Source organism: Chanodichthys erythropterus, chromosome 4 (genome assembly GCF_024489055.1).
Source record: "Chanodichthys erythropterus isolate Z2021 chromosome 4, ASM2448905v1, whole genome shotgun sequence".
Taxonomy (NCBI): domain Eukaryota; kingdom Metazoa; phylum Chordata; class Actinopteri; order Cypriniformes; family Xenocyprididae; genus Chanodichthys; species Chanodichthys erythropterus.
Window position 1 is genome coordinate 24,782,729 of NC_090224.1, and position 72,089 is coordinate 24,854,817.

The 72,089-nt window shown below is 37.1% G+C and overlaps 1 protein-coding gene across 2 annotated transcripts; it reads left to right on the plus strand.

Moving 5' to 3' along the window:
* Positions 1–250: 250 nt before the first annotated feature.
* LOC137019308 (rho guanine nucleotide exchange factor TIAM2) lies at positions 251–57,258 on the plus strand. Of its 2 annotated transcripts, none has more exons than XM_067384621.1 (26): positions 251–360; positions 26,961–27,170; positions 27,382–28,503; positions 28,808–29,252; positions 29,688–29,860; positions 29,963–30,187; positions 31,838–32,023; positions 32,180–32,329; positions 35,831–35,890; positions 39,194–39,364; positions 39,643–39,747; positions 39,970–40,048; positions 41,752–41,841; positions 41,941–42,171; positions 44,737–44,822; positions 49,316–49,504; positions 49,635–49,703; positions 49,821–49,946; positions 50,292–50,400; positions 50,516–50,695; positions 52,573–52,691; positions 52,804–52,912; positions 53,014–53,069; positions 53,925–54,012; positions 54,307–54,394; positions 56,116–57,258. In XM_067384621.1, exons 3-26 carry the CDS (start codon positions 27,388–27,390, stop codon positions 56,675–56,677), a joined length of 4,812 nt encoding a protein of 1,603 aa, XP_067240722.1. In that variant the 5' UTR covers positions 251–360; positions 26,961–27,170; positions 27,382–27,387; the 3' UTR covers positions 56,678–57,258. The 2 variants fall into 2 exon arrangements, with proteins under 2 accessions (XP_067240722.1, XP_067240723.1); XM_067384622.1 differs by having other exon boundaries at positions 39,197–39,364.
* Positions 57,259–72,089: the final 14,831 nt, after the last annotated feature.

Consider the following 72,089-nt stretch of genomic DNA (forward strand, 5'->3'; position numbering starts at 1 on the left):
ATTCGTCAGATTCATTAAAAAGATCCGACAAATAACAATCGAATGTCGCTGAAACACTGAAGAAAGAAACAGTGCGTGAAGTAGCATTCACGTGAACTGCATTAAAGCTGGATAACAAGTGAACAATATCAACAGGAATGCGAATAGCAACTCAGTGTTATTCAGTGGGCTGTTTTACAGAGAGTTTGGAGAGGGTGGAGGTGTGGTTTCAGCGCGCGCTTTGGCTCATGATGGTCATTTGGCATTCTGCGCGCGAGGAAGGAACGACGTGTACTTGTCCTGGAAGATAATGCCATATTTAAGGATTTTGTTTTTTTTTTAAGATAATATTGTCTTATAGTTGTCATCATTTCAGCTGCGGTGAGTGGATAACTTTTAATATTTCTGCAGTGCGTTTGATCTTTGGTTCAGACGCAGCATAAAGCATGAAATTGAAGCTGTCAAAGTTGAGCGTACAACACTTTTATATTACGCACATTTTTTTGTGTTGTTGTCGAAAATAGATTATATTTCAGTGCGTATATTATCCTTACCATTAGTAAGGATACTAATTGATGTATCTTGGCATGTCACAACATTATGAAACAGTACGCGTCAGGCTTCACAGGACCTTGTAAAGTAGCATCATTGTTAGAAGCCTATAAACATTATCATTTTGCTACGAACCTCGCTCTTTCTCTGTACAAACAACAACAATGAGCTCTTATTTTTCATGTCTGTTTCTTCCTTTTCTCTGTTTACTGTAAGAATATTGCACAGTAATAACACAGTGACCCCAAAATATTGGGATACTAAAGCAAAAGTTAAAAAGTATGATGTATGTCATTCATTAAATAACGAAATATCAAACCAAGTGTCATTTATTTTAAAGAAAGACACCTACACCATAAAATTTCCAAAAATATGTTTAGCATAGATACTAAAAAATGTAAGGCGGGACTTGATTTTGTCCAATTGATTGGTCGTGATTTGCTATTGGTCGATTTCATGCGAGTGACAGGTTGTCCCGCCCTCACGCCAGTATAAACGTCATCAGAGAAGAGATGTTGCTGCAAAAGAGATAATGAGATAATTAAACTCAATGAGGGCACATTAAATATTTTTCTTAAAAATAATGGTCATGGATAAATCATTTAATAAATAATGCAATAAGAATTGTCAATTTTGATTACATGGTGACTTTAAATGTTCCTTTGAGCATTCTGACCAAACACAACATATCAACATTGCCTCAACCAATGTGTAAGTTTGGGGAGGCACCATCTGTTTGCCCAGCCAGTGGCCAAAGGGAGTGTTCACGAAACCTGTTTGAGAACATTTGGTCAGTCAAATTTGGTATCCACTAAATTTGATGAAGAACCTTTCTACCGTTGACACAGTACAATCTGAAGATATGCAGGAAGAGTATTGAGAGCGCAGATTAATATGTTATAGGTCCTCTCCCAATTGTCTTAGTATTGAATAAAATGATGTTAATGAGATTTTCCTCCATTTGCTTTAATGATAGCTAGTTAAGGTCTAAGTAGCGATGCTGAGCAGTATAATCTCCACCCATATGTTCTTTAAAAACAGGGACCTTAAATTAATAGGACAAACCTATTAATGATTTACACTGCGCGAAATCCACCGCATGTTGCTCCTAAGAGTCCGCATGCATCTTATTGTGTCTTCAAGAGCCTTAACCACCCCCATCCTCAGGGTGTGTGTGCTTCTTTGTTGTCACCGCCTCATAGTGTTTGCTATGGATCTCAGGGTCTCAAAGAGCATCCAGAGACCAGCTGGATTCCCTGAGTGCATCTGAGGTGAATAGGGCTCAAAGCATCAGCTGCAGACAAATAAAGCCATGGATTTGGTAGAGCGAGCGTCTTCAGCAGCAGCAGAAGGTTTATACCAGAGTGCCTCTGTCATGGAAACACTACCCCATAATCACCACCACACACTCCTCCGGCATCCAACCATACCGGCTTTTTGATCAGAGCGGCCACATCATAATGCAGTGCACACGCTGATATATAATGAGCTGTAATTGGAGTTCTGCCTATGACGGTATGCATCTGAAACACTATATTTGGCTTTCTCATCCAAAAATGTTTAGTCTGCTTTACTAAACTTAACTGTCTGTGATGTTTTAGGTCCTAAAGGTTAAAAGGATGTGAAAAGATGGTAACCAGGGGCTGTCAAGCTCTATAAAAATATCATAAATATACAACTCAAGCATGTTATTCCAAGTGTTCTAAAGTCATATGGTAGCCTTGTATGAGGAACGGATAATCAATGATCATCAGATCAATGAAATTTAATTGATTTAGCTGAACAAGTCTGAGGCCCTATTTACACCTGGTATTAAGATGCATTTTGGTAGATCGGATCACAAGTAGACAAGGGAGAGACACCTGGTTTTTTTATCCATCATTCTCTTTTGTCCTCTTTCAACCTCTTCTGTCTGATTTCTTCAAGGGGAGGGTCTATGGGTGGGTAAATGTATGTTGTTTTTTTCAGATCTTTCGATCTAATGGACAGAATAAGCTCTCGCAATTTACATATAAACGTGCCTGGAGACTATGGAAAAACAAACGGAGAGCAGCAGCTTTTGTTTCTGCTTTTATAACCACAAGACCATGCCAAAAGCAGTGAGTGCTTGTTCGAAATCAGGAATGATGAGAGAACATTGTGCTTGGTACGGTTTTTCCTTAAAACCAAATTTTGGGTCTTCAGCCTACAAAGTTTAAATCCCGTCTAGCGTGCTTCCCATGGTGTTTCCACATTAGGTCAGTAGGCGTTCTTTTGCGGCTGTTCAAACGCATTCAACCACATGAGCATTTCACTACGAAAGCAATCCGGTCGAATGTGTTTTCGAATACCTTTGGAAGTGGACAAGCTCAAGATGTTTTAGACCCTGTTTACACCTGTATTTAGCGTCGTCCACTTGTGATTGGATTGATGAAAAGGCTCCTTAATACCATGAGTAAACAAGGCCATCTGAGTTGCTTTCACATTCACACGAATCGTGCCACAGTTCCAGTGAAACCAAACTCAGACCACCTCCTACAGGTAGTCTCGGGATTGGTACCCCGGTGCGCTCCCGGGTCCACATGACAATTTTCACATTACCAATTTTTCATGCGAACCGTGCGTGTTTCGAAATGCCAATGGCCCTGTCCCAAATGGCACACTTCATAAGCACGTTCGGTCTTGTGGACTTACAATAACTTCTGCGTGCACGTGTCCGTTAAGTCCATGAGACAGTAGGGTGTCCCATTTGTCATTTTAGGTTCTAGAAGTGTGCCTTGCGGTCAGTATGTGCCCTCAATGCGCACTTTTGCTGAGCCCGCACTGGTGCGAGCTTCGCAAAAGACTTCTTCTCAACAGTCAAAGCGCCGTTATGTCAAAAAAGTGCCGACTTGTAGGAAAACCGTGAGTATTTAGGGTGCCATTTGGGACAGGGGCAGTATGAAAGCACCCCAAGTGACCTGAAAATCTTGCCCTCTGCTGTGGCTCTCAAATCTCAATCACACTTGCGCATATTCACACTTGCCTCCTTATAATGCATTAAGCCAAGTATGACATCAGTGAACGTCATTGGTTCTGGCGTGCCTTTAACAGATCGCGATGCATCTCATTTCCCTTTTGGCCTCATGCCTACTGCAGTTACTATACACTAAATTTAGTGCTGACAAGCGGTTTGATTCCATCTCTTGATTGTGACAAATTAGCTCTGTTGTTTGATTTCAATTGAGCGTAAGAGCCAGGTACCTGCACCTGGACATCTGACAGACTGACAGCAGCATGCCAAGTTTATTCAGTGACGCTAATGCACCTGATAATTGTTGGTAAATTGTAAGCACATGGGGCTGCAGTGTAGAAACGTAATGCTGAGGTTAGTCCAATGTTTCAGAAGTTGAATTCTGTCCAGGCGTCATTTGGGCTTGTAATGTCTTTGTGCATCTGATCTCCATCCAAAGTTTCAGTCAACAAGCCAGTGTGTTCCAGTGAGTGTCAACCAAGCAAGCGCAGTGCATGGTAATGATTATTACTGTTTGAAAAATGACCTTGCTAGTTATGCATGCGCGGTCTGCTAATCCATCAGTTCTGATTATGCTTTTCGACCCAGATTTTTACATTGGACATCAATTAGCAACCCAATGTACCAAAATTGTATGAAAGTGACAAAAAAATTATATTTATATTTTAACGATCTAAGCACATGGCCTAAAGTGCACGGTGTAAGTGCGCTTAGTGCGTGTCCGAATCCACTTTTGCTAGTTTAAGGATGGGAAAAATCGTCGGCGCGCCCTGCACATGGTCTAAAATGGTTTTCCCTATTCTCTTAACAAGTAATGGGTGTGTTTTGGGCAATAGACCAATCAGAGTATCATCTCCCATTCCCTTTAAAAGCCAGTTGCACTCATGCCATGGCGGATTCACTATTTACATGGCGGAATTTGCAAACCATCTATGGGAGAAGCCGGATTCCAACAAAGCATTTTTTCTTTATGCACCCAGTAATAATCTTTTACATTGTAATCCTTCTATTTTTAATATTTGGCATGTTTTTGTTCTTCTGCGTGCCGCTGTGTGTGTAATAAGCAGAGTGTATGTGCATTGTGCACCCGCATATAGGCGCGTATTACTAACACACTCTTTATGTAACAACAAATATTGCGCCATTGACTTTAGACCAGGTTTCAGTTGGTCAATGGCGCAGTCTATTTCAGTTGCCTCAAAATAGTAACGCACCAACAAATGTGCCTGAACTCACTTCGTTTTCAGACCAGCATGCCCATGGGCACACAAATGGGTGCAAATACATTTGCTATTTAAACAACGTGGCGCAGAACGTGAAAATAATAACTGCGTCGGGCTGAAACTAGCAAAAAACATTTGCGTCGCGCCTGGCGCCACATTGCACCGGGTGTATGATTGGGCCCTGAGTTCCCATCATTTATGTTACAAAACATCCCCTCCATATTTTCACTGTTATACAGTAGGGGGCACTAATATGCATCTTCTGAAAGAGTACAGAATCTCCAAAAACAAGCGAAGAAGAAGCAGAAACTAGCGATAGAAGCATTGCTAATGCACATGTACACGATCATCAACCATTCAACAGCATATAAATCAAAATTGCGTAACATTACTGAACGAAATGTCAAACTCTTGAATAGGTAACGGCTGTGAAGCTTTGGGGGTATTGATGGACACGATCTTATCGGTCTATGTTTGATTATTGTTCTGAATCCGATCCAGACATAGTCTTTGACAAAAACGCAATTTTCTCAGTTTTTTGTTCAAAATGTTGCTTTTTTATAAGACTTGCCCATGAATGCATGAAGCTAGAATATTTATTTATGTATTTTAAAGCAGGCTCTTCATACGACAAAATATTCTGGGGAGCCATAAAAGTGATTAAAAATGCTAGCGCTGGCTGGTAACTTTTTTCAGAAACTCTGGTGGGGAAAGAGTTAAAAGTTGATAAGTCAATTTATTTTGCTATCCTAAACATGAGTGCTTTTATAAATAATTTTTATTAGCATTTAATATTGTTTCCCTGCTGTGCATGACCCTATCATCAGAACAGACCTGCGGCCAGTTTTTGGTTCATACACCACCAGTTAAGGACCACTGTGCCAGTCACAACTGTCCCAATGAAAAGAAACTACTTGAAAGGTCAGGAATAACCATGTTAGCATCATATAAGTATAATCACTTTTCTTTGCGATGTGTACATTTGTTACATTTGTAATAGAGGATTATGTTGGTATATCTTGTTTGTTTGTATTAGCATATTTTACTGACCTTTTGAGCTGCATAGTTCATGCCGCCCTTTCGTTCGAATAATAATAAAGCATTGTGAGCTCTCAGCTGCAAAGGTCAAATTACAGTGACCACAAGGGCAGTGGTTTTTATTGTCATTGTCTTATTGATTTTATAGCACAAACACGCCTAATTAGTCTATATTTGGGCAAGACTATTGCCAGAAAATTTAATTTGGAGAGAAGAAACATTGATGATTGAAATAAGCTAAAGTGCAGAATGTACTGAAAAGCATTTATCTTATGGGCATGTGTTTAAATATATTTGCAATTACACATTCATAATGATTATGCTGCAATTTAGTACATATATTAGCTTTAACACTATATAAGTACTTCACATGTGCTTTATGTTACACATGCTTATTTACAGCATGACAAAAGATGATTAAAACAATAATTTAAAATGTTCTATAAAGAAAAAACTTTTAATATGACATTATTACAAAGTGCACTTTTTAAAAGTGTACTAAAGTGTGTAAAGGTGCAATATGTAGGATTTTCTGTCCGCTAGAGGTCACTAGAGGCCTATTCAAAACAAAGGCGTAGCTTGATGACGCCAAGTTTGAGCGCGGAATCTTGGGACATGTGGTCTTCACCTCACAGCTGGTGGAAAATAATCGGGATAGGACTCGGGAAGAAATCATGTTCATGGATGTGATTATTAACGTTACTGTAGTATGAAGCAGAACAGGGCCGAGAGTGGTGGGAGCTGAATGAGGCCGCTGGAGCGATTGTTAATGAGAGACGAATGCAACACGCCGCGAGCAGCGGAACTTTTATTATGCCACAGTCGCCGGCGCTGCTTCTGCTTTTCCGGTCATGAGTATGTGGTAACACAGCTCTGTTTATTGTATTAGATACATTTGAGTGTGTTGAAAATGATGTTATAGCATTACTCTGAGCGTTCGATCGGTGGCTGCCGTGTGACACTTGTTCGAGACACACTGCAGTAAGCTAGATTGATTTTAGAATATTACATTAAATGCTGGATTGTGTTGATAAATGGCATGCAATTAATTTTAAAACATATTATATGATGGAGAAAATCTGTATTACTGTTACTAAAAATAAAGCTGCATCTGATTATGCTATGTTAGCTACTTGACAAAATAGTGTTTTTCTCTGAGGCATGGTAAAGCATGGTACTCGCAAAAAATCAAGAAAATTAGATTTTAACAATAAGACTAAACGTGTTGAGCTATATAACAATAATTCGTTTTCTGTCTATAAATATATCAAAACAGTTGTTCCCTTGTCTATTAAAATGTAATATATTAAAGCGTCTTTGTTGTTTCCATGGTTTCTACAAAATAAAACCGAGGGTAACGCAGGTATGGCGCAATTGACAGGCGACTCCACTCACATCCCGGAGACTTGGTTAAAATTGCAATTTTCTCATGATCTACAAATAATTGGAAACATCTGGGATATTGTAAGTACCCAAGTGAACAAAATATATAGCACTGGCCTAGTGTTTTTTGGATATTTTACTGCAAAATTCTTACATATTGTACCTTTAAGAAACAGTGTCATGAAAATGGACTCTATGTAAGTAACTTAAGTGGCCTTTGTTTCATTAATATATTATCAGTTTTTAAAAGTATACTTTTTACAAACAAATACAATTTAAATATAAATGTTACAATAGATCACATTATGGAAACAAAACAAACAAAGAACTGTTAATCCATAGTAGAAGCAGCGGGACCGTTTAAATCACTAAATTTTTAATGATAAGTAAAAACAAACCAGGCTAACAGGTTAGAGTTTGTAAGAAGTAAAATGTTATGTGGGAACACACACAAGTTCTACTGAACATAGCAATGCCCCGTAAATGTAAGGGAGACTTTGTTATAATCCTTTACAGTTACTGTTCTTATAAAAATACACTAAATTAAATTGGATGTCCAACAACAATTATTTAATGAATATTTTAGTCTGTAATATTCGACTTGTTTGATGCATTCTGTTTGATTGTCATCCACGCACACTCTATGTAGTATTTAAAGTTTAACAGCAACTTTCTGTTTAGGATAAGCTGTTTTGTGGAATTAAAATACTTGACTTTTATATGTAAGACAATACCATTTATGTTATTATATGTACAAGAAAATATCAGTAAAATGTGTTGTGCATTTTTTTCACCGCAGCTTGCTTCATAGCCTATGAAATTAAAAGATAGTCAGGGCATAATTTATAGATTTATAGATTTTCTTGTCAGGCAACATTGTTGATGTGTGGATAATTAACTTACTGGTTAGACTGAATTGGCAAATGTCTCATGGCCTTTTGTGTGAAATGTTTTCTGCGTTAGCCAGCTGTTTGTGTTTGTTTTGCTTTGGAAAAGGCAATTAGTGCCATGCCGTTTAACTTTTATCATAGAAAACGAGAGAGGAGAGTAACCGAGAGAGAATAAAGACTGGACCTGCGTCACGTGTCTCTCCTGTTTTCATTTTTCCACCGCTAGTCATTGCGGGCTCTCAGCCCTAATCCACCCTCTAAAGTGCCTTGATGTCTTTGTGCTCTGGGCTGGAAGAAGGACCCTCTGTTCCCGGCTGTCTGAACTGCTGCCGTATGGAATTTTCACTGGATTTTCTCCCTAATTAAACCCCATTTTCGTGTGCAGAGACCCACTTTCTTTGTGATGGAGGAATGCGATAGGCATTGGTGCTCCTTGAGATTTGTTGTTTTTTGCTAAGCCTGGCTCAATATCAACATTGGGCCGCTTGTTGGGGCCCAGCAGAAGCATGTAATTGCACAAAGGCCATGAAGACGGTACAACACTGGAGTAGGCGTGATAACATCTTCACAGCTTATTTTAGCCCAGCTCAACTCAATTAGTGTCACCACATGCCCTCGGACCAGCGCTGCCAAAATTTATAGAGGTCTGTTCTTAGAACAGACTGGCTTTTCAAACTTGTGACTGAAAATTTGGGTAATTGAGTTGAGTGCATTATGATCTTTGAAATCTGAATTGATGTTTACACATTACATGCAATACATCTTAAACTAGATTTTCACTTCCTAACAGAATGTGTTTCCTGCGGGTCCTTAAAATGTATTAAAAATGTCTAAAATGCACCTTTTAAGGCAGAAAACTGTCTGAAATATTAGTATAAAAATTATGTTTAAACCGTGTGTCCACCAAAGCATTTTTGCTTAAGGGCAGCATGTTTTTTCAATTGGTTTCAATGGGACCACCACGTATTTAAAGGTGCCCTAGAATTAAAAATTGAATTTATCTTGCCATTAAATAACAAGAGTTCAGTACATGGAAATGACATACAGTGAGTCTCAAACTCTATTGTTTCCTCCTGCTTATATAAATCTCATTTGTTTAAAAGACCTCTGAAGAACAGGTGAATCTCAGCATAACACTGACTGTTATGTAACATTCGGGATCATTAATATGTACGCCCCCAATATTTGCATATGCCAGCTGAATCAACAGACTAGGTAAGCAAGCAAGAACAATAGTGAAAAATGGCAATAATAACTGACATGATCCATGATAACATGATATTTTTGTGATATTTGTAAACTGTCTTTCTACATGTTTCGTTAGCATGTTGCTAATGTACTGTTAAATGTGGTTAAAGTTACCATCGTTTCTTACTGTATACACGGAGACAAGAGCCGTCATTATTTTCATTATTAAACACTTGCAGTCTGTATAATTCATAAACACAACTTCATTCTTTATAAATCTCTCCAACAGTGTAGCGTTAGCTGTTAGCTACGGAACATAGCCTCAAACTCATTCAGAATCAAATGTAAACATCCAAATAAATACAATACTCACATAATCCGATGTATGAATGCAGCATGCATGACGAACACTTTGTAAAGATCCATTTTGAGGGTTATATTAGCTGTGTGAATTTTGTTTATGCAATGATAGAGTCGAGAGCTCGGGAGGGGGTGGAGAGCCATCCAATCACAGTGGAGGCGAAGGGGTGGGACAAACACACAGACCAACTGCCACATCCTGCTTGTACAATGGCAAAAGACAACAACATCAAGCATAAAAACAGAACAAAATAATTTAAAACAAGAGCAAGAGCAAATACTACACTGTATGAACATTTTTATGTTCGGAAACAAACTATATGCAAAATCAGATTATACCATATTATGATATTCCATATCATAGCAACTTAAGCGTCTCAAGTGAAAAAGAAAAAAAAAGCTGTGCCACCAAAGCGCTCTCAAGTTCCCGCAGCAAGGTATTTTCAGAAGAGCACCTGTTTTCAGCTGACTAAAAACAATTTGGTAAATGCACGGCCTTAAAGAGTTCACCCAAAAAATTGTCATCAGTTACTCTTTAATTCATCTTATAGCAAATAAAGATATTTTTAATGCAATCTGAGAGATTTCTTTCACTTCATTGATGGTCTACACAACTACCACTTTGATGCTTCAAAAAGTTAATAAAAGTGACTGTAAAACTAATACGTGCTGTGTAACATGAGAATGAACCTCACTGGTTATTGTGGAAGCTCAAACGTGCTGCAAAACACGAAAATGAACCTTGTTGGTTCTTCCGGAAGCTCAAACATGTTGCGTATGAACCTCATTGGTTCTTGTGGAAACTCAAACATGCTGCATAACACGAGAACAAACCTCACTGGTTCTTGCTGAAGCTCAAACAGCATGTTTGTGCTGCGTAACACACAAGAATTAACTTCATTGGTTCTTTCGGAAGCTCAAACGTGCTGCTTATGAACCTTATTGGTTCTTCCGGAAGCTCAAACGTGCTGCGCATGAACCTCATTGGTTCTTCCAGAAGCTCAAACTTGCTGCGTATGAACCTCATTGGTTCTTCCAGAAGCTCAAACGTGCTGCTTATGAACCTTATTGGTTCTTCCGGAAGCTCAAACGTGCTGCGCATGAACCTCATTGGTTCTTCCAGAAGCTCAAACTTGCTGCGTATGAACCTCATTGGTTCTTCCGGAAGCTAAAACGTGCTGCGTATGAACCTTATTGGCTCTCCCGGAAGCTCAAACGTCCAGCATAACACAATGTGTGCATTGGTGAATGTTTATGTGAATAAAAGCATAAATTAAATCTGTTCATTATATAAAGTCTCTTCAGAAAATTTGGACTTAACTGCTCGATTCATATGGATTAATTTCACGATCTCTTTATGAACTTTTTTGAAGCATCAAAGTGATAGTTGCGTAGCTGTCTGAGGGACAGAAATCATTAATATCATCTGTGTTTTGAAGATGAACGAAAGTCTTACAGGTTTGGAATGACATGAGCATGAGTAAATGATGACAGAGTTTTCATTGTTGGGTGTACAGAGGTCTTGCATTTGAGAAAATAGAAATGTACAGAAAGTATGCTGAACTAAAATCTAAGCTGTATTTAGCATAAAATCTGACACTGTTATTCATTCAACACCAGTATGAAAAAGAAACCCAGCTCAAGCACGTGCCTGACTTTCAGCCGAACACCCACAGTTCTGGAAGCCAAAGAGCCATTGAACATCCAGCAGGGATCTGATGTGGAAAGTCAACACATGGTGAAAGGGAATTCACCTTAGTCCAAATCAAACAGGGCTGACATTGTCCTTGGCAAACCTGAACCCCCTTTTTAATTTTTTGGCATGTGTGGATTGAGGTGAATTTGCTGATTCTGGAGTCTGAATCAAACCCAGTCTAACCACTTAAGTGAAAAGGTGCAAATGTGACAGAATGCAAGATTAGTTTGAGTTTAAGTAGTCAATACCTTTGCTTCTGTTTAACCTCCTAGCCATCACTTTCATTATAGCCATTTTGGAATTGGACTAGGTTTCTCTGAAGATAATCACACAAAAACAAATAAATAACACTAACTGTTTAGTCTGTTTCATGAACAAATGACTCTTATAAGCCAATTCCTTTTTGATACATTAAGTGGTATATACTATAGCAAATCTCAACTGCTTGTTGTTATATCGTCGGAAAATGTAAAAAAAAAAAAAAAAAAATACCACCCAGCAATATAGGGATAGGGGTAGTTCACCCAAAGTATTCATTTACTCACCCTAAAGTTGTTCCAAACCTGTATGAATTTATTTGTTCTGCTGAACACAAAGGAAGATATTTGGAAGAATGTCAGTAACGAAACAGATCTCGGCTAACAATGTTTCCTACTATGGTAGTAAATGGGAGCCGAGATCTGTTTGGTTACTGACATTCTTCCAAATATCTTCCTTTGTGTTTAGCAGAACTAAAGAAATTCATACAGGTTTAGAACTACTTGAGGGTGAGTAAATGATGACAGATTGGGTGATTGGGGTTTGGGTGAACTATCCCTTTGAAATAGACCATGTCTAAACATGAAAATCAGTATCAGTAGCCCTAGATGTTTCACCAACATACTTTGTGATCATAATTGTGTCTGAATTGAACAAGGCTCTGTTTTGCTGGCACCACCTTAGTAAAATGACTTGTTTTTGGCAAACTCAGGCCACAGAAATCGAATGTGAATAGAAATGTCGTTTTGTGGCCTTCTTATTTATTTTGACCTAAGTTGCATACTATAACTAAAGCTAAATTTCTTGTTGCGCTGTCTGCTGTACCGTCACTATGTTTTTCAACCTAAAAATACTAAGTGGTTGAGTGGTTCAAATGCTGCTGGCATCTTATCTGATGGTAAAAGAAAATTAAATAAAAAAAAAAAAATGGTTCTCATTTTAAATATCTCCTTTCTTTGACTATAATATATATGGATGCCTTCACTTCAGCCTGCATAGTTATGGTTAAACATGCTGTGTGTATGTTTGTGTCAAGCGGACACATAGCTTCCAAGAAATGGGGAGTTTTAGTGTGCCCATGGCTGTAATTTTGGGAGCCGTAGGTCGTTTAGTCTAGGCGTCCGTTTGGGTGAGGGGGGCACCGAGTGGTTCGGGGGCTTGCTGTGGTCACACCACACTGGAAACTCAAGGACCCAGAATCAGCCGCTCTACTATTTAACAGTAAAATATGATCTTATCAGCATCCCGCTTCTGTGTTAATAATGGACCTTGGGAAAGCCATGCGCCAGTGTGTCGTCTTTGCGCCACTCATTATCAAATGATCTCAGAGTTGCAGAGATGACCACGATTCTCAGAGAAACGCTTCTGTTTCCAGTCAGAGAAAAGGAACAGGCAGTCGCTATTTTAACAGTTTGTTTTCTCTGGTTTCTCTAATGAGATTTACCACAGAGTAAGAGCTGGTTTTATTCCCAGCATGCTCCATCCCTCTGGCGATAAACAGAAATGTTTTCCCATCCCTTACTGAACTGCGAAGTAAAACGCTCAACGCTACGTACAACTGTTTTAAGATGGGCTCCTCATGACATCATCCACTTTTCCCAGGCCTTCCCCCCAGTATAATGATCCGCCTTCAGCCGCAGCTGCTTTTAATTATACATGCAGTGTTTCTCTTCAGTTCCCAGGACAGATGATTCTTATTCACTCTCTCATCCAGACAACTGTTTATCAGGATTTGCCTACGGAAATATGATGTTTGCTGGAAGTGCAGGGTGTGAATAAGGGGGTTTGCAACAGCATTTTCAAACAAACCACAAAAGTTAGGGCACAAGTTATTTACAGTGCATAATTTTACTTGTCGCTAAAGGAGAGAACAGTTTCTTTTGCCTACAGCGGCAACCACAGCAACAGTTAGTCCAGCGTTTTGCATTATAATTGGTATTAAACAGTACGCTGACTAAACTAGAATATTGTTTAAAATCTATAAGAAATGCCTGTTTTAAGGCATTTAAAGCCAAACAAAGCAAAGCCATAGAGTCTTGACTAGTGGAACGGTAAACTGGAAACTCTCAAATCCTATAAGATTAAGGATTTAATGTGCATTAAACAGAGCCCCTTTTCCCACAAATACTTTCTATGAACCTCAATGACCCATAATTCACAGTAAAACTAGAAATATGTGTGCTGTTTGACCATGTAGAAGTTGCTAGGGTGTTGTGGGTGGTTGCCAAGTTGTTACTAATTGGTTGTAGGTCAAAAGAGCCTTAAAGGTGGTAAAGCGGATGTTTTGTTTTATACATTTTTGCAATATTACTTGAAACTGTCTTCACTAAGTGATAAAAGACTATTTATTAGGTGCACTGAAAGGAATATTATTAATATACATCATCTTTGCACGAGGTAGGGCCTTTAAAACATCAGCCAATCTACGCAATGACGCAACGTTTACGATGATCGCGTAAACGATTGGCCCTCTGGCTTGTCAATCACTGCCATGATGTTCCTTGTGAGAGACGCGCGGCTGCACGCTCTAGTAACTTTCCACACTCCACATGCAACTTATGCAATGTTTTTGTCAGGAGACAGGAGTAACAACTGCAGATTATGAGTTACCTGCGGTGAGTCTGACATAATGAATCCACTAAGTGTGTGCGCGGCTTAACGATTGTAGGGCCGATTATGAATGTAAATTGATACTTATGACTGATTGCGCTCAAACGCGTCCAGTCAGAGCCAGTTGCGTTCAGTCTGCGATTACAGTCGGTGTTCAAATTCCATGTGAAAGTATATAAATCTGCTTCAGGAGCAGGAAACTATCGCTGTATGTTGAGCACAGTCAGAATGTTTTAGTTAGTTGTAAAATGTGTGCCCGGCTTAATAACACAGTGAATGCCGGTGGTAAACAAACACTCGTGCACGAGTTTTGGGAGGCGTTCACTTGAAAAAAACTCAGTCGACGAAAACATCCTCTGTACCACCTTTAATTCTCAAGCCAAACAATTTGAGGTATCATTATGAATGTCATATGTGCATGGCACAAAGTGCTGGACAAATTATATTTGTTAAATGTAATGCGTTTGCATAATGTGTCCGTGATTTTTTTTTTAAATCAAGATTCTGTTTAACATTTTGGTAACACTTTAGTATAGGGAACACATATAAACTATTAACTATGACTTTTCCCTTAATAAACTCCTAATTTACTGCTTATTAATAGTTAGTAAGTTAGTTGTTAAGTTTAGGTATTGGGTAGGATTAAGAATATAGAATAAGGTCATGCAGAATAAGGCATTAATATGTCTTAATATGCTTAATAAGTACTAATAAATAGCCAATATTCTAGTAATATGCATGCTAATAAGCAACTTGTTAAAAACCCTAAAATAAAGTGTTACCAACATTTTAAACTTTATACAGTATATTATATATAAAGGAAAGGGTATATTTTAGATCATGTCACCATTTTAAAAAAAAACATTTGCCTACAAGAGTTCATACTGAATGATTAGTTACAAGAAAAAATATTGCATGTAGTCTCTCAACTAATATAATATCTAATTGTGCAAATGACCGTATTTTTAGTCATTTGCACAATTAGAATTAGTGTAGTTTTAAATGAGCGTGTTACATTGCAATGGAATCCTTCATATTTCACAATTGTGACTTTATTTTGCGTATAAAGCATTGTTAGATGCCAGTGTTTCCTGTCATAGCTACAGTATGCAAAAATGTGATTTCAAAAACAGTATCATAGCTATTAAACTGTCCCATCACGATTCTTTTCCACAGGCTGTGAGGCGAAGTCGATATCTCCCAAGATTCCGCGCATCATCAAGCTACGCCTTTGTTTTGAATAGGCGACGAAAATCTAGTGTTGTGTCTTTAATTGAAGTGATGAAGGATTTTGAAAGTCTGTACAGAATTTTGAAAAGAAATTTGAAAGATATTTAGAAAAGTAATCAAAAAGTAAATGTAATCAGTTACATTACTTGAATAAAGTAATTGAAATAGTTACACTACTAATAACATTTTAAACAGGGTAACTTGTAATCTGTTACGTATTACATTTCCACAGTAACCTTCCCAACACTGATGATGCATTCAGATGTGTACAGGACACTTGAAGCCTGCAAAAGGACATGCTCTGATTCAACGTGCTCTCCTCTGACTATGTCTATGAGTCTTTCTCCAACAATATTTTCCATTCTGTCCAGCGCTCGTGCTGTGTTGTGTAAGAGGCACGCCTCTTAAATTCCCGGTGGTGAGATCAGATTTTTGGTGTAGACAGGAACCACAATATGCAGCCCTGTTATGTAAGAGAGAAGGGTCTTTTTGGGTTTGTTTACATGTTCCTTTCAGTCCAGAAGAGGTTCTTTTGCAGCAGAGGATGACTGAATGTAACAACTTCTGCAAACGTTAGAAATGAAGCCTTTAGTGAGCACCAGCCAACAAGGGTGCGGTTGACTCTTCAAACATCCACGTGACACCATCAAAGTTGGGTCAGAAGAAGTTTTCTTATAGGACCGAAGTATACTTTCCTTGTCCGCATTTCGCTTCAGCTGATGGTCTGCGTGATGTAATTTTCATCATCTGATGTCTACGTGCACTGTCTGCGTGCAGCTTGATTTCTGTGTCCGCAGCAACCTGTGCACGGCCAGTGAAAGTCTTAGACTTCTAGGGGCCCTAAACAAAACTTTGTGAGGGGGGCCCTGTCAGTGCATTCATAAAAAACCCCAATACTCACAAAGACAGACGTTTTTACATATTTTTGTATGTATTTGTAGCTGAAGTGCGAAGCGGAAGTGAGAGTACGTTTTGAATACCTTATCTCTCCTAAATGCAAATTTTGTCATTGTATTGGAACACACCAGCTTATTCATAACCTTAAGTCTAACATATTAATACTAAAAGCTAAAAATTTTGATTTCAGGAGGACTTTAAATGCTTTCACACTCAAGGTATGAAGAATATTCCAACCCAATTCTGAAGATGCAAAATCCATGCATGTTTGACTAAAACTGCCTAAACGGAACTGACATGGATGGGTGGACTGATTTCTCTATGACATTAAAAAAAAAAAGGCCCTTTCTGATTGGTCAGACACCCACTGGCAGGAAATGGCTCAAGAACAGTGTAAGGTCAAAGGAAACAACTCTTTTCTTTGTGAATATGAGAGAGAAATACTTGGCAGGCTGGTATTTTATCATTGAAGTGAATGGGCAGTTCAGTTCCTTACCTTGGTGAAATCTGGCGTTGGTGTTATGCAATGCTATGCTTTATCTATTAAAAGCATGGACAAACTTAGTCACATTAAACAGTTTTGTATTTCCAAAGGTACCAGTGCTTTGCACAGCAAAAGAATCAACTCATCTCCAAACCATTATAAATCATTGCAGTGTAAGAACAACTTGACTCACCTGTCAGTTATGAATTGTGCAAAGATGTAGGTTTTAAACTGTGTAACTTTACAAGAAAATAAGTGTACAATTGATTTGGGAAATTTGGGAGAGCAGATCACAGAGTTCAGAGAATCAACATGTAATGGCAGATTATGTGAAGCACATACAAAGTTCAGTTAAAGGTGCCATTGAACGTTTTTTTACAAGATGTAATATAAGTCTAAGGTGTCCCCTGAATGTGTCTGTGAAGTTGCAGCTCAAAATACCCCATAGATTTTTTTAAATTAATTTTTTTAACTGCCTATTTTGAGGCATAATTAGAAATGTGCCGATTCAGGCTTCGCCCCCTCCCGAGCTCTCGACTCTATCGCTTCATAAACACAGTTCACACAGCTAATATAACCCTCAAGATGGATCTTTACAAAGTGTTCGTAATGCAGCATGTCTAATCGCGTAAGTATGGTATTTATTTGGATGTTTACATTTGATTCTGAATGAGTTTGATAGTGCTCCGTGGCTAACGGCTAATGCTACACTGTTGGAGAGATTTATAAAGAATGTTTATGCATTATACAGACTGCAAGTGTTTAAAAATGAAAATAGCGACGGCTCTTGTCTCCGTGAATACAGTAAGAAACGATGGTAACTCTAACCACATTTAACAGTACATTAGCAGCATGCTAACGAAACATTTAGAAACACAATTTACAAATATCACTAAAAATATCATGTTATCATTGATCATGTCAGTTATTATCGCTCCATCTGCCATTTTTTGCTGTTGTCCTTGCTTGCTTACCTAGTCTGATGATTCAGCTGTGCACATCCAGACGTTAATACTGGCTGCCGCTGTCTAATGCCTTGAACATGGGCTGGCATATGCAAATATTGGGGGCGTACATATTAATGATCCCGACTGTTACGTTTTGTTGAGATTCGTCTGTTTTTCGGAGGTCTTTTAAACAAATGAGATTTATATAAGAAGGAGGAAACAATGGAGTTTGAGACTCACTGTATGTCATTTCCATGTACTGAACTCTTGTTATTCAACTATGCCGAGGTAAATTCAATTTTCAATTCGGTGGCACCTTTAATACAAGACTAAAATAAGAATGTGCACTGTCAAAGCAGTTGTGGGAGAATAACATTTTGAATACTGTATTTAGAAATGTGTTTTTTGTTTTGTTTATGTTTGACCTTTAAAACATGCACCAATACACTAAAGTAAATGATGTATGTTCTCATGAAATCAGAGACCTCTTTGAAATGTCATCACAATGATCACAAGGAGACAAATTTGAGATGCATTTTACTGGTGTAAATGGCGATGTGTCTCACCTGATCAATTATGATCAGATCCCCTGAGAGGGATGTTGATATCAGCTGTAAAAAGGACTTAAGGCTTGGACTCTGAAACAAACAATGAAAACCAAGCATGTATATTTTCTTTAAGAGTCTTTGGCAAGGCTATTCCCATCACATTACTGTATACTATACATTTTAACTATGTTTATTTCCTGAAAAATTCCAGTTTGTCTAATTTCAATACTAGTGGAATTAAAAACTTGGAATTTATTGAAGATGCAATTGGAGCTGTATTGATTTTATGTGTTCAGTTTCACTGCAGCGCTTAGGAATTGTGTTTCGGTGTGTTTTATGGTGTAGGATTGCTGTGTTTACTCGGGCTTAGGTGTAACCACAGCATCCTGCCCATTAGTGGGCAGCAACTGTGTGTTTGTGTGGTTTGCTGGTGGGAGTCAGGTGCTAAAACATGGCAGTGGCCAAATGTTAGTCCTCCAGAGAAAAGCATACAGACCCAATGAATACAGCCTCGCAGTGTAAAATTGTAATGTAAAAACATTAGAATACTCAAAAAAAAAAAAAAAAAAAAACACAGAACAAACCAGCTGTCTTATTGCTTCTGCTAACTTTGCCATTTTTTATGTATGCATCTCTTGAGACTTGGAAAAATCTCCAAGTCTCTAACTTTTGAAAAAAGAAGTGCACTTAACTGTATTTAATGTGCACATTTAGTGCATTATAAATATTACAAGCATAAAAAACTGTACTTTCAGATATAAAATTAATTAAATAAAAGGTCACTTTAGTATACTTTAAGAGAGCATACTTTCATATTTTTAAGTACACTTTTCAAAATTCAACTTTCCAAAGTCAATTAAGTTACTTTAAAGTATGTGTTAAATCATTATGTTTTAATAATCTTTTGCTGTGCTTTAAAGTACAATTAATTTTGATAAATATTTTAACATAAGTTATTTAATATTTTATTTAAAGTTAATATACACTATATTGCCAAAAGTATTGGGACACCACTCCAAATCATTGAATTCAGGTGTTCCAATCACTTCCATGGCCACAGGTGTATAAAATTAAGCACTAGGCATGCAGACTGCTTCTACAAACATTTGTGAAAGAATGGGTCGCTCTCAGGAGCTCAGCGAATTCAAGCATGGTACTGTGATAGGTTGCCACCTGTGCAATAAGCCCATTTGTGAAATTATCTCACTACTAAATATTCCACAGTCAACTGTTAGTGGTATTATAACAAAGTGGAAGCAATTGGGAACAACAGCAACTCAGCCATGAAGTGGTAGGCCACATAAAAAAATCACAGAGCGGGGTCAACGCATGCTGAGGCGCACAGTGTGCAGAAGTCGCCAACTTTATGCAGAGTCAATAGCTACAGACCTCCAAACTTTGTGTGGCCTTCAGATTAGCTCAAGAGCAGTGCGTAGAGAGCTTCATGGAATGGGTTTCCATGGCCGAGCAGCTGCATCCAAGCCTTACCTCAACAAGTGCAATGCAAAGCGTCGGATGCAGTGATGTAAAGCACGCCACTACTGGACTCTAGAGCAGTGGAGACGTGTTCTCTGGAGTGACGAATCACACTTCTCTGTCTGGCAATCCGATGGACGAGTTTGGGTTTGGCGGTCGCCAGGAGAACGGTACTTGTCTGACTGCATTGTGCCAAGTGTAAAGTTTGGTGGAGGGGGGTGTTGGTGTGGGGTTGTTTTTAGTTCCCCTTAGTTCCAGTGAAAGGAACTCTTAATGCTTCAGCAACTTCATGCTCCCAACTTTGTGGGAACAGTTTGAGGATGGCCCCTTCCTGTTCCAACATGACTGCGCACCAGTGCACAAAGCAAGGTCCATAAAGACATGGATGAGCGAGTTTGGTGTGGAGGAACTTGACTGGCCTGCACAGAGTCCTGACCTCAACCCGATAGAACACTTTTGGGATGAATTAGAGCGGAGACTGTGAGCCAGGCAACATCACTGCCTGACCTCACAAATGTGCTTCTAGAAGAATGGTCAAAAATTCCTATAAACACACTCCTTAACCTTGTGAAAAGCCTTCCCAGAAGAGTTGAGGCTGTTATAGCTGCAAAGGGTGGGCCAACTCCATATTAAACCCTACGGATTAAGAATGGGATGTCATTAAATTTCATGTGCACGAAAAGGCAGGCATCCCAAAATGTTTGGCAATATAGTGTATTTTAAATGTCTAAACTATAATTATAAATATATTTAAATACATGACATATAGATAATTAGACATGTTTTAAAAAAATTACATTAAAGTATATTTTAGTTTACCATAAATGCTTGTCAGTACACAAATGCTGGGTTGTTTCAACCCACATTTGGGTCAAATATGGACTAACCCAACCATTGGTTTAAATTTTAATTACATTTTTAAACCCAACAGTTGGGTTTGTCCATATTTTACCCAAACATGGGTTGAAACAACCCCGAATTTTCAAAGATAATAAAATAATTATGAAATTACTTATTAAGTCCTGCTTAAGTGGGTGAAAAAAGCAAACCGGAGTCAGACACTGATGGAGAAACTCAGGAAGAAATTACAACTTTTAGAATGCAACTGGACGTTTCTGAATGGTTAGTGGATACATTTATATAGTTACTGTGGAATCGATTCAACTCATCAACTAGCATGTGCCGCCATGTTAATCTTTTGTGCGAATCTAGCGTTTAATCGACCCTTGTTTGTGAAGCAGTCCGGTGTAAAATGGTGGCATGGCAACAACACTCTACTACAACAACTCTTACTCTGTTGCATGTTCCCGGGGGCAGGGTTTATGTAAATTTTGGGGGTTGTGATGTCATCAACCCAGGAAGAAGCTTTTCGTAGTCACCAACTGCTGTTTGTTGTAGTCCTTAAAAGCAATTTCTGTGAAAGAAAATATCTCACTTTGCATTGAACTTTGAGCATCGTAACTTTGCAGATGTTGTTTATGTTCAAACAGCAACATTACACACTAACTAAAGTAAAAAAATAATCAAGGACCCCTTTAAGTATATTCTTTTCAAGTATATTATTTCTGTTATATGTGTCTAATTTGAGCTAAATAAACAAAATTGATGACGCTGAATTAAAACATATTACTGAAATATAATCTTGACGGTTTTGGAGATTTCAGTCTTTCTGAAAGATTTCAGTTTTTCACCAAGTAGCAAGTAGCTGCCAGGGAGCGATACAATATGGTGCCGTTTGGACTGACTTGCTTCAAAAGAAGATACCCACAAGAAATCAAGCAAGTCATACAATTTAGAAAAGATAAAGCAAAACCACATACATTCAGTTTGGTTGGTTTTAAGGGATGATTGCACATTACAAAGCAAAAGAACAGTGGAAGCAGATGGAAGAACTCTCCCATTCCAGCGCTGACCCTATGTAAGGCTCTGCCTTTCTGCCCACAAGCGCACTATAAGAGTCTGTCTCAGGAACAGGGAGGAAACAGATCCAGCCACGCTTCCTCTGTCCTAGTGCTGTTCCCTCCAGACCTGTTTAATCCAGTCATCCCTGCATTTTCCCATGAGAAATGGCCCAGTGCACACAGACCTTGCCCTCGGTCCATATCTACCCCCTTTCAGCACAGTTTTCCTGTGAGCTATACATCACAGTGGCCTGCAGCGCTTTCCTTCCGTTCTGGATTGTTCTGTGACGCACACAAGTGCTTTCCTGTCAGGAAAAGGCATGCAACACACCTTCTATCACTTATTTCTTTTTTATTTCTTTTTGATTGTAGCCTCTAAAGCATTTTTCAAAATAATTAATCAAAGAAATGGAGTGGTGTTTAGCCCTTGTCTGTTATAGCTTTGAGAACATTTATATACTAGAGTACACTTAAAAATAGACAATAACTTTTTGCACTTTTATGCAGTCTTTTCCTTTCCCTTCCAGGAAATCAGAGCAAAAATAGTGATGACATTTGCACTCATGAGTGCATCCATTTTTTTTAATTTTTTTTTTGTCCAATCAGGTGCTCTCTATAATTAGAATGTCCCTCCACCTAATGCCACCTGCTGTGACTAGCAGTAGCAGGGTTCATGAATGTGATGTAAACTAAATGCACGCAATACATCCATAAAGGACAACACCAGACACTGAACAAGGAAAACACAAGGACTTACTGTAAATACAGACAGGGATTAAGGGCACACAAGCTTAAACACCTGGGAACAATTAATGAAACAAATCAACAAAGAAAACTACAAACCGACTACAAGATAAACAGGAGACAAAACAGAAACACAAAACAAGAGTCGTGAGCAGGGTTTGTGACACATGATGGCGAGTTTTGCAAGGCCAAGCACCATTCACATTGTGTTCTTAAAATGTAAATGATTTAGTGAACATTTAACTTCAAAGCTAAACAAAGTTTTACCAGTCTGACATCAGCAAAATCTCTCATGGAAACTGCCAGCATCACTTTTGCACAGTATTCTCACAAATTGCTTTTGAATGGGCCGCTGTCTAGCGCCAGTATACACAGTTTACTGGAAACTGGCAGTTTGATGTACTGTTACAGAGTATATTCAGTTAGTATTGATGGTGGTGCTGTGTTGCGTAAATGCTATGTCTGATAGCACACAGACCTTAGCCCATCACATTTTATCATCAGTTATTGTTGACATAACAGCAGCCAACGCAAATTGAAAAGCGATTTCCTGTATTGCCTAGTATTGAATTATGCTATGAGTTCCCTTGTGAAAAAGAAGTACACTTTAGCATTTTTAAAAAAAGAGTAGCCTACTTATTATGGAAATTATATAGTTTATAATAACCAATATATTTAATATTTAGTGCAAAATGAATATGTTTTCGGATACTTAATTGCATGTTAGTTAATACATTAACTAATGTTAACAAATAAGACCAAATAACTTTAAATGTAATACTGAATGACACACTAAAGTTAAAATTATAATCAAGTACTTTACATGTGCTTTAGTATGTTAATCAACACATCAAAATAAGTGTACTTCTTTAAAGCACAACAAAAATGTATTAAAACGTAATGATTTAAAATATCCTTTTATACCCTCTGGCCCTCTTTCATTTAGGAGTCACACTTGCCTTCTTTATGGTCAAAAGTGACCGAAGTCTTGAAATGTAACTTTTTTTGGTCTTCAGGAAAACCAATGTAATATATTTTTGTTCAATAATATTTTTTTTATTATTATATAAAATTTCGAGGGTATTTTATGATACTATGTAATATTTATACAATTTTTATTAGCTATTTTTCCCCATTGAAAATAATACACATTTTTTTCTAACATTTTTTTTTAAATTATTTATCAATTAATGCAGTATTCCATGTTAAAATAGAGACAAGGCATTTAAAATCCTTTTTTTTTTCTCACAGGTAGATTAGCGACATCTGGTGGGGATAAAAAAAGAAAAACTTATGTAATGCCATGGTGTAACCACTAGATTCCTATATAGTTCTATATAAAGTGGCTTATAAATTCTCTAGTGGTTTTTAGACACAGATAATTATTTTTATTACATTTTGTATTTGGATTCATACTTAACCATTCTCAAAGACTATTGGTCAAGGTTTAGATTTTTTTGGTTTGAAATTTTGATTTGAAGTGTCGGTTTTTGCATTAATAGTCACAGCATTTTGTTAAACATAACATCAAAATACAATGAAAATATAACAAAACTGAACAGGTGTGTTTTATAACAGCTTAATAAATCTGGGTCTGATCTGATTTCAATTAACCTCTTTGAGTTTAGGCTCAATTTTAACATATTGTTGCAGCCACACCGGTTCATTTGTGTGTGTATAATGGTGTGTTGTGTGTGTGTTTGTGTCTGTGAATGTATGTGTGTGAGTGAGTGTGTGTTTTAGTGGGTGTTTCTGTTTTGTACTCTCCGTTTTTGAGTATAACCTCTTTCTTGCTGTTGTTTTTTTTACTGCTTTGTGGCTGAATTATAGATTTTATTTCACACATTTGTATAAACTTGCTCTGTGTTATAGTTGTGCTAGTTCATATACAGTATGTGCGTGTTTGGGGTGGGGGTGTCTATTTTGCACTCTTGGCATTTAGGAGTGTCACCCCTTCATTGCTTTTTTTTTTCTGCACAGTGGCTGATTTGTAGTTTGTACCAACTAAAGATTCTCTGAGTTTTCATATTATTTCATATTTCCCATTCATTTCCTATGACGGTCATTTTTGACCACAAAGAAGGTAAGTGTGACTTTTTTTTTTTTTTTGACCCTTTAACATGTCTGAATCATGTCCTTGATTTTTTTGTGTTCATATTGCTAATGCGACAAAAGTCACCAAGTGTCATCTCATTCCGATGAAGTTACGATTTTTAACATTTCAAAATATAAAATTTGTCGGTCAAAAATGACCGAAGAGGGCCAGAGGAGTCTTAGTTCGACATTACACAGTTCACTTTTTTAAAAGTGTGTAATGAAACAGTCATGAAAGTATACTCTCTTAAAAGTACACTTAAGTGGCCTTTTATTGCATTAATATTATATCTATCTGCAAATACATTTTTTAAATATCCTTTTAATATTTAAAGTACACCATAAGTGCACATTCAGTAAAATTAAGCACATTTCTTTGTCACAACAGTTACTCTGCCATGAGCCAAGAATTACCGCTATGTTCCAGAAAATCATCTTGGAATCAAACAAAGTGTGTGGCAACCCCACACTTCCTGTCTGTTCCTTTGATTCAACCCATTACTTTTATCAAGCGATCACACCCTTACACCTGGAACCAACAATGGTCTCTCTCTCCCCCTCTCCCTTTTCTTGGTGCTCTGTGTTGTCTTTGGTGTGGTAGTTTGTCTTAAACGTGGTGTGCTGGTAGTTATGGCATGCTGGGTCAAACAAGAGGCTCAGTCATGATGGTCTTCCAGGCGGCCAGCTGCCTCTACCACCCAAAACCACCCCTCCCAAAACCGCTTGGAGTTGTCCTTTAAAAAAATACATACTTTTATAATGCCTTCATTCTTAGAGCCAGGCAGACATAATCACTGTTTGCTGGGTATAATGTGTGTGTAGATGTGCATGTGTTTTATATCAGGCTGCAGAACTGTGATTGCTTATTGGTTTGGAGCAGCAAGACTGTATTCACTGTGTGTCTTATGTGTAGGTGCACCTGGAAACCTTTAAAATGAAAACAATAAATCAATAAAACTGTCCCGCTTTAACTTGTAAGTAAACTTTAATAGTTCCTGAATTAAATGTGAGTCGACCTTGCCCGTGCAAATCTCTGGGGTGTTCTGGGTGTTTGCATGCTGGCAAAGTAAAAAGAGCCTACCCCAAGTGATATTGTAGATATGGCTTATGTCCCTCTTTCGGTGTAGGTCTAAGGGATTTTTTTTAACCTGTTTTATTGTACACCAGATAAAAATCGGATCATTAAGTGGGAAAAATTTATAGCAAAAAAGTCACAAGATTTGAGGTGTCATTAATGTCCATGGAGCATTTTTCTTACAATAATCAAAAAAGTATCATAAAAGCAGTATATGATTAGTGGGAAATATTACAAGTCAAACAACAGCACAGCTACGAATGAGAAGTGGCAGACATATGCCTGCCTTTTAATTCACGAAAGGTGAGGCTTTGTGTCAAGAGCAGATGGAAAATACCTATACATATCAAAACACACACATGCATCCTTCAACAAGTTCCTTGTACTTATCACATAGCCGCTCTTGGCTCAGCCTGTTGATTTCTAGTAAAGTTTGGCACTGCACAGTCTTGTGCTTCTTTTTGGAATGACTGAATTGCGCGGGTCGAGGGTGACTGATCTCACTTCTTAGGGCAGCAGATGGCCAGTAAGATGCACAAAGAAGCTCACAATGTGAGCGACTGCCATTCAGATCATCTTTTCTGAATGGGACAGGACACACATCCCACAATACCCTGGTTCAGCCCTCTGCAGCCCGGCGTCTGGAACCGACAAAGCACATTGGCTGCTTCTGTGTTCCATGTCTTAAAAAGCCGCAGTGTTCGAAGCATAACATCACACCGCCTGCTGGTACTTATCATAATGAAGCAGCCGTCCGCCTCCCTGCTGCATCTCAAGCTCACTGTTCCTTGCTTCATTGAAGCTTGGTCGTGTGAAAGAAGATGGTGTTAGCGGCATTCAGTGCTCACTCCAGGGTTAGAGGTCATGGTTAGGGTGGGGTGTTTATAGTCCCTCCCCCAAACCCCCATATCCATATCAAGCTGCTCTGGCACCCCAAAGTTCCATCTCACCCTTAACCCTTCGATAACGTTCACAGGATATGAGAATTCCCAAGCAGCCAGGAGCACTTCATCCTGCCACTAATAAAATGCTCAGTATGGATCTTTTCCAAATCCTCTTTTGGCTTTAAGGCATAACAATGCCACCACAAACATATTCTGTCCAAACATGTTGCTTGGAGGGATTGAGTTACTCAACCATTATGGTTCAGACAAAAAAATAAAGAAAATTGTGAGGAATTTCGTTGCCTGAAAATAAACAGTGAGGTTGTATGAAGTCTGCCCTTGTAAAAGCTTGCAGCGCTACGTCATGGAATGTGGCAGCAGGACAGAAGCATGAGGTCTGTTTAGATTTGGGGTTGGGGGTTGGAGTGGGGCTTCCCACTGCAGACTGTGCACATAAGAGCCGACTGTGTGTTACTGACACATGCCCCTCCCTTCCTCTGTTTCTCCACAGATGAGCGATGGAGAGAGAGGGGAACAGCTGTGGTAGAGAGACAGTAAAGGGAAGAGGATCTCAGTAAGACTCAGATGCTGCACCAGGCAGGAGCAGAGAGAAGTCAACCATAGAGAACATTAGGAAAAGAGGATGACCACTGCAAAGGAATACGTCTAAAAGAATATGAAGGAATATCTTTGTGTGCTTTGACAAGTGGCATTACAACAGGTAAAAAACTCTATTACTATACAATGCTGTTGTTTTTAATGTGTGTGTGTTTGTGTGTAGGTGTGTGGATGGGTGGTTAGGTGGATAGGTGGATGGATAGACAAATGTAGTCGGATTAGACAGATGTATAAATATATGGAGTTAGGTAGGAAGATGGATGGATGGGATACTTAACTGTGAGCTTGATGTTTTGTTACCATTTTCCTCACAGATCAGAATGGGAAATACAGATAGTCAGTACAGCAGTTTCATCATCCCTGGTAAGGGAAAATCTAGCTCCCTGAAGCCTAACACCTCTAAAGAGGAGGTACTGTCCCCGCACTCTTGGTGGAGGAACTCTGAGAGCACGTCTGGATACAAGGCCAAAAATGTTTTTTCACCACACAAGAATAGCCAACCTTACATCTCCCGCCATTATGACTGCATTAAGGGGAGATCTAGTGATAAAATATGTGCAGAGAACCACCAAGACGTTTTATTCCAGGGAAATGGTTTCTTTGTAGGCTGCAGACAACAGACTGGAGGCCTCCAGGCCCCTATGAGGAGCCCCAGTTCTGAGCTTAAAGAGAGTAAGAGCAGTCCCAAAGTTCTTTTTCGTGAGGGTGGAAGTCTGAGGGTAGAGTTTACTAATGCACGGAGGGATCCGGATGTTGAGCTGTCACTTGGCAGTTGTCTCAATGGACCTGTTGATGCTACCCAAAGGGCCAGTAATGGTAGCTCTCTTAGTTCTGAGGGCTCATGGTATGACTCACCCTGGGGGAATGGGACAGATCTGTGTGACAACGTCTTCACCACCAGCCAGCCTTCAGACAACAGTAGTGGATATACCACACTCTCATCCACACGTACAGTGGACCTTGGATGTATTAGTGGTTACACTACAGAGCAGTCTGAGAACCATATGGGTAGCCTCACCTGCCAAACCACAGCTCATGGGAGTCAGTACGCAAGCAGTGATTCCTATAGTAATGGGTACAATACCAACCACGCTGAGGGGGACAGTGGTATTGGAGACTCTGTGCTCCTTCATTTAGAACATAATGGATTATCTGACCTATACACAAATCCCAACATGACTGTGCCATTCCCTACCGTGGGCATCCTAGCGGCGGATCAACTAGAGCACACTCCTCACCTCCAAGCCTCACTGACCTCTTCCCTGGATGCGAACTCCCAAGACGAGAGTCAGGAAACCCAGCATTACACCTCACATACCCTACCATGCAGAAAAGCAGTTCCTGATGGGAACACAAGGAAGGACTCACTCAAAAGTCGCATCCGCCGCCTCAGCGATTGGACGGGAAGTCTGAGTAGGAAGAAGCGGAGGCTGCAGGTGAGAAAATTACTTTTCTGGTGTATTGGGCATTAGCGTATGTCTGTCAGCATAGCAGACCTTCCTGTTTGACTCTGAAATAATAATGCTGATGTTATCATATTAAAATTCCATCTCCTATTCAATGTTTTGGGTGTTCTAGTTGTAGTTGACTTTTTTCAATCCTGTAAAACGTTTATAGATAACAGGGTTGTTAATAGTAAAGACAGAGGAAGGGTGTGAAAGCTTCACAACATTGTGTCAGTTTTGTAAGACAAGTATGTTAAGTACATTTCTCATCCTCTTTTCACTTCATGTACCTCAGGAACCTCAGGAACAAAGTACTGTGGACTTTACAGAGGTTTTCAACTGTGGAGCTGGGGGCACGCTAGAGGAATCCAGTCCATTTTGGAATCCAATGTCCTCCCAGACAAAGTTGGACTGCTCTGGGTCGTTAACGGGCCAATTTGGACATCAGAACCAGGGTGCGGTCCTGAGGCAGAACATCTACGAGAACTTTATGCAGGGCCTGGAGACTGGCAGTGGCAGTGGAACTGCTGATGGACCCCAGGTCTGGGAATGTGAAGGGGAGAGCAGCAGTGGCTCAATGGGCTCCTTGGAGCAAATGGACTTCCTGTTTGAGAAGGAGCAAGGTGTTGTGCGGAGGGCTGGTTGGCTGGCTTTTAAGCCCCTCATTACCCTCCACAAGGACCGCAAACTGGAGCTGGTAGCAAGACGCAAGTGGAAGCAGTATTGGGTCACGCTCAAAGGTAAGATGGTAGTCTTGAGAACAAGCGGACAGTAAATGCAGACACTGCTGAGAAATCCAGCATTGCTGGTCACCAGCATAAGGTATGTTTTGCATGCTTGGTCCAGCATGGGATGCTGGTTGCTGGTTTATTGGTCCCCTGTATGGAAAGTGAGAGTGCTGGTGGACCAGCTACACCAGTTCAGTTTTGCTTGAGAACAGCATGATTATGCTGGTCCACCAGCTAGACCAGCACTAACCAGCATAAATCAGCTTGGATTTATGCTGGATTTCTCAGCAGGGGATTCATACTAATGCTGAATTTCCAGCAAGTAAAAAATGCAAGGCCAGTTCAAATTAAAAATTTTAATAACTTTCAGGCCTCAGTCTTAAAAATGTGCTTGTAATGTCCTCTTTATAGAAGCTCTATCTCAGATTGTTTTCCTGTCTCCTATAGGCTGTACACTTTTGTTAGGTGAATCCAATGGAAAGACCTCCCCAGAGCAGGAATGCACACCACATTACGCAGTGCTTGCTGAGGACAGTATTGTGCAGGCAGTTCCTGAGCATCCCAAAAAAGAGAATGTCTTCTGCCTCAGCAATGCCTATGGAGACGTCTATCTCTTTCAGGTATGTTGCCATTTATCATATAATATATTACACTGTACACCATTTACACATTGTAGACTCTTGGATGCATGTTGTCTTTTACTTCTAACCTCTTACCTGCAGGCTGCAAACCAAACAGACCTGGAGAACTGGGTGACAGCCATCCATTCTGCCAGTGCATCAAATTTAGCTAAGCGTCAGGGGAAGGAAGACACTCTACGTTTGCTGAAGAGTCAAAGCAGAGCTCTCCTGCAGAAGATCGACATGGATGGCAAAATGAAGAAGATGGCAGAGCTACAGCTGTCTGTCATCAGTGACCAGAAGAACAGGAAGGCTATTGAGAGCCAGGTAAGGAACAAAACGGATATGTGTGTGTGGATGTTTATGCATATGTGTGTGGTTTGTTTTAAAAGATTAAAAGCCAAACCAAGTAGTTCAGAAGTGTGGTTTTCTAAATTGGGCAATTAACTCATTGATGTCTGTGTTTGAATAAAAACCACACCACAGTACATTTAGTGTATCTGAGTATATGGTACATGCATTAAAACCTGAAACCCCTACTCATGTCCTGCTGTGATTCACATTATTTACATTTACTAGATTTTATGTTTTCTAAAGAAAATATAAGTGGTGCTTTATCCATACAAAAGTCACCGCCAAGGTGCTATGGGTTTTGTGGTTTGTTGTCAGAGCATTACTTTGCTAAGAATATTCTGTGTGATTCCTAGGGATTCCTATTGCTAGATGGTTGCTAGGATGTTCTTGGTGGCTGTTAGGTCATAACTACTGTGTACTGGGTGTTGCTAGGGCAAGTTTGGGTGTCCTGGTAGTTTGGGAGACTGCACATGTCAAAAGAGCCCAGGCCAGGGGTCTCATTTATAAAATGTTGTGCATAAACCATCCTAACTTTGATCTTACGATAATTTCTCAGATGTATGTAGATGTGATTCATAGAATGAATGTACACACAGAAAACAAAGGTACGCCTCTCTTTCAGATGTGAAATCTATAAATCGCAAATGATCTTGAACTTGCTCGCAGCTGAATGGTTTCAGTTCTCTGCGTTGTAAACGACAATCTAATTAATGTCATTTACATATAAAAGATCACCAGTCATCGCCCAAATCCTTTCATTTAGAATGGCGAGCTGCAAGAATAACTTAGATTCCCAAAAACCTGCAGTAATCTTATAGGAAAAGTGCATACGTCTGTTCAGACCTTGACGTGGCGCTAAGCACTTTTCCACATCAAAGATCGTTTTTATAAATATGAGTGTTGGCGTGGATTTAAGCGTACGCACACTCTAAGATCAAATCTGTGCGAACGAATGCTCTATAAATGAGGCCCCTGGTCTCTGTGATATTCTGATCCCCACATATAGTTGAGGTCTGAACTTCTCATCCAATAAGAAAACATGCACCTAAACTAAGATGGAAACAGATTTATCGAATAAATTCCTCAATGTACATCAAAATAAATGTGTGACTCTAAGAAGGGACGACATAACTGGACCAACTGGCAGACCGCTCTCGTTGCACAGCATCTGAAATGCTGTTTTGGTTGTTCTGAAATGCCTGAGCAAAGTCTGTCGTCAAAGTGGTTCAGTATAATTATGTCTCAGAACTGTTCCCAGACAGCAGGTATCCGCCCCCGAAAGCAAGATTTATTCTTTATTGCGTTTCGTCTGTGCGCTCTGAGGTGAAAGTAATTTATTATATACGAAATTATTATATACAGTGGCTTCTCCTACTGCAGCTACTTCCATTTTTCTTAGTGATATTTAGCGCCAGTTTATCAAGAAGTGACGATTTTGCTCTCTTCAGCTCACTGGATGGAAACAATGCTTTATTCGCAAATGTTTTATGCGATATTCCAATTTTGCGTACAAGTTAAATTCGCAACTTTGGGTGGAAACATAGCTTATGACTCTATAATACTGAAAATGTCTCAATTGTATTTCAGTTATATTTCTCTCTCTCCTTCATCTCTGACCCACAGATCCTGCAATGGGAACAGAACCTGGAGAAGTTTAACCTAGAGCTCTTCCGCATGCGCTGTTACCTGACTAGCCTGCAGGGCACAGAGCTGCCCAATCCAAAAAGCCTGTTAGCCACTGCTGGACGCCCATCTAAAATGATGTTAGGTCGTCTGGGAATTTTCTCTGTCTCATCCTTTCATGCGCTGGTGAGGATCCGTCACATGCTCTGAGGGTATTTTGTAAAATACCAAAAAAAGACCTGATTAAAACAATCTACCTTTGAGATACACCACAAAAATTAAATTAAGATGATGAGAATTAAGATTCGGAGAAATGTTTTAAATGAGCTTGTGTTTGTGCAGATATGCACTCGTGATGAGGCCACCCTGAAGAGACGATCTCGATCTCATCCTCGAGGTATGCGGAACAAACGAGGACTACTGTTTTCTTCACAGAAGGGATTGGACAGTTTGACCAAACGCAACTGTGAAAAGAGACAGTCCCTGTCCCAGGTAAGTGTTGTTGCTTAAATACACAATTGCTGCCATAACAGGAGCATAGACTTCTTTTTGAGAAATATTAAGAAGAAAGGGCTCAAGTGTGTTTATGCTTCTCTTTACAAATCTTTAGCCAAATTGTAAAGAGAAAAATGACAGTAATAACTTTGACTAGAAATACTCTTTGTGAGTGTGTCAGCAATAAAATCAAAATTAAAATTATCATTAACAACTGAAAAAATCATGGAAATTCTTTGGCCAGAAAGTTTGGGAACCCAGTATTTTGAGACCTGCCAAACCATAACAATTAATTAGGACAAATAAAAATAAAAGGAACAGTTTCCCTTAATTTGTGTCAAAATTAATCAATACGTTCTTAAAGAAGTGTGATTTTTGGATTAGGAGTCTTACTCTGAGGTTCACTGGCCTGTGTTTATGACTGCAGTACTGAATACTCGTTTATGACATTGGCCTGTTTTACTCATTTAGTCTCACAGTAGCATGTTAATGCCGTCCACAGGTGTCAGGGTGGGAAACACTGTCACACTCGCCGGATAAAACAAACAGCCACTCATCAAAGCTTTCTCTGGAGGTCAAATGGCAGGAAAACACACAGCAGTCCTGTTCCTTTCTCTCGTCAAAGGGTTTGGGGCTGTTTTGGAAATACTGTTTCTGGATCAGTTCTTGTAATTAAGCCCAGATCAGCATTCCTTCTCTGAAGGGCTTTTGTTAACAGAGAGCATGAGCTCTAAATCCACATGTATGATTATGTAGACAGCCTCATGTGAGATCGGAGTCAATCGCTCAGCGGTTCCAGCCTCATAATGATCCATCCTTAAATGGACCAAATCTGGTCAAAACAGCCCCTAATAGTGCATGATTCCAAAGACAGGAATTACCACAAGCTGCATGAGGTTAATTGTTGCAAGCTGGGAGTAGTCTGAGAGGAGAGAGAGCTTACGATTTGAGAGCACAAGGCATCCACTGCACAGATGTAGTGTCTGATGCTGGGTGATTCAGCAGGGTTACAGGGGGCAGTGTGATTGTTTCCAGAGCGGTGAGATGTTTTAGTCAGAGTTGTTGCCCCCCAGATAAACGGCTCAGTTGTGGCACTGCTACTGTTCCGTGGATGTCCACCTCTTGTAGACTTTTCATAATGTTTTTAAGTATTAAAATCATTACATTATTGCAAGCATTTGAGTTATACCTATCGCGTTTTGTACATTAGCGATATTTGCGATATTTCAATATACTTGCAATGCTATCGCCAAATTAAGGTGCGTTCACATTTACTGTTGATCAGTGAAATTTTGCAAGCCAAATCCAGTCATTTTAATAGGAATCTGCATGTTTGAGGGTTTCACATGAGGGTGAAAAAGTTCCGCACACAGATTTTGCTTGAGTTCATGTTGGTCTTGCAAATTTGCTGCGTTGACCGACAGAAAGCTGCTTGGTTTTAAAGGGGTCCTTGATTATGACTTAACTTTTTTAATTTTAGTTAGTGTGTAATGTTGCTGTTTGAGCATAAACAACATCTGCAAAGTTACGAAGCTCAAAGTTCAATGCAAAGGGAGATGTTTTCTTTTACAGAAATTGCTTCTTAAGGACAACAACAAATGGCTGGAAGGGACTACAATGAGCTTCTTCCTGGGTTGATGACATCACAAACCCCAAAATTTACATAAACCGTCCCCCGGGAACATGCAGTAAAGGGGGTGAGGCCATGATGGGCTGCTTTAGAGAAGAGGAAGTGTTGTTGTAGTAGGGTGTTGTTGCCATGACGTCAGTTTACTCTGGACTGCTTCGAAAACGAGGCTTAATTCAATGCTGGATTTGAACAAAAGATTAGCATGACAGCATATGCTAGTCGAATAGTTGATTCAGCTCCACAGCAACTATATACAGAAACGTCCATATGCATTCGAAATTTTGTGACTTCAACTTGAGTCTCTCCATCAGTGTCAGCCTTACATTTGAACAATGTAAGGCTGACAATCGTCATTTTGGCAGCGTGAGATTGTCCAGCTTTGTTGTTGTTGAGCAACCTAAACATGAGCTGTTGAAGCTCCACCCTCTTTTGCAAAGGGGGCCAGGAGCAGCAGCTGATTTACATTTAAAGGGACAGACACAAAACGCCATGTTTTTGCTCACACCCAAATAGGGGCAAATTTGACAAGCTCTAATAAATGATCTGTGGGGTATTTTGAGCTGAAACTTCACAGACACATTCTGGGGACACCAGAGACTTATATTACATCTTGTAAAAGGTGCATTATAGGTCCCCTTTAAAGTGACATGCGTAAACTGTGCTACATATATCGCTACAGACCTTTTTTGGTCACAAAATATAGTTGAATTTTCACTAATGTGGCTGCTCATTTAGATAGCATTTTTAGGCATTGAAATTAGCCTTGTAAGATACGTTAACCACACTTGTGATTTTAAAGCTATTTCTTCCATGTAAATCTGAGTTTTTGTTGGACCATAAAAAGCAACAGAACATATTTTTGTTGGTTGCTTAGTTTTTGTGATGTCATGCTTAGTCAACCAACCAATAAAATCCCAGTCCAAAATAGGTTATTTTTCTGATTGCACCACAAAATGTTACAGTTTCATGTTCAGTGTGGACAGACAAATAGCTTGTCACTGGAAACTTGTTGCAATACATCTAGTTTGGACATGGCATGAGGGAGCACTGCGTCCACAATGTGTTGTGACAAGCTTTGTGAAAAAAAGAATTTAAGATGGCTGCTGAGTTTCGATTATCAGATAAAGCATTTTCATCTAATATAAAAATGGATCATTTACCCAATATTTGTGTTATATGTCTGTTTTGAGTTTATTCAGAGTATTTTGTTGTTAGCTTTGCACCATGCTAACATTAGATTCTTTTGTAACTGTGAGTATAAGTTGAGTTTCTTGGGCACTTTACGAGTAGCACTATTAGCGTGATGTTAACTGTACTGTTACTCATAATGTGTTTTAATTCAGTTGTGAGGTTTCATTTAAGTTAGGATACTAACTTATAAAGTAGCTAGCTGCCTATGCAGACAGTGATGCACCTCACCTCTCGAACAATGCTCATGTCAACTTTGGTATTTCAGGTTTTGATTTTTCAATAGCTGGAGAGGGTAAGCCATACCATTGTCTGTTTGTATAGACATCCATATATACATATAAGTATGTGTGTGTACACACACAAAGTGTTTATATGTTAGCAGGAGAACGCATGGGTGTTTCGGGTGAGGGGAGGCCGTGTCTCCCACTCTGCCCTGATGATTAAGGCTGATCCATCCGTCAGCTTTTATAGATCTATAATTTTAGCATCTTTCAGACCTCTCATTATTTCCCAGCAAACCTCAGGGTTATTTCTGCTGTGATCTACAATCAGAATAGTATCTAAGCTGGCGCCTCAGATCGATGGCTTCTAATTAAGGCACAGAGATGCAGAACATGCTTCTTTTTTGAGCACAGATGAATTTAATGTTTCTGTATGTATGTGTGTTTGTGATGCAGATATTTGAAGGATATTCCTCTGGATCATTTGGTCATCCATCCACGCAAAGCAGCTCAGAGGTAATTACACCACTTTAACATAACTACACATTATAATGTAAAAAGTGAAAATCACATCCTCTTCCATGTTAGCCTTTGTGAAAAAGTATTGAGCGTGCACTTGCTTTGAATATAAAAAGTTTTTTTTTTTTTTTAAAACTGTACTTGCAAATAATATTAACTTAAGAGTCCACTTTCATGATTTTGTTTCTTAACACTCTTAAGTATATTTTTAAAAAGTGGACTTTGTAATAATGTGAAATTAGAAGATTTATTTTAAAGGTAAATTTTAAATAGTCGTGTTTTAATAATCTTTTGATCTGCTTTAAAGAAGTACACTTTTGATGTTGAACATACTAATACTAACAAACATACTAATGCACATGTAAAATACTTGCTTGTGATTTTAACTGTAGAATATTTTAATATTATATTTATATTGATATTACATTTAAACTTAATAATATAAAGTATTTAAATACATGAGTCATGAAATACAAGATTCAGAAAATATTTTAAAGTATAGTTTATACCATATATGCTTGTCAGTACAATCGGCAGTACACTTTAACCATATTTCAAAGACAGTAGAATTAATTCTGTAGTTACATATAAGGATATACTACTCATGTCAAAATTGCACTCTTAAGTTCAAATAATTGCATTCAATATACATTTAAACTATAATACATTTTCATTTCACTATAATACAATGTAGTTATGCATTTCAGAAAACATTACATTCAGTTTACATTTAATATATTATTTTAAAGTATATTATTTCCGTAATTAGTACTCTTAAGGCTCTTAAAGGCACTGTATGTGTCTTTTTCACAAGAGACTTTTTGTCACAGCCACAAGTGACACCTAATTATGTATTTTGCACTTTGTTTCTATTTTTAAAAGTTTGCACTTGATAGCTCAGAGTAAAAACTCATTGGTACAAAATCACTGTTTCAGAAGTCCTTGTGTATAATTTTTAAAGTGTTATTATCACTGTAATTCTTTTGTTTTTGTTGTTCTTAATACTTTTGTCCATGCAACAAACATCACTGTTTTTCGTACCAGAGAAAATATATATACAGGTATGGCTCTGATTAATTCATCACATATATATTAAATTAGCTGCTTTTTAAAATAACTGCTTTTTCAACAAGAGTAGCTTGAATGTTGTTTTATCTTATCAGTAGATTTTCCTTAGCAAGCTACATAAATAGCTTTGCAAAAGTTTGTTAAAACATCTTATGTTGTTTAACAACTTTTGCACTGTCAAATCCCTATATTAAGGCTGCTGCTGAAGGACAATAGAATTACACTGAAAGATCCTCCCCATTTCGGGCGGTTTCTCCACCCCCTGATCTGTTTGCACTGCATAATGTCAACAGATCAGCAGGTTGTTGTGACAGCTGTGTGAGTTGAGTCAGTGAAAAGGGACGTGACCCCCCTTTCTCCCTTTCACAGAATAAGGAACGTGCTGAAGATCCATATTAGTGTTGCTGGCACCTGGCTTCAACCCAGCATGCCGGCTCAGAATAAGAGCAGAGACAAGCATAGGAGTGAAAGCTAGCTGTAAATTTAACACAGTGTTCCAGCATCAAACAACTTGTTCTTACTGAAAGCAAAATGACAATGTGAAGTAACAAAATTACAGTCTCCTAGTATATTTGATGTTTAATGTAACTTATAGAGTGAGATTTTGGATTGATGAGATTTCTTAAAACCTGTGCAAGATTTAAGAGCTTCTGTTTTATAGTGAAATATTTTGTTAAATGGTGCTGTTTTTGACATTGTTTTGACTTAATTGAATGAAAATCAATCAAATCTGTGAAAAATCATTCAAATCTTTAACATGCTTTTAAAAAGGGTACTTATGATATAATTTAAAATATCAAAGTGAGAATTGAATGTAATGTTTTTGAATGCTTAAAGGGTTAATTCACCCAAAAATGAAAATAATGTCATTTATTACTCACCCTCATGTCGTTCTACACCCGTAAGACCTCTATTCATCTTCAGAACACAAATTAAGATATTTTTGATGAAATCCAATGGCTCACTGAGGCCTGCATCGCCAGCGATGACATTTCCTCTCTCAAGATCCATAAGGTACTAAAAACATAGTGAAATCAGTTCATGTGAGTAAAGTGGTTCAATCTTAACATTATAAAGCAAGGAGAATATTTTTTGTGTGCCAAAAAAACAAAATGACTTTTTAACTATATCTAGTGATGGCCGATTTCAAAATACTGCTTCACGAAGCTTCAGAGCCTTACGAATCGAATCAGTGGTTCGGAGCACCAAAGTCACATGATTTCAGCAGTTTGATGGTTTGACACACGATCTGAATCACTGATTCGACACAAAAGATTCATAACGCTCCGAAACAGTGTTTTGAAATCGGCCATCACTAGATGTAGTTTAAAAGTTGTTATATTGTTTTTTTGACGCACAAAAAATATTCACGTCGCTTTATAATATTATAATATTAAGACTGAACCACTGTACTCACATGAACTGATTTAAATATGTTTTTAGTACCTTTATGGGTCTTGAGAGAGGAAGTGTCATTGCTGGAAATGCAGGCCTCACTGAGCCATCGGATTTCATCAAAAAATATCTTAATTTGTGTTCCGAAGATGAACGAAGGTCTTAGGGGTGTAGAACGACATGAGGGTGAGTAATTAATGATGTTATTTTAATTTTTGGGTGAACTAACCATTTAATTGCATGTTATTTACAATTAGCCTAAATGGAAATTTATTAGTTTAAATTTATATTAAATTAAATTAATTGAACTTCCTTTTTTGAAATTTAAGTAGGAGTTAAGTACATCCTTATATGTAATTTCATAATTACTTATATTATCTTTGAAATATGGTTAAAGTGTACTACCGATTGTACTGACAAGCATATATGGTTAACTAAAATATACTTTAATATATTTTCTGAAACTTCTATTTCATGACTCATGTATTTAAATGCTTTATAATATTCATTTTAAATATAATTTATTCTTCAAGTACAGTTAAAAATTGAAAAAAAAATTAAAGTACACTAAAAGTGCACATTCAATGAAATTAAGCAGTCATTACAATATACATTAAAAGAGTGATGTACTGTAGTGATTTCACTATTTGCAGTATTAAAAAATCCTGGAAAGTTATATAAAACAACCAATATAATCTAAAGTGAATTATCAATCAAATATTACATACAGAGTAAAATATTGAACTGTACTTGAACTCTACCATCTATCAGTACTAGAACTTTATTCACTTTTGGTTCTTTTTTTTATTTCTACTCTTCTCATCTTCCTCTTGTCAGCAGAAGCTGGACGTCTTTACCAAACTGCATTTAACAGTGCCACCTGAAGGTCATCCTTGGGACTGCAGTCTGGAAAGCCGGGCTTATGTGCTCATGCCGGACAGACAGGTCATCAATGTGCCAGTCAAACAAGACTCTCTGGTTTCTGATGTTCTCTCATTGGCGTGCAAGGTATATCAGCAGTTGCCTCTCACAGAGCTAATGACCTGAATTTGCAATAACTAGAAACACAGCAACAACTAAAGTTCATGCGTTTGAATTTTCTGTCCTTTGCGGTCTCTTGTAACTCTTGTGGCAGAGGTCATGGAGTGACAGGAAGAAGTCACACTAGCTTGAGCTTGTCACAGAATGCATTTGCTTTGAAATCATTCAATAAATCATTACACATTCTTTACTCCATAATGCTCACCATATGAATATAATAGTGGATGTTGTTGTTTTTTTTTTAGGTAAAGCAACTTGACCCGGCTCTGCACTGCCTGCACATGAGGAGACATTTAGGACACGATGTGGAGAGAAGCACTCCATCACCCACAGACCTGCTGAGGACCCTGGTGAGACTAAAACACACATTATAAAGCAGATTGTTCAAGCTAAACTCTATATGTATTAGCACTGACTGCAACAATAACCAGACCAACATTGGCCATCTAAAACTAGACTGGAATTTAAGCAGGTCCGAACTGCTCTAAGTTGTTTGTTTTCTGTTTTACACAGTTATTTAAAAAATCTTTCTGTATCACACAGCACAATGATGTTCTGCTCTTGTTTAACAGGTCTACGATGAACTGGAAGTTTGGCCTCTTAATGTGTTCACCTTAAACATGTCCCGTCCAGACATAACCGTAGACTTTGGTGAGTAACAGCATGATCAACAAGAAAATAAATAGTTCACCCACAAATTAATATCATTTACATAATTTCCTTACCCTCATATTTAACTTTTAGAACTTGTTTGACGTTCTTCAGAGGAACAACAAAAATTTGCAGCATATCCAAGCTGCTCTATTCCATACAATGAAACTGATTAAGGATTTTCAAATTAAAATTTGTGTTTGTTTAAATATGTTGTCATGATGTGTTGCTCCACCTTTGGTAAATAACGGTCCGTTCACACCAAGAACGATAATTATAATGATAACTATATTAGCATCAACACCATTGGACGATATTGTTCAGTTTATTCTAAGGCGTGCGCTGCTTTATGTCATCTGTCGCTTTAAATGCTTGAGCGCTTTAAAGCAGGATTGATTCTGATTGGCTTTCAATGTTTTTATCATTCATTAGCTGGGAAAAATCGTTCTGAAAGTGATTCCAAGGATATCGTTTCTCTCTTCCGTTATCATTATAGATGTGGTATGGCTATTCTCTTATAATTAGACTGATTTTTAGAACTATATTTTTATCGTTATAGTTATCGTCCTTGGTGTAATTGGGCCTTAAGAAGTGTGCTTAATTGTATAGATTTCAAATGTTCAACTTCAAATGTTAAAAGAATATTTAAAAAAAAAAAAAAAAGATAATAAGCAGATAATAATGATAATCGCAGATAATAATATAATTTACACTGTCAGAAAAAAAAGGTGCTGTGCTTATCACTGGTAAGGTACAAAGGCCTAAGGTACGAAGGTACTAATATGTACTTTTAAAGTACTAATATGTACCTTTAAGGTACTAATATGGACCATAGGGGTAAGTAAGGTACAAAGATGTACTTTTTCACCTTAGGGTACTGCCCCAGTGACAAGCACCGTACCTTTTTTTCTGATGTTGTAAAAAAGCCACTTAAGTGCAAGTACACTTTCACGACTGTTTCTTAACACGCTTAAGAACACTTTTAAAAAAGTGCACTTTGTATTAATTTGAAATTAAAAGTTTACTTTAAAAGTAAATTTAATTACTTTTGCCATGCTTTAAAGAAGTACACTTATTTTGATGTGTTAACTAGCATACTAAAGCACATGTGAAGTGCTTAATTATAATTTTAACAGTATTGTGTTATTTGATATAACATTTAAAGTTAATATCAACTTCATCATTACACTTTGTGTAATTACAAATATTTGACATACAAGTTTCAATAGAAATGACATTGAAGTATATTTTAGTAAGTCAAAAAAGCACTCTTAAGTTCAAATAACTTCATTTAATATAAATGTACGTTTTCATTTAATTGCAATGAACATACTATTAAGGATCACAAAACATTATATTCAGTTTACACTTAAGTATATTATTTTACAGTAAATAAGTACTCTTTTTTCAAAAGCACGCAAAAGTGTACTTCTTTTTCACAAGGGCACGTTTGATGTCAATGTCAAGACACATGAAAGCCACTGATGTTGACACACCATAATTGAACAAATGCAGGCCCATATGAGTTTTAAGTATTAAAATAATTCAGCTTTGGCATCCTGCTGAAACCTCCATCATTTATGTTCGAAGTGTAAATGATGAATACATTTCTATTTTTCTGTGAACTGTTCTTTTAAATTTGCCAGTGTGTTGATAATGTAAAGAATTCCAGCAATGATTTATTAAATCTGACACCTCTGCAGGTTTTGCGGTCACAGGCCATGTGGATGGTGCCAGGAAGAGTCATGTCTATGTGAGTGAGGTGAATCCTGAAGGCTTGGCATTTATTGAAGGTAACATTTCAATATTTCCTTCACCTCAATAAAATGTTAAATGTTATGAATGATTGATCATGTTGTGATTTATTTGTATGATGTGTTTTGTCTTTGCAGGTCTGAGAGCAGGAGATGAGATCTTGACTCTTAATGGCGTGAGTGTGGCCTCTCTCGACCTCGGCCTCATGCAGAGCTTCTTCAGCCAACAAGATCTCCATCTTGTCCTCAGACGTGAGGAGAACAGCTCAGACGACCAGTGCTCCGTTTGGCCAGACTGTGACCCCAGTGAACCTGATCAACCTCAGCCTCCTAAGGGCGGCATCATTCACCCGGAGCAGTTGACCACCGGTAGGACAGCAACTGTCTTTATAATGCATTGCTCTTCTGTAAACACTAATGTTCAAAAGTTTGACGTTCTGCCCGTCATGATGCCAAACCCCCTCATGGAAGAAGATATTGTTAATATCTGTGACAGTGAGCGCTTATCAGGATCGACTAAACTCTCTATTTTAAAAGTATGTGAAGTTCGCAGCATAGTCTTTCAAATATGTCCAAGAGTTTTACAACACCGGTCTGTTATTGTAGGGACATTGACGTTATATTTTCACATCCCTAAATATGAACAAAATGAACTGTAATTGGTTGCTTTACATGTCAGACGGCCTCTTGGGGGATCCAATCAAAGCTGCTCTGGCTATTCGAGACTATAGATTTAATGCTCAAATAACGTTAATCTTAATATTATAAACCGTTTACTTTTTGTGGAAACCTTGATAATTTTTTTTCTCAGGATTCATTGATGACAAAAACTTCAAAAGAAAACAATCTTACTAACCTCAAATTTTTGAATGGTAGTGTATGTGGCGATTATACACAGCCCGCCCCCCCAAAAAAAACACTGTTTGGATTTAAATAGGGAAATACTTAAGAGTCTATGATTGGATCATTATTGCTGTGATTATTATGTTTCTAGCGTGTTAGTCAAGCATTTTTGCATGGTTCTAGCATTTTGGACAGGATCTTGTATTGACAATGCAAGAGGTGAGCACTCTGTAAAGTCTCCTCCCGCACATTCCTAAGTCTTGAATTTAAAGGGTTAATTCACCCAAAAATTTCTGTCATTAATTACTCACCCTCATGTTGATCAAACCCGCAAGACCCTCGTTCATCTTCGGAATGCAAATTAAGATATTTTTTATGAATTCTGAGATGTTTTTTTTATTCTCCCGTAGAAAGCAACAAAATTACCACATTCAAGGTCCAGAGAAGTAGTAAAGACATGGTTAAAATAGTCAATGCGACTACAGTGGTTCAACCTTAATGTTATAAAGTGATGTGAATACTTTTTGTGTGCAAAAACAAAACAAAAATAACGACTTTATTCAACAATTTTTTTCTCTACCCTGTCAGTCTCCTATGCAATTGATGCAGTGAAGCGCTTCCGTGTTTACATTCAAATGCCGACTCAGTATTGGCTAACGCTGTTCACATGAGCACCACGACCCATGCGTGTGATGCTGATGCAGGAGACCGCTAATACTTCATAGGAGAATGACAGGGTAGAGAGGAAATTGTTGAATAAAGTTGATTTTTTGCTTTTGTTTTTGCGCACAAAAAATATTCTCACCGCTTCATAACATTAAGGTTGAACCACTGTAGTCACGTGGACTATTTTAACAATATCTTTACTACAGTTCTGGACCTTGAATGTGGTAAATTCATTGCTTTTTATGGGAGATAAAAACCCCCCCTCAGATTTCATCAAAAATATCTTAATTTCTGTTCTGAAGATGAATGAAGATATTACTGGTGTGGAATGACATGAGGGTAAGTACTTGACAAAAATTAAATTTTTGGGTGAACTAACCCTTTAAGGTCTAGACTCAGAGGTGCCAATTCGTGTGCAAAAATTATTCTTCATGCTCCAACCGTTCTTTCACAATTTGAGCCTGATGAATCTTGACATTGTCCTCAATTAGGGTAAGAAGAACTGTTGCTAAATTTATAACATGCTAAAAACATAATAATCACTGCAATAATGATCCAGTCATAGACTCTTAAATATTTGCCTGTTTAAATCTAAATAGCGCCTTTTTTGGCCAGGCAGTGTATCACAAAATTGCATGTGTCTTGTTATTGCTGCAGTAATTGCCATTGCTGACCTGCAGAGGGCGACACTTCTCATTTGCCATTTGACTCTTATTAAGGGTCTATTTATTTCTGCATACTATTTCTAAGTGTCATATGGGGGGTGTTTATCATTGGTCCTGTAGTTCCATTTTTCCTTAAAAAAAATGAATTAATATTTTATTTTATTTTATTTTTTATTTTGGAAATAGCATTTAAAATCAATTTGGTTACCCCTCAATTTGAATACACAGTAGTGAAGAAACTGCCTGCAGGGCTTGTGGAGGGCTGTGACTGCAGGCGGCCCCTGGCTCTTTATACATAATGAAATGACTCCCGCTGTTTTTATGATGAGAACATAATGACGGACGACTTGTTTCACAGCATGATGCTGTCAAAATGCCCAGACATAACCTATTATACCACAGGGCCGTTCGCAGACAACAAGAATGTTATTCCCTGCAGGATGGTGTTTCCTGTAGAGGGTTTTGTAACATTATTCTAACTGTAAACCTAGTACATGTTAAGTTTTCCCATTTGATACAATGCCAAGCTTTGTAAAATCAGACACAAGAGTCCTGCTAAAGTGGACCTGCATGAAGATTTAGTGAATTCAGATCAATGGCGGTTAATAAAGGTCAACTGCTCGCACGGGTCGGCCTCTCCCGAGAGAGTGCGCCGAGTTAATGAGCCTTAAGTGTGTTTTTCACTCTCTATCACAGTGATCCACCATGTACACAGCCTACCCTTTCAACAACATCTTTCCCACCTCTTTCTCTCCCTCAGATCCATCTCAAGAGCAGGAATTTCCCGAGGGCTCCGTGGCGCCTGCTTTGGAGGAGGTGAACGATAAGGCCGAGCGCGGCGGAAAGGTAAGCCGAGGGAATGTCAGAGATTGAGGAGGTGTGAGCTGCTTGTGTTGAGAGACTGGCTGGTGTGATCAGGATTACGCTGGGTGTTACGAGGTCAGATGGAGAGAGAGCCGTACTCAACAGAATTCCACAGGTCTTACTGCACACTTGGCATGTGCAAACAATATTATTTGACTTTAATTGCATTGGCATTTTTTAAATGTACACTTAAAGGGTTAGTTCACCAAAAAATGAAAATAATGTCATTTATTACTCACTCTCATGCCGTTCCACACCCATAAGACCTTCGGTAATCTTCGGAACACAAATTAAGATATTTTTGTTGAAATCCGATGGCTCAGTGAGGCCTCTATTGCCAGCAATGACATTTCCTCACTCAAGATCCATTAATATACTAAAAACATATTTAAATCAGTTCATGTGAGTACAGTGGTTCAATATTAATATTATAAAGTGACAAGAATATTTATGGTGTGCCAAAAAAACAAAATAATGACTTAATTAGTGATGGCTGATTTCAAAACACTGCTTCAGGAAGCTTCGGAGCATTATGATTCTTCTGTGTCGAATCATGATTTGAATCGTGTGTCAAACTGGCTGATTCAACACGCTGATTCATAACATCACTATATAAGTAGTTTCATTCATTATGTTTTGGCGCACCAAAAACATTCTCGTCGCTTTATAATATTAATATTGAACCACTGTACTCACATGAACTGATTTAAATATGTTTTTAGTACATTAATCAGTAACACTTTACAATAAGGTCTCATTTGTTAACATTTGTTAATGTATTAACTAACATGAACTAACCATGAGCAATACATTTGTTACTGTATTTGTAAATCTTTGATAACATTAGTTAATAAAAATACAGCTGCTCATAGTTTGCTCGTTACTTACACAGTGCATTAACTAATGTTAACAAATACAACTCTTGATTTTAATAATGTATTAGTAAATGTTGAAATGAACAAAGATTAATAAATGCTGTAGAAGTGCAGTTAATTATTAGTTCATGTTAATTAATGTAGATAACTAATGTTTACTAATGAACCAAAGCCATTATATATATAAAGCAATTATATATATATATATATATATATATATATATATATATATATATATATATATATATATATATATATATATATATATATATATATATATATATATATATATATTAAAAAGAAAATGTATTTCTTCTGGAAAAAAAAACATATAAATATATATACATATATATACTTTTTATATATTATTATTTAAACTACTTTTTATATTTATCATTTCTGGCAGAAATTGAGTTATTGGTAGTTATCTAAATTACCTTTTTAACTTAATATTTAAAGCATTTTGTTTTTAGAATGTATAATTTGGGGTACAAGACATCTTGTGTGAGATCATGAAGAATTAAATATATAATTAATATATACATTTAATTCATATATTTTTTCTACTGAATAATGTTATCCTTAGAAATAATATTTTCAACAAGACATAAAGTAGTTGCGTCGTGACTCACTGTCCTCCAAATGGCAAAAAGTTATTATAAAATGTTACCTCTATGGTTGTATAACTTGTGTTTCTGCCTATTGGATGCACTCAGAGACTCTGGGCCATTTTATCTCATGTTGTTTTGTTCTAGTGGTCTGTAATTACTGTAGGCCTTGAACTGAGCCTACTTAATCGTGCATTGTGTTAAAATCCGGAGAAACATTCACAAACGCATACTTATCTATGACCTTAAAAAACTCTCAGTTGCACTTCATTATAATCATACACTCTATGATTGTATTGAGTTTTGAAAAGAATGAACATTTCATATTGGTTTTTATAATATTTTTTTCCCTATCCTTTACGTGCTGAGAGTAGCTCTGCAGAGCTGCCCAGAGGGATTTATCCGTTTGTCAGCACTTTATTACACTCTGACAGCACAGATTACGATGACAAATGACTTGAATTTTCACCGGTGATGCTGCTTTTTATGCAGTGTGGTGAAGGTGCACCACATGCGCTCTGGAGATAAAGCCTTCAGGAGAGCATTTGCATTTTTGAGTCAAGCTTTGAGTCAACATTTCTTGCCTTTGGGCACTGCTGGAGCCTGTTTCTAATGGTTCGGTTATTTTACTCAGCAATGGTGGATTGTATTGATTAAGAACCAGGTCATTGATACAGCATTCAATGAGTGAATGTGTGTAAGAGCATCATTCATAAAGGATTTGGGTGATGGCCCAGCACAGGCTGTGTTGAAATCCCTTTGATTCCAATACAGTTTGATTCAGTCAGTGTATAATGTTTCAAACACACACTCAAAAAAATGAATTGTTGGATTTACTTAAAAAAGAAGTGTCAAGTGGTTCCACGCAACTATATTGAGTAATTTGTACAAATTACAATTTAGTTGTATGAACAAAAGAAATTCAAGTAAAGCTGACAATTTCTTTGAGTAAATACAAATCATTTAAATGTCACCGTTACATAATATTTATATGTGCAGTTTACTTAATGTTATGTTTATTACGTAAGGTGAACACATTTATTGACTTAATTTACCAAAAATCTTACTTCGATTTTACATCAATCAGGTTAGTAACACAAACATTATTAATTCACGTAACTTAAACATCATTGAATTAAGATATTTTGAAGTGACCGAATTAAGTAGTCTCAAAGTAAGTTTACGAACTAACGCACGTTTAACGAGCAACAGCACATATTAACATGCTAAATGCTAACTCTAAGGTGCTAAAGAGGATATTTTCGTCGACTGAGAAACCAAAGACTGTTACTGAGTTTTTGAAATGAGCGTATGCGTAAGAACAACCCCCCCTCCTTTCGTGGGAACGCCTCCCAAAACTCGTGCACGAGTATTGGAACACGAGTGTTTACCACCGGCATTCGCTGTGTCGTGTTAGTGGATTCATTATGTCGGACTCACCGCAGGTAACTCATAATCTGCAGTTGTTACTCCTGTCTCCGGACAAAAACATTGCATGTGGCGCCTGTGGAGTGTGGAAAGTTACTGGAGCGCAAGGAGTAGTTAGTAAAGACAGTTTCAAGTAATATTGCAAAAATGTATAAAACAAAACATCCTCTTTAGCACCTTTAAATATAGCTGAAAAGATGCACAAATAATTTTATTGAGTAAGTCAGACAATCTGTGTTTTCCAATTTTTTTTCAGTATATATTCTACATCGTCCAATAAGTCATACAATAGGTTTATTTGAGGGAATAGACTGAAAATGAAATTATTCGCTGATAATCTTCCTTTTTTACATAGCTCTCAAATTTCTCCAACTCTTTATTTTCAAACTTGGTTTGTCGCCAAGACACGGTTGTCACAGATGTTCTGAGACTTGCATGTAAAGATCCAAGTGCAGTTTATTTAAGGGAAATCTAAAATCATAGTTACAGCCAGGCAAGGGTCAAAATCCATACAAAACAGTCCAAACAAGAAACAAGAATCCAGAGTGCAGGATAACAATCAGCAAAAACACGGTAACACAAACAGAAACAAACTGGGTATAAATAGACAGACACTAACAACATAATAGAAAACAGCTGGGTGCAATAACGAGATGATGAGTCCAGAACAAGGGGTTATGGGAATTGGAGTACTAAGAGTGATTAATGTCCATTTTAGTGTGCCCTCAGGTGGCAGTCAAGGGCACTCCAGCAGGTGATCTTGACACTGAGAATGTTTGATGCTATTAACGTCACATCATCACATTCTTAGAAAGATATTTTTAAGCAGCAGATGGAAAGATTTTCATTGAGAAATGACTTTTAAAATACTCAACTAGTCTCAGCCTCAGCCCACGGACCATTGGCTGGACGTCTGATGCATAAGACACACTTCAGTTTCGAAGTCGACATTTAATTGGTTAAAATCTTTGACGTTCTGCCTGTAAACAAAGCCGCCATGAAGCCAAACCCCCTCATGGAATAAGAAAGCTGCCATGTTTATATCTGTGCCAACAACTGATTATCAGAATCAACTAAACACTCTATTTTAAAAAGTATGTGCACTTCACGGCATATAGACTCTTTAAAATACGTTCAAGAGTTTTACACGCCGGTCTGTTATTGTAGAGACATCACCGTTACATTTTCACACCCCAAACATGATGCTGACCAAAACAAACTGTGATTGGTTGCTTTCGGTTGCAGTCAGATGGTATTCAAGTCATGCGACCATGGTGTAGTTTGTTTATAGCATAACTTTCAAAATTCATAAAGGTTGTGTTCATTTGTAAAGAAAATCTTGATTAACAATACGATTGTATTGTAAGAATGTAAGAATCGTGAACTCTTGTTGTTCACAGATCTTCTGAAAAAGCCAGTGGAAAAGTCATATTGGCTTTTTGTCAAGGGAACCAGGGTGATGCTAACTTCCAAGTTGGCCTAGAAAAATACATCATCCCTGAAGCCATCTATTAAAAAACAGACACTAAAAGACAATGTTCTTCTGCTTTGATTTACCTTGTAGAACCCGGAGACGGTGTGTAATCTCTACCAGACGTTCCCTGAAGGATCCATTCTCGTGCCAGAGGGCCACAGGAACCCTTACTCCACTGAAAATGCCCTTGCCAGGTCTTCTCCCCGTCACATGTCTGTCACTGAGCGCCTGCGCATGGTTATTCAAGAGCTGGTGGACACAGAGAAATCTTATGTCAAGGTATAAAATCGTAGCTGTGGTATTTTAAATGTGTATTCATTGTTTGTGTGGACATTTGAGATAATAATTAATACATAATGCATTGTTCTGTAATAACACTGTCATATTATGTGCTTCTCACATTGTTTAGGACCTTGGATCTTTGTTTGAGATCTATCTGAAGCCATTACAAAGAGAAACATTCCTTAGTCATGATGAGGTACGTTTTGGTGATGTTCAAATTGTTGTCTTTTTTTGTCTCAACTGAAACTGTGTCAGAAATTAGCTATTTTTTCCACATCATGTCCATGATTGTAGTTCTCTCCTTTTCTGGTAGATGGAGTCTCTGTTTGGCAGCCTGCCAGAGATGCTGGACTTCCAGAGGGTTTTCCTACAAACCCTAGAGGAGAGAACAACTTCCTCACCAGACTACCATGCACTGGAGACTCCAGAGAAACTTAAGGTAAAATATGGTAGTGACATTAAGCCAGATTTTTATGATTAACCCTCTGATGAATGAAATATTCAATTCCTAGTCTGGATCAAATGGAATAAAAGATAGAATTAGATATTCCAAAAGTACTTTGTCAGCCATTTTAAATTTGTGTTGTTATTAATTAAAAAAACAATGATTGAAAAGATGGAAAAATTTGTAAATGTTGTTTTGGCAACTAACTTAAATAAGTTTATCACTCACTGTCAGACGCCATGCAGGAGTTAGACCTTTAACTTGATTTACATTTGACAAATGAAGTGTTTTTCAGTTTGAGTCATATTTTGAGTCTTTCTCTTTCAATCTCACTTCCAGAAACTCCTTTTTTCCCTGGGCGGATCTTTCTTATACTATGCAGATCACTTTAAGCTTTACAGCGGCTTCTGCGCCAATCACATTAAGGTGCAGAAAGTTCTCGAAAGAGGTAAAACATAAACATAAGCCTCACCTGACATGTCTCATAGCATATTTGAACTGGCATCTTGAGCCAAAAGAAGATGCAGCTGGTTTATTTCATTCTCTGATTTGTCTGATGGCAGCGAAAACAGACCGGGCGTTCAAAGAGTTCCTGGAGGCGAGGAACCCCACCAAACAGCACTCGTCCACCCTGGAGTCATACCTCATTAAACCTGTGCAGAGGGTTCTGAAGTACCCGCTGCTGCTGAGGGAGCTGGTGTCTCTCACCGACCCCGAGAGCGACGAGCGCAACCACCTCACAGGTGTGCAGATGCATAATTCACCTAATTTTCACTCGACTGTCTTTTACTTCATCCCAATTTTATAAAAAACACGTTCAGACACAATAAAGGGATTTTCAAACTTGAACTACTTAACCCTTGGTCATTCTAAACCCTCATCTGATTATGAGGCAAGCGATTGGCTGTCTGTTGCTAAGCGTATAGGGTAACACTTTGATGGTCCCCTTTAGACATTCTGTTGAATATCTGCTAACACTTTATTTTGATGCTCCTTCAACAGACATTCTACTGACTATACGTAACTTTGCAAGCAGTGTTGGGGAAAGTTATTTTTAAAAGTAATGCATTACAATATAGCGTTACTCCCTAAAAAAAGTAACTAATTGCATTGATTAGTTACTTTTTTGGAAAGTAATGTGCTACATTACATTTTTGTTACTTTTTCTCACCTGGGCTGGTTTTGCTTACATTTTTGGCAAATGTAAAGGCCCTTTCACACTAAAAGTGAAATAAATAAGCCAGTAGAGGGCGATTTATACAGTAGGGGGTGCAGCTTAAACAAACCTTATTTCTCTCAACATGGGGACAGGAGAGCTGTCAGTCAATAAATGTGAAAAAGTAACTTGCGTTACTTATTTGAAAAAGTAACTTAGATAATATTTTGTTGTAAATTGAAAAAGCAATGCGTTATGCGTACTAGTTCCTTGAAAAGTAATCCGATTATGTAACTCAAGTTACTTGTAATGCATTACCCCCAACACTGTTAGCAAGTACATGTCAACTTATTCTACTAACCCTAAAAGTCTACTAATACTCTCTCTGGAGAGTTCGTTGACATGTAGGTGAAACATTATGTATATTCAACAGAATGTCTAAAGGGGATCAACAAAATAAAATGTAACTGCATTTAGCTCTAACATTCACACAGAATGCATTTTTTTTCCATTCCACTGCACTACTTCTCCATTGTTTTTCAATGTAAACACGCAATAAACGGACACCTTTAACTGTCTTGTCTTGTGTCTTTTGCATGACATGACATTCTAAAAACAGCACTCGCATTATAAGAAGTTAAACTTTTAAAAAACATGTCTTTAGACCTCATGCTTTCTGTCGTTCCACAGACCTGCAAAAATGCATTCTGTGTGAGCCGGCCCTAACAGCGCATTATTTCAGGTTAAACCCACTCCTTAACTACAAGTGTGAAATGTTCCTTTATCTGGGGTTAACAGCGGGATTTAGAATGAAGACAAACTGGGTTTAAGCACAGTGTGAAAAGCCCTATAGCGTTTAATCCATTAGCGATTCAATTGACCCTTCGCCGGGAGTTTGATTGACAAGCGATCTAACCAATCATAATGCCAAATCCGCCATTTTGTCTGACAAAGGAGTCAGGAGTTAGAAGATTAACCTCGGTGGACTTGAACTTGAAAAATGGTGTGTACTGACATCTTTCTGCGTTTGAAACAATATTCCTTCTCATGTTCATTCATGTTTATTTGATGCTATAAATTAATTAGTAGGAAAAGATGATCGGTTCATGAGCAGCTTGAGCTTGAGGCGCTACAGCAATCTGTTGTGACACATTAAAGAGCCACAAAAGGGTTTTTATTGTTCGAATTTCTTAAAAAATTACACAATTTGAAAGCTGGGACTTTGTTTAATATCATAAGTAACCTGCTCTGTCTTGTCTGTCGACGTGTTGTCAGTGTCTTCTTTGCTCCGTGATGTATTTTTCACTCTGTGTGGCGTGACAGCTCCATGGCTTGTCGGACAAAGCAACAGTAACTAAGGGGGGCGGGTTTTTGTGAAGGGGCAGTAGTGAATTGAGTAAGTTATTGGTTTGAAATAAACTATCTCCTTTCTTTTTTTTTTTTTTTTTTCTTTTCCTGGTGTAGAGGCGTTAAAGGCCATGGAAAAGGTGGCCAGTCACATAAATGAGATGCAGAAGATTTATGAGGACTACGGCACAGTGTTTGACCAACTAGTGGCAGAGCAGAGTGGCCCTGAGAAGGAGGTGCATACAAATAATTCTAGAATTACATTTAAATGCATAAAAGGATCATATTATTTATACATTTATTCCCCTTTATGATTTTACAATAAAACCAATGTGTTCTGTGACTCAGGTCACTGAGATCTCCATGGGAGAGTTCATCATTCACAGCTCGGCACTCTGGCAAAACCCTCTTCCCTCTTTGGGCCGCATGAGAAAAGACCCTGAACTCACCCTCTTCCGTAAGTCAGACCTGATTTATTGTAACTATAAAAACATTGTGGTTTATGCAATATATGTGTTATTAAAAGGTCAGTGCACTAATGTGTTTTTATTCATCCAGTCTTCAAGAGAGCGCTCATTTTGGTGTATCGGGAAAGCAAGCTAAAGAAAAGAATGGTGAGTTGTGGAATGTACAGTAGCACATGGTGTATTTTATTAGGCCTGTCAATTGATAAAAAAAAATGGTTTATTAATTGAACTATTCATGTATATCAGTATTTGCATAGGGAAATTCCACAATTTAAGAACATTATTGGAGCAGATGGATGTACAGAAGCATTGGACAAAAAAAAAAAAAAAAAAATTAAGTCTCCTATGCTTACCAAGACTTCATTTATTTGTTTCACAAATACAGTAAAACAGTAATATTGTAAAATATTATTACAAATAAATTGTTTCTATTTAATACATTTTGAAATATTACTTATTTTCAGCATCATTACTCCAGTCTTCAGTGTCATGATCCTTCGGAAATCATACTGATATGCTGATTTTCTGCTTAAGAAACATTTCTTATTATTATCAATGTTGAAAACAGTTGTGCTGATTCATATTTTCATGAAAAACCATGATACATTTTTTTTTAAGAATTCTTTGATGTACAGTATAGAAAGTTCAAAACAACATTTGGAATAGATTTTTTTTGTAGTAATGTAAATGTCTTTACTGTAACTTGTTAGCTTTGCTGAATAAAAGTTTTATTTTATATATATACAGGATGATCTTGAGGTATCATCCTTCAGCCTATCAAAATAAAACTAGTAATATATACTAGTTTTATTTTGATAGGCTGAAGGATGATACTTTAAGATTAAATTACAGTATTTACATGCGGGTCCGAGCTCAGAGGGCATGATTAATAGTGTTAGTTTTTATATCTCACTAAAGTAACATTAAACTGACAGCTATGTTTTTGTTGTTTGTATACTTTATATTGACGGCTAACATAGGCAGGTATGTTTTTCCTCCTAGACTTCACGGCCCGGGGATCTGGATCCTTTTAAATTCCGCTGGCTCATTCCTGTATCCTCCCTTCAGGTCCGACCTGGAAATTCAGCAGGTGTGTGTAACTTGATCTTCCTCAGTAAACTAAGAGATATCTCTGTTGACCATGAGTTTGACATGGATTAAATAGAGGAACTCAGGTTCTGGCAGAGTGTAGATACAAGACAGACCAAGAGAAATATGGTATTCAAAGGAGGATTTAAAGAACCTCTTAAAAATGTCACATCAGAGCTCAACATTTAAAAAATAGATATCATTAAAGTCTCAGGGCATTTTAAAAGACCCAAACATGAACTGCAAAATGTAAAGTTCATAACTTGCTTCAACTCCCTTCTCCTGCCTCTTTCAGGGTCAGAGAATCCTTGTGTTTGGGAGGTTGTTCACACTAAGTCTGAAGTGGAGGGACGACCAGAGATGTTCTTTCAGCTCTGCAGCAGGTAACCGATACTGAAAGTCAAATAAATAATAATAATAATAATAATAATAAGCACAAATAAAATACAACCTAAACTTATTTACCATGAGCTGATTCTTAAAAAAAAAAAAAAAAATTGATTATAAGAACTTACATTTTGGGGAGAACTATTGCTTTAAGGCAGTTTTAAGAACTCAAACATCCCTTTAAAGTGTAACTTAACTTTAGCATAACTTTAAAAGAAACTTTTTTTTTGTTTTTTGGTAGTATATAGATGCTTATATAGACGTACGACTCGGCTCAGCTTGCTTTACTTTGGCTTGGTTTGCTTTTTCACTGCAGTTTAATACCGCTTCAAAGTGGGTGGGATTATAGATTGATTGTTATAGCTGCACCACCACCTTGTCTACTTACCACGATACAGCCATTTCTTTTTTCAAGTTGCGTGCGACGGTCATTTAAATCAAGTCGTGGGAATGAATGATACTGCGGTGGCCTTTGCTGACTATATAAATCTAGCGGGTTTGGGGTCTCATGTCACAAATCCAATGATGCTTGTAGTGACGATTCTCTATGACCAATCAGTGATCTGCAGATCTCACATTTTAGTATCGGTATGGCCACAAAAGTGAGCCATACCGAGCCGTACCATGCAGTGGAAAAGCGTGTTTACTCGTTTTTTGTTACCTGGACAGAGAAAATCACGTTTTTTGTCAGCAAAGCTGTACAATCTGGAGCATTTTTGTGAGCATTTTTTAATTCCCGCCTGCAGACAGTCTGAGTCAGATCAACAGAGGGTTATTAACAGAACAGTTTCAGGTTTATCACTGAAAACTGTATCTTACTATGTCTACTCTTTAAACCGCGTTATGGTGAAAATGGAACACTATGGCGACAGCTTTATTACCTGTACGTGACAGCGTTTTGCTTCGGGCGGTTGGGCAGAACTGACAGAACTGCAGTTTCTTTCGGGGTTTTTCCCCTCCGTTTGGCCTAAAACACTGTTCGTTGTCACCCAATTTGAAGTGTTGACTGGTATAAACATAGAGGTTTTTAAGATTTTTTGATATTTACGATTCTTTGCAGCCTTCATGCACTGCCTAGTCCAAATCATTATGACTAAAAGTTTGCTAAGAAGTTTTTCCTACTAAAGCAAGGAAGTATTTGACTTCGGTAGGCATATCCATAGCAGACTGGTAGGAGTGGCTTTGGATGGCACGTGTTCAGTGCATTATCAGTGTTGAAGTGGAAGACAGCAACCTTTTTCTCTGTTTTCTCTAATCAGTACAGATTTCTTTTCTTTTTTTTTTCGCCAAGTTTTATTGAAACCCCATTTTGCGAGAGGTGAAATACCCCTTTAACTGTAATGTTTTCAGACACTTAATAGCATGTTAACTGGAATGAAATTAAATTCATATTAAATAAATTTGTAATTTTACATTTGTAAAGATTAAGTTGCAATTTAGAGTACACTGAAAATATATGAACTTTAAATATAATAGTGTAATATTTAAACACTCTACAGTGAACCTCTAAAAAATTATAATCAAGCTATTTACATGTACTTCAGTAAACGGCTTTTTTTTTAATTAAATTAATATTATCTACAAGTCCTTTTAAATATAGGCCTACTTTTAAGATTTGAAATACTACAAGTGCACATTCAATACAATTAAGCACATTTTTCAATACATTATTAAGCACATTTCAAATGGTCTCTCATCTTGTTTTGTTTGTTTGCAGTAATCTGGAGAACAAGGCCAATGCAGTGAGGGCCATCCGTGCTCTCTTGAGAGAGAACGCCAAGCGGACGGCTCCAGTTGAGCGCCGATTCAAAGATTTAAATTCTAACTTCACCTTCCCCAGGAGAAGCCACCCAGGAGCACTAAGAACAAACTCCTGGCAGAGGCTGCCGCCACAGCCAAAAACTTTAGACTCAGATGAGGGCAGACTGCTTGACGGATACGCTCATTCTGAGCCTCCCCTCCCTAGCCGCTTGCTCAGACCCTCTAGAGACGAGAACTCTACTCTGAGCAAGAGCTCCACGTTGTGCTCCCTGACCAGCGCCTTGGAAGCTCAACTCCAGAGACTGAATTTTGTAGAAGAACCCCAAGGCATGAGCAAGGGCAGTACCAGCAGCCTTCAGGGCAGTCAGGTGACTCTGCTGGATGACACTCCAGGTCTGGACCTCAACACCCTGCTGGCCAGGGACTACAGCGTGCAGAGCCTGGGTTCGGTCGTTAATGAGGATTGTTTTTACGACACAGTGATGGGCATTCAAAAAGCTGCCATTCCCACACTGTAGAGGAAGTTGGTGCTACAAACATTAAAATGCACTAAAACATGATTATCGTGCCTTGATATGAACAGCTCTTACCCAGACCGTTTTATATCTGTAGCTCTGTAAAATCTAGTGAGCTGACTACTTAGACAGCATTTTAAAATCATCATAGGCACACACCATTATTATGCTGTCCTCAGAGGTACTTTGCTTTGGTCAAGTTCTAAGGCAGCATCACATGTATTCTTCAAGATAAGTATCCACACTCTAAAAAGTAAATGTAAAAAAACTAAACAAATTTACATAGTAAAATACCATTTTCCATTGAAACAGTAGCTACTATATCATAAAAACAATGCATTCTGGGTAAATTATTAGTCATTTTCGAGAAAGTAACCTAAAGGTGACAAATATTACCCATAATGCATTGTTTTAACAGAATATTACTTCTGTATATTACAATGTATTCTGGGTAATATTATTTGTCTTTTTGAGAAAGTAGCCTCTTTTATAGACCTCTTTTCTTAAAATGACTAAAGTATTTTACTGTGAAATTTTTTTCGTTGTTTTACAGCCTTTATTTTTTTTTTTTTAAGTGCAAGATGGCGGCGTTAAAGAGAAATTGACTGTATTTTTGATTTTACAGTATTTTTGATATATGAAGACTTCAGATGCAAAAGCCTCTAAGTGCCGTCTGAAATTTTCTTCTAAAATGAGCAATTTTATCAAGCTTGTATGTTTATGTTCAATAATTTCACTTTAATGGCAATGAAAATGACATATTAATTGCCATTAAAGTGAAATTACTGAACCTAAACATAAGAGCTTGATAAAAATGCTCATTTTAGAAGAAAATTTCAGATGGCACTTAGAGGCTTTTGCATCTGAAGTCTTCATATACATATACATACTTATTTAATACTGATAAGTACACTGCTGGTCAAAAGTTTGGAAGAACTACAGTAATATATTTAATGTTTTTGAAAAAAAAAAATCACTTATGCTCACCAAATACAGTAAAACCAGTACTATTGTAAATAAAACAAGTTTAAATTACCATTTTCTATTTTAAAATGCAATTTATTCCTGTGATGGCAAAGCTTTGAATCAACATATTAGAATGATTTTTGAAGGATCATGTGACACTGAAGACTGAAAATTCAGCTTTGAAATCGCAGGAATACATTTTTAACTACATTACATTGTGGAAAACATTTTTATATTGTTATAATATTATAATATGTAATGTAATAATATATGTTTTACTGTATTTTTGATCAAATAAATGCAGCCTAGCAAAAAAATAAAAAAATCACCCCCTTAACAATTAAGAATCAGGATACAGGGATCTTTGTCTTGGAAAACCTGGACATATGAGGATATATGATTTTTAAAATGATTGTTAGATGCAGAGAAATCATGTAAATAAACAAAATCTTAAAACACCATGGACATTTTTATAAAGAATATATGCATTCTTCTAGTTATGCCAAGCTCTACTTTTTTCTTTTTTTTTTTGGATAGAAATTGTGAGTAAACAAAAATATGAAATACTAAAACAATAAATCATGAACGACTGGAAAGGTCATTAAATAAATTCAGTAAATTAATTTGTTAAAATTGTGGGATTTAGAGTCCTGAAGCTTATTTTAATTATAATTATTTTAATCTCTGGACACTGTGGAAGCTTGTTTATGACAAAAATACATAAGGTAATTGCGACTTTTTATCTCACAATTCTGAATTTGAATGTTTTGAGTTTATATACTGCAATTCTGAGTTTTTTTTTTTTTTTTTTTTTTTCAGAAAAGAAAAAGGTCAGAATTGTGAGAAAAAGTCACAGTTACCTTTTTTATTTATTCACTGGTGGAAACCAGACTTTACAGGACACTCATAGTTTCTGCAAATAATAAAAAAAGTTTTAAAAACAAAACTTTGTTTTTACAGCAGAGATACCAGAGGAAACCAGTTAGCGTACATGCGTTCATCACTTCAAATAGAAAGATTTCTGTCCCAAATCAGTTTCATCTAGGTAGTCAGCTCACTGGGGTTTGAAACCACTATGTGGATGAACATCTTGATGATCCTGCCTTAAATTCAGAGCATAGTTTGCCTTTCCCAAGGCTGGCCAACTCTAGCCCCCGAGATCCACTTTCCTGCAGAGTTCAGCTCCGATCCTAATCAAACACCTGAACAAGCTAGTCAATGTCTTCAGGATTACTAGAAAGCTACATGCAGGTGAGTTTGATCAGGATTGGAGCTAAAGTGGATCTCAGTTGCCCCGGCCGATCCAGAGCATTCCATAAGGCTGACACATGTATTATTAATACACGAGCAAAGACTGTTTCACTGTATGTGAATACTGTAGCTTTACATGCATATTGCTTTTACGACAAAGGCTTTTCTCAGCTCAGTACTGAAATGGCTTTATTTCACAGAGCTGGGCAAGGTTTTATAAACCCGAAGTCTGAATATGATTTTTTTTTTTCTAAATTATGCTTGTATATGTTTCTTACAGATGTTTTGTGTGCATATTTGTAATGTGTGATTTTTTTATTACTATTATTCAAAGGCATGTTTTACATTCCTTAAGTTAAAAACTTAAGTTTTCTTTGTTGTTTAAGCTTGAAAATACTGATATTACTGTTAAGATATAAATGTTGATATGCTCTGTTGTCAGTTTTGGCTATTGTAATTTATTTGTAAAAATATATGACTTAACTAAACAAACCTTGTGAAAATGTTTTTGTTTTATTTAATAAAGAATGTGTTCTATAATATTTCCTGATAGCATTAAAGTCTTGCAAATCTTGATCTCCTATATTAAAAACCATCCAAGCAGCTGTAACACAAATCAGATCATGCTTAAAAGCTCGTTCACACCAAGAATGAGCTATAAAGATAACTGTAACAGCTATATTAGTGTCCACACCAGCATGCCCTGCAGTTTTGTTGTCTTTCACTTTAAATGCTCAAGCTCTTTGAAGCAGGATGGATTCTGATTGGCTGTCAATGTTTTTATCGTTCATCATCTGGAAAAAAATGCTCAAAGTGATTCCAACGATATCGTTCCACTTTGTCATTATAGTTGTAGTTTTGGTGTGGACTCTGTCTTTCTTTTACATTTAGAACAATTTTTAAAACTAAATCGTTATCATAATGGTTATAGTTATCCCATACCTTTAGCGTTTAATATGCAGTTATGTAATTTTCTTTGATCACTTTGTACATTGCCATGTTTTTAGAAAGATTTAGACATTCTTTCCATCGACAGATGAGAGAAGCAGCTCTGTGAATTAGTTTTTTTTCTCAGTCACTCTTTCTTTCTGACTGGCAGCAACAACCTTGTTTTAAAAGTACTAGAGAGAGAGAGAGAGAGAGAGAGAGAGAAATGAAACTGAGTCATAATTACGAGCCCTTCTCTCTAGCTTCCTTTGTTCAGGAATTTTGTGGGCGATGTTAATTGTGTACGTGGGCTTTGATAGCACATTATATTGTCTCTTTGATTGAAAAGAAGGATGGGGAAATGAACATTTGCATTCCCAGAAGTTGTACCAGTGCTTGCCAGGCAGCTAAAGAACAGTGTTAAAGATTTAGGTAAGCTTAGGTTTTAGTCTGGTTTTGTGTACATAAAAATGCAGTTGGCTTTGCATTGTTAAAAGGCGTTCACAATGATAGTGATTTATAGCAACAAAGTGACCGGAGGTCATCCATTTTCAATAAGAATTGCTACTCTGCTGTGCCATGAATGAGTTAAGTTTGACTTTATGCAAATGAGCAGTGAAGTATGTGGATCTCATGTTATCAGTCTGGGAGATAATGTAGTCACGTGAAGGCAAGAAAAAGGAGTAGGTAAGGGAAGAACTCATTTGTTTTGTCTCTTCATACATAAAGCAATATAATTTAAAAAAAAAATATCTGTGACAATAATCTAACCAACAATAGCATGTTCTGGCAACTTAATTGCTCTTAGTGTAAATGCAGAATTAAAGAGCCTATAGACATTTAAATACATGCACAAAAGAATAGTCCAATCACAAGTCAGTATGCAAATAGAAGCTTAATATGCAAAGACATATACAGTCATTTTGTGTAATGATATTAATAAGTAAACCATTTGTCAGTTGATTTCTAAATAAACTTGGCAGTGTATACTATAAATACTGTTGGCTCAAACAGCTCATGTTCCTCTTTTGTAAGTCGCTTTGAATAAAAACGTTAAAAAATACTTTGTCACTTGCACTTCCACCAATAGCAAAGGGAGTGTTCAAGAAAATTGTATTTTTTTTATTTATTTTTTTGATAATGCTAGCACACTCTTCACCTTAACTTTTCTTTAAAAGTATCATGTTCACAATCCAACATGTTGGGGTGGGGTGGGGCTGTTAATAAAAAAAAAAATATTTTGCTAAATGGAAATAGGACAAATGGGGTAAAAAGTCCACATACTGCATATACGCATACTGCATACGTCATTTCATGATGACAGACGTAACACGACACTGTCATTATTTTTATCCCAGCTAGAAATTGGTTACCATCACAATTTTTCTCCACACAAATTGCTTCTCTGGAACAATTGTCTCATTACCTCTAGGAATAAATCTTTATTGATACACAAATGGTTTGAAAAAAAATATATACTTTGTGATGGATTTGTTTGATGAAAATGGAAATGTTTTGTCTTATGAAAATTTTATGTTTACCTACAATTTCCCCATTCCATTTAAACAGTTTCAGCAAGTTGTGAAAGCTATTCCAAATGGGTTGAAACATTTAATGAAAAAGTCACCTTACCTTTTGGAAGTAACAAAAGGAAACTTCTTGAGTTAATAGTTGATGGTATCAAACTATTTTCTCATTCTTGTAATAACAAACATATCAGATTCATTTTTCAATCCAATCATAAAATCTCTCCTAGAGGGAATTTTTTTTGTAATGCACAAATCACTGATATAAATTTTGTATGCTGAATAAAGTTAAAGAGGTACATTTTAAAATACTTAAAATCTTAAAATCTACCCATGTAAAGCTTAATTTTAAAAATTCATGGACATCGAGAGCAAATTCTCTTTTTGTAGCCTACTGTACATGAGGAAGACTTGGTTCATTTGTTTTACAACTGTGATTTATCTTTAAAATTTTGGTCTGATGTTAGTTTTTTTCTTCTTGCCCCAATAATTGTAAATTATAAATTATCTCTAAAAGACCTTATATGTTCTTTCACAAACAGAAGCAAAATGTTGAATTTGTGGTGAACTTCTACATTTTGCACGGTAAATATTATATTCATAAACAAAAATTTCAAAATGCATTCCTAAATGCAATTTATTTTTAAAAAAGATGGAATCGCTGAACAAGTGATTAAAATTAATTAAAAATAAAAAGAATGACATTTTGTTAAACTTTATGTAGGAATTCTTTATATTGTAATATCCCCACTATGCTTACCAAATTCTATGAATCTTGAATTTGTCAATAAGAAAAAGGAAGAAATATTTATTTTTATTTGTATTTCTGCTGTTTTTTTTTTCTTTTTTTTTTGATTTTTTTTTTAATTTGGTTGAGAATATGTGACATCTGTCCTGTGAAGTATTATTGTTGTATGTTGGATTCAATGTTTTTAAAGGGGAAAAAAATCCCAGCTAGAGGGCGCAAGACTTTAAAACGTAAATATAGGTTGTAATAAGGTGCTTGAAAAACAACCTAGAGGGCAGGCCTCTGAACCGGTTCAAGGAACAAAAACGAAAACAGGAAACGAACGAAATTTTGACCGGAACGTAACCAGAAACGGAAACTAAATCAAATTTAATCGTTCTGAACAGAAACGCTAATTTGAAATGGCCATTAATATGTTAATAACATTATTTTATCGTTCCATTTAGTATTTGGATTTGGCAGTCAACCAGTCACAAATTCAAATAGTACAGCCTATGCAAATATGACGCTGACAAAGTGAGTGAAATGCCCGCGCTCAGTCTCTACAGTGAGATGCCCGCTCTGACGTGCTCAGCCTTTAAGTCATCAGGTTAGGTAAAGTCACAATGGCAATGCCCTGGCATTAGTTTTTCCGATGATATGTCACCAACCGTCAAGTATTAGGCCTACGTTTAAGTGAAATTGAATGTCAAGTAATATGCAGCTTGTTGTGCGTTTTGAAACCAGCGAAAAATGCAGGATTGTACAATTTTCAACGTCACATCACGCATCTGCAGCTTTTTTTAACGGAGAAAACTAGGCCTACCTACATAACACATATAAAATAAAAGGGAATATTTAGGCCTATAGGCTAAAAAATTAGGTCTACAGATTAACAAAACGAAAATGGTTAATTGTTGCGCACTCCAAAGATCTAGAAAAGGAAACAGACATTCTGTTTGTTTTCGTTATTTGAGTGTCTTTTATAAATGTATGAATGATGTCTTGCTTTTACCTATAAATTGCAGAGACAGTTTACTGTCTTATAGAAAGAAAACAAATCCAGTGGTCGCGCCGGCGCCTCACGCGTGCGCCCACAAATTATTGCATTGCTTACTTGATATCGCAGCATGTTAAATATTAAAATAAAATACAATCAACCAAACGTTACGCTGCTCAATTCAATTCTGTAACACAATCTGCCGTTTACCACCCGTGACCACCGCCTGACTGGGCTGTTACATGTGAAGGATGATGTTTTACGTCGATAATGCGAGTAAAGTACAAAGCTCATTTAATAAATAATAGTTTAGCATTCATCTCGAAAATGAAAACAGTTGGATTCGTGACGAATGAGAAAGGTAAGCTACAGATTCACTTTAAGTTAATTTGTTTTGCATCTTTTTTAGTTTTATTTCCCATAAATAAACCTGTTTCTCGCCTTGAATATAGCAATAGAAGCTGGAATGGCGTTAAAAAAAAAAAAAAGATTTTTTTATTCGTTTTGGCTTGACGTTTATATATCCTGAATAGTCCAACTGTTAACTTTAGAGGTTTTGTTGTGGAGTATAGGCTAAGTGGATAGGTAAACTAATATAGGACAGTTTTGTTCATAATTTATGTTTACAAACATTATAAACAAAGCTATGTAGGCTAGGCTATTTGTAAACATTTTACTTTATTTACCGTTAACTTTATTATCATTAGGCCTATTTCTGAATGTAATAATAAAATGCGACGTATAGGCCCAGGGCCGGATTGGGACTCATTTTCAGCCCTGGAGTTTCATGCCTTAGACAGGCCCACTTTAATTCACTGACTATATTAAAATAATGTAATTAAAACCTCAGTATATAAATCTGCAATAGTGCACTGTTCTCTACAACCTTGTAAATAATTGTATTTTTCAAAAATATTGTCAAATACCCATGATAGTACAAATGATAGTACAAAAAAATGCTAAAATTTTATAGAGTTATTTTTATAATTATAATAATGATTTTATAATGTGAACCATTGATGAATTCTCTAGCCATCTAGTGGCTGTGGTTAAAAATCCATGTTATTTTAATTTTAATCTAATCAAGTGTTTGCTTTCCAGTAGATGGCAGTAATCGTCCACTAAACCCAGGCACATTTTTCATGTCTATCACTATGAATGAAATTTAGAAATGTAGATCTTTATCAAAGTGGATTTAACATAAAATTTAGCTATTTTATATAAATGTATATACTTAAATTATTACAAATTGAGGCAAATAAATAACACAAAATACCATAAATCCTACAAAATTGCAAAACTTTACAGTAAAATATTAAATTAGGCTATTACGTTTGTTTAAAAAAAAAAAAGTTAAATGTTACAAACTCACATTTTACTGTCTGGTTAAGCTAGTTGGACAGAAAAATGAATATTGTTGGCCAATGTGTAATAGCATAGCAAGCAACATAACATAAGTGATAGGCCATATTTTATTATTTGCCTACTATAATTACGATATGAGTAAGCTGCATACATGCATTTATCTTTTGCATGTTTTCCCCTCTTCCTTTTTATTCATTTACGTTACGTTCGGCCTCCTTTTGCCTTACCATAATTTAGCGTTGATTTAGAACTTGTCCCGCTGTCTCTACAGATGTCACCTCATCCCTTCTTCTTGTATACTTTTGAGTGAGTTGTCTTCTCCGAGTCCCTCCCGACCAGGTTAATTTACCCACCGGGTGACATGATATCACTGACGTTACGTGCAAATGAGCGGTAAAAACCCGATCACGCATTCGTTTGTTTGTTTTGCGCGGGTGCCCCGTGCCGCCCTGGGCCGTCCAGGCCTAAATCCGTCACTGAATGGTTTTTTTAAAAAGTTAGGCTACTCAGCTTAGTACATTTGGCCGCGTCCACAGTTTCTAGAACATCCATATTTCAACCCAGTTCCATGACAACACCGGCCCTCGCGGCCAAATAAACAGACCGGCCCACCGGGAATTCTCCCGGTGCTCCCGATTAGCCAATCCGGGCCTGTATAGGCCTATGCGACTTATCTTTTTTCCTCTCAGGAATAGCGTCAGTATTTTTAAACATGCAGCAAACATTAAAATATCTTGAAAAAAAAAAACTTTAATTTATAAACCATTGTTTTTCCTTTCATTTAATAGGTTTACATTTGGACAGAATCTTATAAAAGATAGCCTAATTGTATGCCTATTGGCTAAGACGGAAAATACACGCTCTTAGTTTTTTAATAAATAAATTATTATTATTATTATTATTAAGTAGGCTACATGCAAAACTAAAAAAAAAAAAAAAAAAAAAAACTTTATTAGCTGTTATTTTTTTTTCTAATCAAACCGGTTTCGGAACGTTTATAATACGAAGGAACGCTGGAACAGAAATGTTAAAATACCGATTCTGCTCGGAGTGGAACGATTTAATTTTTTTTTTTTTTTTTTTTGGAGGACAGTCTGTCACAAACGGCAAAAATCAATAACACACCTAAAGGCTGGGACACACCAAGGCAACGTCGGGCTGTTTTTGAGCATTAGTTGGCTTAGTTTGCACCTTTGGCTCTAGTCGGGTGTCGTCTGGGTTTTTTGGGATGATTCAGCATGCTGAATTGGCGTTTAGCCGTCAGTGAGAGAGAGAACTCTGATTGGCTGTTCAGCTTAGCGAATGAGTCAGCGCACGAAAATAAAGCGAAAGTGATGAAAGTGAGGAAAGAAGTCAAGATGGCACAGACAGAAGGCTGTTATAATTTTACATCATCCTACCTTGTAATTTTACTTTACCTGAATGCAGTAATATTTTTATAATAACATGAGCCAACTGGAATGAAGAAGGTGATCAGTGTGAATGTTATTCAAAATTGTAAGAAAGTGCTGCTTTGTTTACGATTTGTATATTTGCAGTCCTAGTTTTGGGTTTTGTCCTAGTTTTATGAAAATAGACTACAGATGATATAAACAGATATTTACTTATATGTAGGCGCAGAATGCACCTGCTAGACAGTCACCTGTATTTCTTTTGGTGTGTTCAAGCGCAGCTTTTTAGCGACAACACAGTCAACTTTCATCGCTTCTAGTTCTTTGACATCAGCTTGGTGTGCCCCGAGCTTAAGAGTGAAATAATTTAAATGAAGGGTAAAGGTAGACTATGTAGAACATTGTTTTGGGTGTGCTTTGGCTCTCTGTGACGTGTGTGGTTCACAAGAGAGATTATACTGCTCATAAAACATTTAATATAGGCTTAAGAGATAAAACCAGTTTAGATGGAAAGGATCTCAAGCTGACTAGCTGAAGACGTTACTGTAGCTATACACATTAATAGACACTGTACTTCCTTGAAAATAACTTCCAGCAATGTGCTAAACAACCATAATGAAATGACGCTTCACAATAGATAATGCTTTACAATGAATATATGACAAGAGAGCTAGATATGGCAATTTATCTGTTCAATAAAAGACTTTAATCACCTGTTGAGTAATAAAAACACCATCCCTGAAAAGCCAAGCCAATGTTGATTCTTGTTTTATTACAAGCTTTGTCGCATTTTCGTTTTGCCAGCAGACTCTCTTCTGTTCAGCGTTTGTTTAAAACAGGTGATTCCCTGGAGGTTGGAGATTTAGATGCGCTATGTCAAACTTTCTTGGTTGTGATAACTAACCAATGCCACTCCCACACCATACACACATCAAAGCAGCTGGAGCCACTTCTCTCTAATTACGGATATGACAAGAAACGCACGGGCGAGTGACGCAAGTATGCCATTTCCCGCAAAAACAAAATCTTGTCAGGTCTAAAATATAAACACTAATAAGCTTACCATAGGGAATCAGGGTAAGACAAAAACAGTTTTGGAGAAAGAATAGATGTGAATGTGTATTTAATGTATTCTAGATTGTTTCTAGTTTTGTTCAAGATTTTCGAGATTGGTTAGGGTTAGTTTATTCAAGTGTGCTATTAGTATACTTCTTTTAACTAAAACTAAGAAAGTATACTTTCAAGTATATTGAACAAATATTGAACAAAAAAGTGACAGTGCACCTTTAAATGGAAATAGCTCAAGTTGTTACAGTTGAATTAAATGCAGAAATATGTGGGCTGCTTTGTGATTTGAGTTGAGCTTTTTTTTTACAAAATACATTTGAAATGTGTTTTGAAATCTAATATGACTAATTGAAATGTCCAAGTATGCTTTAAAAAAAACCTGAGTATATACATAGGAGAGTGCAGGGCAAAGAAAATTAATGTTGGGGAAATGGCAAAGCAGTCCAAGCTCCTGTTGCCACAGTAACACCTGTGTGGAGGACCATAAAGACGGCCCACCTCTCCAGCACATAAACTGTGAATGAGACTCCATCCTTATCAACAGAAGCAGCCAGAGGAAGGGAGCAAACACTTCTCTGGGGACGGATCTTTACGAGGGTGAGTGCACTGATTGAAGAGCGTGGGAAGTGGAGAGAGCTGTATCTCAGATCCCAAGGTTGGACTTCCCTGCCCTCTGTCTGCTCTGAAATGAACTGACAGATTGCTGAAGTAACCAAAGCAGACCCTGCACTGACTAGAGCCTTTTTTCCTCTCTCAAAACCATTGAGAGAGGCTGTCGTTGGGTTTCTTTGGTTTGCTTTCCAGCCTCGTCATTCTCTGAATCAGCCGGTTTGGATCTCATTTCACAGTTCTTGGGCCTTCTAGAATCGAGGAGCAAAGACATGGCACAAGCTGCATCCAGAACTGGAGATATCCAAGGGAAAGTCTTAGTTCTGAGTCTGGCTTTGGTACGGTCTTGACGGGCAGTAAAAGTAGTGGAAACATGTCAGGCAGAGCACTTTGGGAGTGGACACCGATGACCGCCTGCATGGAGCTCATGGAATGTGCTGTGCTCAGCCTGACGTCCACCCTGTGTCACGCTTAGGGTGCCCCTCTTACCCACTACCTGGACGTCACACACTTTCTGTGTGTTCTTGCTGACCACACATGTGTAGGTGTGTTAGCATATTCTGGCTTTAGCTGTCAAGACATACAGGTTAGTGAGATTCTTTTTCCTCTTTTTCTTTCTTTCTTTCTTTCTTTCTTTCTTTCTTTCTTTCTTTCTTTCTTTCTTTCTTTCTTTCTTTCTTTCTTTCTTTCTTTCTTTCTTTCTTTCTTTCTTTCTTTCTTTCTTTCTTTCTTTCTCACTTAGTAGTGAGTAGTTAACTTAAACCTACTTATACAGAGAGTAATTACTAGACAACATAGAGTATATGGGAGATTATTTACAGTCTATTAGTTGAAGTTATACTTATTTATGCTGTTTTTTTAAGATATCAGACTTTAGATGATTGTCTAGTGGATTAAAATTACAAATAAATAAAATAAATAAATAAATAAATAAATTGAAGGAGGGGCCTGAGCAATACACAGAGACCAGAATGTCAGACACTTAATTACGCAGGCAAAACACAATCATTTCAGTAGGAATAAGCATGATCTGGAATTTCTTATTTCACACATTTGTTAAACTTTGAAAATTTGCTGCGTTGATCACTATACACTACCAGTCAAACGTTTGGAATAATAATGATTGGTAACATTTTAGTATAGGGAACACATAAACTATTAACTACGACTTTTCCCTCAATAAACTCCTAATTTACAAGTTAAGTTAGTTGTTAAGTTTAGGTATTGGGTACAATTAAGAATGCAGAATAAGGCATTAATATGTGCTTAATAAGTACTAAGAAATAGCCAATATTCTAGTAATATTCATGCTAATAAGCAACTAGTTAAATGACCCTAAAATGAAGTGTTACCTAATGATTTTTTAAGGGGACCTATTATGCCTCTTTTCACAAGATGTAATATATGGTGTCTGTGAATTTTAGCTGAAAATAAATAATAAAAAAAGGTCAAATTTGCCCTTCTTTGGATGTGAGCAAAAACATGCAGTTTTTGTGTGTGTCCCTTTAAATGCAAATCAGCTGCTGCTACCTCTTTCCAGAAGAGGGCGGAGCTTTAACAGCTCGCGCTTCGGTTGCTCAACAACAACAAAGTTGGAGAATCTCATGCAGCCAAAATGTGTTCAGTGTTCAGCCTTACATTGTTCAAAACGGAGTTGGATACTCTGATGGAGAGACTCGGGAAGAAGTTAAAACTTTCAGAATGCAACTGGATGTTTCGAAATGTTAAGTGGATAAATGTATAGTCTTTAGACCTTATATGTAGTCCTTAAAAAGTGATTTCTGTAGAAGAAAATATCTCCCTTTGCATTAAACTTATGCTCAAACAGCAACATTAGACTAATTAAAGTTAAAAAGTGAAACCTTTTTTTTTTTTTTTTTTAAAGAAGCCTCTTATGCTCACCAAGGCTGCATTTATTTAATCAACAATACAGTAAAAACAGTAGCATTGTGAAAAATTATTACGATTTAAAATAATTGTTTTCTATTTTGATAAAATTTAAAATGTAAAATGTATTCCTGTGATGGCAAAGCTGGATTTCAGTCCTTCAGAAATCATTCTAATTTGTAAGTGGTTTTTGCGGTTTAATATTTTTGAGGAAACAGTGATGCATTATTTTCAGGATATAAACAGAAAGTTCAAAAGAACAGCACTTATCTGAAAAATAAATCTTGAGCTAGTTGATTTGAAACATAAATCTTGAGCTTGTTGAGTTGAGCTAGTAAGCAGCCACATAGCAATTCTAAGAGCATCTTAGCAAACAGTTAGCAACCTCGTATAATTGCACTAAAAATGATGCAAACCACAATGATGTTAAAAACGAAAACAAAACCTTAACAAAAGCATAACCACACACAAAAATCTACTCAAAACACTTAGTAACCACATCGCAACATGCTAAAACACCTTAGCCACACCACAGCTGTGTGAAAAAAAGCCACTCAGAAGACCTTTTCTACAACACATCTTGCTCACTAAAGCGCTGTGAACACAGTAGCAACTGCACAGTGGCGTGATAAAAAGAACACCTTGCATCGGCACAGGATTGTGTCAAAAACCACTCAGAACACTTTAGCTACCACATAGCAACATGTTTAAAAAAACAACACTCAGAACACTTTAGCAACCATTATGCTAAAAACCCCAGTCAAATCAACACCTTGCATTGTGGTGGCAATTCTCTCTCAAGCAGCTCTCAAATTCTCTTCAGAAAATGTAGAAATCAAGTACAAATCTACAAAAAAAGTATTTAAAATGTTATTGGAGTCATTTTTAATCACTACATGATTCTGAGTTTGTCAGATGTCTTAATTATCACAGTCACAAATACATTTTATGGGTACACTTCACAATTTTAGACAACAACATTTAAAGATCAGGACAAACAATGCTGCTTCTCAGCTGATGGTAGGTGACAGTGACAGCAGCACTGAGAGTGGAAGTAAATGAGTCGTTTCTACTCGAATGAGAGCAGCAGTGATGGTGCAGGGTTGTGCAAACATGCTTCCGCCACCAGCTGGAACAAGCAGCCCTCATTGTTTAATGACAGATATACAGTCTTTGCCTGTCCCACTGCTTTGTGGACCACTATTTTGTAGATCCTCTTTCATTACTGACCCTGTTCACCTTACAAGATGTTTGAAAAGCTCTAACAAACTAATTTAGGTTTATTGGTTGAATAAGATGTGACCCCTAAGTAGACAAGAAAATTAGACAGCTGTGATTATATATATATATATATATATATATATATATATATATATATATATATATATATATATATATATATATATATATATATATACATATATATATATATATATATATATATAATAAGTAATATAATAGTTTTGTCACTATGACAATTAAATTAAACACATTAAACCCCCCCCTTTGTGTATTAGTATAAAGTGTAAGTCATCTATTACAAAAATGTTGTGATGTATTTTCTCATATACAGTTTTTGTTTTGGTGGCTTATGTAAGAAATATTTCACAATATGTTGGCACCTTGATAAAAATAAAACTGCATGCTAGATGAAGTTGTGATGTGAATTTGTCACTGAAACTATTCTTACAATTTGATTTAAACCATGTAATCTCTAACTGAGCCGTATTAAAACGATCATTTTAATTATTTTATTTACTCACCATTTTAGTTACTTACCCATATTTAGTGTTTAGTAACATCTGCATAATAATAAAAAAGTTCTCCATATCAACCTTTTCAACTTGTTTCTTTACCATTAAACTTTAGTTTAAACTTGTGTCAAAATCGCAGTTTATTTTACAGATTATATGATTACCATAAAAGAAAGGAAACGAGCAGTAACAAGTGAGCTGTGGTGAGTGAAAAAAATCCCTCTGAGAAAAGTGAATTTCCATTTTCTCTTCCCACGCCCTACAAACAGCTAGAGGCTAAACATGCTGCTAGTACACATGCTCAGTCCTGTGACACAAGCCCCTCCTGACGAAAGAGACTCAAACACTCTGCACATGTGCCCACAGACTCTAAACATTTCTAAAGTAATCATCAAAAAAAGAGCATGAGAAAGACTCTGAATTTCACTTGTAGAGAGAATTTATGCAGTATCACATTTACTCTAAGACCCTTTGTTTGTTGAATGCCACAAATCTACCATCTACCCAGTTCACATGGTACATGGGCAAGCATTTCATACAATGTGCTTAAACAGCTCTTTTACAGCAGATTTAGCTCACAAACAATTGACAGTCGTGACCTAAATATGATTTTCATTTACACACAGCAAAATCCCCAGAGTTAAATCAACTCTGCTCAGATTACATATGGTCCCTCTCTATACAGTGTTAAAGGTGCAATATGTAATATTTTTGCAGTAAAATATCCAAAAACCACTAGGCCAGTGTTATATATTTTGTTCACTTGAGTACTTACAATATCCCAAATGTTTCCAACTATTTGTAAATCGTGTGAAAATTGCAATTTTAACCAAGGCTCCGGGACGTGTGAGGAGTTGCCTGTCAATTACGCCATAACCGCATTACCCTCGGTTTCCGGTTTTATTTTGTAGAAACCAATGGAAACACCAAAGATGGACAAGGGA

Bases quoted from the DNA above. Each gene is read 5' to 3' on its own strand.
- LOC137019308 (XM_067384621.1), top strand. From the start codon at position 27,388: ATGGGAAATACAGATAGTCAGTACAGCAGTTTCATCATCCCTGGTAAG. The intron at 41,842-41,940 runs GTAACATTTCAA...TTGTCTTTGCAG, and splicing joins AGGCTTGGCATTTATTGAAG to GTCTGAGAGCAGGAGATGAG. The intron at 50,401-50,515 runs GTAAAACATAAA...GTCTGATGGCAG, and splicing joins GCAGAAAGTTCTCGAAAGAG to CGAAAACAGACCGGGCGTTC.